This window comes from Mytilus edulis, chromosome 5, assembly GCF_963676685.1.
Source record: "Mytilus edulis chromosome 5, xbMytEdul2.2, whole genome shotgun sequence".
Classification (NCBI taxonomy): domain Eukaryota; kingdom Metazoa; phylum Mollusca; class Bivalvia; order Mytilida; family Mytilidae; genus Mytilus; species Mytilus edulis.
In genome coordinates this window covers 55,658,425-55,719,372 of record NC_092348.1, presented here as the reverse complement: position 1 = coordinate 55,719,372, position 60,948 = coordinate 55,658,425, and the positions used below count along the sequence as shown (strand labels likewise).

The window sequence follows — 60,948 nt, the reverse complement described above, 5'->3', positions numbered from 1 at the left end:
TAGTGTTTAATATTAAAAGGGTGAGTTTTGTACCACCAAGCCTGCATTTTTTACTTGACCTTTGACCTCAAGGTCAAATTATTGAAACCTATCTAAGTGTGATATTATGAACTTGTCGTTAATTGTCCGAGCCGTAATATTTTTGTCTTTTGAGATAAATCGATGATGTACTGTATGTTTTTTTTAAACCATGTGACAGCTTGTTGTATACCATCAGGAAAGCTAGCAATTTAGCCTTGGCCTTTGGCTTCAAGGTTAAATACTTGACATTTCAAGTATGCATGATTGGTTGGATGTCTAAAATTTTGTTTTCATTGTTATACAAATTAATATGAAGTTTGTTAAGAACGTGTAAAATTAAAGGAGGGTAGGTCATGTGCTATAAGGACTGCAGTGTGACTTGATCTCTGAACCCAAGGTCATTAATTGATATTCTGTACATGTGAAGCTAGAACTTGTATTGTATTTTTATAAAATCATTTTTTGGTAATTGTGCTTTTACAAGGAAAAGTGGACTCATTGTCAAAACCGAAGACAACCATCTTACTCCAGATTGTGTAATGACATTTACATGTGCAATTTGTTGGTAACTCCAGGTTTTTCAGTGCACTTATCCAGTTTCTTATTCAATTAGTAGACGAATTCTAAACATTCTTTATCATTCCTTCAACAACATCAAAAAGGGGGACTAAAGATCCATATTGAATAGAAAGTTTATAAATGGAAAAAATGATAATCTTCTGTGACAAGTTTATTTCTTGAGTAACAGCAACAGACTTTAGTACACTTAAAAATAATAAATCGCTTTTAGTTGCCAGTTTGTATCAATTTTATAAAAAAAATAAGCTTAGAAACATTGATAATAAATCATTCATTTGCAAGTGAAATATACGACCTCACTGAATCCATATTCATGTTACTTCCAGTTTAGTCAGAGATGGGTTACGCATAAACAAGGTGTGTTTAGATGTATAAAGGAACAGCATATCAATATTATACAGATACAAACTCTGAATAAATTATTTTGATAAGCTTTTTAAATATGAAATCAAACAGACATAGAAAAATTCAATTGCACGTGTTTTCTATCTATGAATATCTCTTTTTTTTTTGTTTATATCAGGTGATATGACCGTCGGCAGTCGAAAGTTACCTCGATGGTGAATAAAATTGCATCTAAACTAATACACACTCTAAAACTTGATACATACTATTAATTCTATGGATAATTTTTGAGAATTTGAGTGAAATAGGTTTACATTAATTTGACATTTAATGCCTCTTTCAGTATTTAAAGATACCTTGAACAGTTTCTACATGTTCTGTCAGTTCAGTCATTTCAGTTAAATTGATTTATCGAGGCATGCTAAAAAATGAAAACAACACTTGATAAATTCCATGCGTCCGAACCATCAGGCATGTTCATAAATGTTTTTTGGTAAAATATATTTTACGTATGCACTACTATGATGAGTTAACAAAAGATACATCGTGAGTTAATCGGGATGAAGAACGACAATTCGAAGTGTGGACTGCAATTGGAAGTTGAATTACGGCTATACGGATTCATCTTTTAAGCTTTTATTTTATTTCCATTTAGGAGATGCAAATGAGACCAATCAACACTTTGGTGACCTTATAGGACAAGTGGACACACCAGACTTTAACAATTTCAATACAATAAGACCTGACGTTGTTCTGAGACAAGTTTAAACGAAAATATTTTTAAATAAGGTTCTGTTTTAAATTAATATTTTTGAAATATTTTAATAGATAAGACAATAACAATCAAAACCAAGGAGTAAAGAAAGACTCACAAAAAACAAGGGACATTTACATCAATTGTTATAAATAATAATCAAGAAACCACACGAACTCCACTAAAAATCGGCAGTGAAATCCGGGGCTCCGGAAGGGTAAGCATTTCCTGCACCGTATACGGCACCCGTCGTATTATTTGTTTGTTCAGTCCTGTAATGATGGAAGGTTATTATGACTGAGGAAGAATATCAGATATGATTTCTGACACACTTTTGTCATAATGGCCAACCAGCTCATGATGGCGACCGTAAAATGTCTTGAGTGATGACCTAAATTTGATTCATAGCCCTGTCTTAGCAACTTTGGAGAAAGCAGTATTCCTTGTCCAACAAAATTAGCGTACTTCTAGCTCTAGGAGTAACGTATCTCCCTCAATTAAAGATGCAAGTACGATTTTAGCAAAAATTAAATAAGAATAGTACTTGATATTTGTATTCAAAGAAAGACAACTGAAGTTTGTTTCACGACTTTCAGTACAAACAGTTATAGTGCCTAACAAGATTTTGTGAGGTAGACGAAATTGACTTGAAAACGATCGTATTGACTTTTGATGTGCAGAAATAGGCAGATCGGACATATTTTGACTTTAGTTACTTACTTCTTAAGTTTGGGATTAATTGTAATCAACATATTCCAATGAGACTGGAAAATGCTTTTTTTTATTATGATAAATAATAATTTTACCTGCCGTAGTCGTGCGTAAAATATATTTCGGTATTTCTCTTACGAAAATGACTTGTTTAATGGAACAAAAGGTATTATTTGTAAACTTTCTCTTTACTCTTCACAATGGGCTTTTAAAAAATAACCTTTCCAACTGTATATTCCGAAAATTTTGTGAAAATCGAATAAGTGGCAATTCTTACCTTTCATACCTTAACTTTCATTGATAAAACATAATATTGACTCGTCCAGTGTCCAGTTTGAAGGTCATTTTAGTTACCGGTCACATTCATGCACGTTCTAATTAATCAATAGTCATGTATGAAAAGCATAAACAAGTTTGAAGGTAAACTAATAACAACTTAATCCAATCAAATTGCCTACGATTCAATAACAATGACCAGTCCACATCATAAAAATGTATAGGGGTAAACTGGGTAGGGAGAAAATGTCAGATATATTAAGTTCATTATTTTGCAATAACGAGTAAAAATTTGTTAACCAATAGATTTGTTATAATTTCATAATCATGTCGTTATGTATTGGTATAGTTTTTGGATCTTTCATTAGCGTATTTAAGGCTGTAGAAAGTTTGGCCTTCAAAAGTCAACATAATCATTGACTTTATAAAGAAAATTCGCCTTTTTAAAACATTGAATGTTTCACAAATAATACGCGACAACAAAGCAAAATCATTTCTTAAAACACTGCAAAAAAAATAATTCTGATTGATGCAGTGGTATTGTCATAAATTGCACTGGAGTGAACAGTGGTACATCAAACGTCGAATTCCCTCACACAATGTTATCACACACTATAATCGCAGCGTAAATTGATTTAAGTTGAAACAGTAAGATATTGCAATTTATCCGAATATATCTCCATAATTTGCTCCTAGGAGACTAAACGTGGATTCATCTGTTAAGTTTCCATTTCAGATATTTGTTTTGAAAAGTTCTTTGTTTTGGTCGTGACCAATATAAGTAATATTTGCGAAAGCATTTTTGGGTTGATGTTTAGACGAGTTGTATATATATGTATCTGTGTGAGAGAAATTATTAAAACAATTTTATGTCTTAATAGACAAAATGTGAATATTCATATTGGATATAAATATCTAGTGATTTTCCAACATTATTTTATTCCTATTTTTATTGTACAGCGTGGACAAACTTTTATAATTTATATATATTCATTTAAAAAAACTACCTTGCGGACGGGATATCCTCAAATGCGTCAGACAGCATATGCAATGAATATATAGATATGTTTCGTTGGAACTTTTCACCTCAACTAATCACTCTTTTCCGGTGGAACTTTTAAACCAGAGGAAGAACAAAGTCACTAGTTAATAAGTTCCTTCGGCTAGTTAGTTCTTTCCGCCCGAAACTTTTCAACGTCGGAACAAAAGAGCATTTACATTTATACTCGTTTTCAATAAATGCGTCTGAGATACAAGAACATATACAATTAAAAACCAATTGTTCAGAGAACCATTGATGGTCTTTCCACCACTTACAACATATTTTGATGTGAAAATATTAAAAATTCAGTTGATATGTCAGTTCCTATGACTTTTTGATGTCTAAATATGAATTTGGAGCAAAGGTCAAAATCTAGAACGTCCAATTAACCTATGACCTTGACCTCAATTTCAAGGTCATAGACTAAGGATCTCAAACCTAAAGACATTAGTTCCTTAATATGTATGGTTTATGAGTAATATCACTTTACGCATAATTCTAAACATAAGAGGGGCGAAAACTCCCATTTATTGTCTACGCACCCTTTCAACCAAAATTTATAAGTTACGACATGTCGCAACTAACAATTTAGTAAAAATAATTTGTCGATAAGTTATACGGCTTTTGAAAATAAGTGAAAATAAGCCAAAATCAAAATTTATAATATGACCTTGACCTTTGACCTTGACCTTATTTTCATTTTTTTGGACCAAGGACCTCAAATCAAAAGACTCTAGGCCTCTACTTTATATTGTTAATGAGTTATATTACCATACAACTAATATTAGATATAAAAGGGGGCAAAACTCGCATTAAATGTTACGTACCCTTTTAAGTAAAATTTACATGTTACGACATGTCGCAACTAACAATTGTCTGAAAATATTTTGTCGATATCTTGTATGATTTCTAAAATTAAGAGATAACAAGCCAAAATCAAAAATTTTAACATGACCTTGACCTTTGACCTTGACCTCATTTTCATACGTTTTGACCAAGGGCCTCAAATCAAAAGACCCTAGGCCTCTATCACTTATGGTTTTCCATTTACAAATTTATTTCACTTATTTCAATACAAAAGGGGAAATTACTCTCATATGGGGTCTTCGTAAAGCTTCGGTCAAAATAAAATGTAACATTCTGAGGATATAACGAGCAATTTGGAAAAATAAATTTGTCGCTTTCTATTACGGTTGCGGAGGAGATCTGATAACAAGAAAAACAGTGTTTGGGGAGATAACTCTTACAAAGAAAAGTGTTAGGTTAAACAGGGTGAGTTTCAAAAGCGTATAGACTGTATGATATCATATACAAAAAAACTAAGCGACATCTTTTGAAACATTTTTACACCGCAAGAAAAAAATTAGGCGGAAGAAAAAAAAAAATAAAAAAATAATCAGAACAAAATCAATAGGTCTTTCCACGCGGAAAGGTGGAAAGACCTAAATATATAAAGGTTAAATTTACAAGGCCTTTGTATGTTTGTAGGTTAACGATAGGAGCAGTGTTACAAGTAGGAAAACATGCTAATGTAACAAGGTAAAGTTATTAGTATAAGGATAGACAAACCCATAGACAAATAAAACATCAGAGAAAGAACAATAAATTGCAAAATATCAAAAGAAAAGTGATGATTGAACAACACGAACCAAACAAAAACCGGGGTAAAAAATTTGATCTAAAAAATACTGAACTTCGAGGAAAAACTATAACGGAAAGTCTCTAAAAATGGCAACATCAAAAGCTCAAACACATCGAACGAATGTATAACAACTGTCGTATTCCTGACTTTATATAGGCATTTTCTAATGTAGAAAATGGTGGATTAAACCTGGTTTTTAGCTAGCTAAACCTCTAACTTGTATGACAGTTGCATCAGATTCTATTATGTTGACAACGATGTGTGAACAAAACAATTCTACATTCTAGGTAAAAATGTCAAAAATAAGGGGTAAATCAGTCAACATTGTGTTATAAAAAATTATCAAGGTACCAGGATTATAATTAAGTACGCCAGACGCGCGTTTCGTCTACATAAGACTCACCAGTGACACTCATATCAAAATAGTCACAAAGCCAAACAAGTACAAAGTTGAAGAGCATTGAGGATCCAAAATTTTAAAAAGTTGTGACAAATACGGCTTTGGTAATAAGTGCCTGGGATAAGAAAATCCTTAGTTTTTCGAAAAATTGAAAGTTTTGTAAACAGGAAATTTATAAAAGTGACCACATAATTGATATTCATGTCAACACTGAAGTGCTAATTACTGGGCTGTGATACCCTCGGAGACGAAACGTCCTTAAAATGTCCTGCGACAAGTCAGGAAAATAGCATTTATTATCTTATAGTTCGTTTCTGTGTGCGTCGTTTGTTTATTGTTGCCCTTTAGTGTTTCTGTTATTTCGATGTTTCGTTTTCTCTTACAGATGATGTGTTCCCTCGGTTAAAGTTTATATGCGGAATTTGTTTTCTCTCAATTGATTTATGACTTTCGAACAGCGCTATACTACTGTTGCCTTACTGTAACATTGACAAAAACATTCTTTTGTTTATTTTGCGTTTTATTTTAATGTGTGACAATATGTGTCTCCTCAAATTACCATTACAATTATAATATTACTTTCCAGGAAAACAATCACGTGATGATATCTGGTAAATAACATTTATTGGATGTTTTATGAGGATTCCACCAATCAAATTATTAAGAATGACAATCTGTTACCGCACATGCATAATACTAAAATATAATTATATTAATGAACACACACTTCAGAAGATTTTCATAGCCCAATAACAGTTAGTTTGATCACTATGCCTGCCACAGTTCTATTTTTTCTATTTACTTCTTTTACTTTTGGTCATGCAAGGGATTGTTACAGCACCAAATTTAGGGGCTGCTGCTGTGATATAAACAGTAAGTAAATATTTCTTATATGTCAAAAACTGATTATTTGGGATTCGATTCAAATGCTTATATATATTTTTTTATTATAACACGGAATGATAAGATTTGATGTAAGCCTCTCGTATCTTAAGGGGTGTTAGTCCCGAAGTTATTAGAGGATAAGATCTGATTAACATAAAAGTAATAAATGAATATTTTATCTTGTCTCTTGTTCTAAAAAAAGTAATAAATTTTAATCAAACAGTAATGGAGGCACAATCAAAGGCTCAAATTTAATATTGTGTTAAGCATGCACAGTAATTTCAACTATTTATCTAATTCTAAATGGTGTGATATCTACATCTTGATTTTGTTCTTCCATGCTCATTGTAAACATAAAAACAAACTTTTTATCTTCTAGAAATGAATAAATCAATGACAAAACCTAATATTACCGAAAACATGAATAATGAATCATTTGTTTTAACTGTTTTTACTAATCTTTTAGATCGCATGTATCGTGATTTGATTTTATATTTCATCCTTGATGTATTTATATATTATATATTATTGTATTCAAAAACACATTGAAAAGCATGATAAATGCAAGGTATTCAGTTTCATTTAACGCCATATGGGTTTGAATCAATAATATATATCTAATTAGCCCAGAATATACTTAGGGTAATGCATGTTTAACATCCTAACTTAGTTAGAAAAAAAAATATTTTAAGGCGTGATGACGAAGGTAAGGTTCCACTGAGATCATGTGACGCATAAGTTGGACATTCGGTTGTAAGAAATCGGAGGTATATGTAGAAGCCAAACAGAGCAACTGTGTTACAAAAAAGACCCCGATATTATCGCAAATCAGGCATATTTTTTTCTCAAAAAAGAAATGTATTTATGTATAACACAAATTGCACTAAAATCGAAATCCAATAATGTTTCGATAGATATTACGTAAAAAATAGTTCTGACATCTCAAAACCCCTATAAAGCGTGCAAACCAATGCGTTCTGAGTAATGTTTATGTTACCAAGTATGTTTCTTTTTAAATAATTTCAATCGCTGGTCATGTAAAATAAAATTTAAAATAGCACTTTAGAAATTCATGAATCCGAAGTGTTTTTCTTGATTTACCTTAATCATGAAAACTGACAAAGCATAATAGTTGAATGCCGATGATGTATAATATTCTAAACGGTGCAATAGCTATATATTTGACAATAAAGGACATACAGATAATTGCTAAATCAATCCAAGATCAACTTTGCCTAAAGGAATTAAAACATTACTTTCTTTATAATTTCTAAATTCAAAATGGAATAATTTTAGAAAGTGTTTTTTGATAAATCGTGTCAGTAACGAGCAATGATCACCAATCAACTGGTAAGTGCAACGTCTTAGTGTTGACACCTACATGTACTTATATCTAATCTCAACAGAGGGAAACTCGTTTTTAAGGAAATCGGAATCATCCTGATTTCATACACCTTTTGTATGAAGGTTCAAAGCAGACGTGTTGATAGAAGCCGTCTAATATCTTTAGTAGCAAGTTGATATGCAAATGTTTTTTTTTTATTTTACAGATAATATCAAGGAAAAATTTGTGGCTTTCACGGCCATAACAACAAATGGAGGGAGATTGTCGTATGGTCCAATCATTTACGACAAGGTCGTTACGAATGTTGGCAAAGCTTACAGTGCTTGGACCGGTATTTTCCATGCTCCAGTTCCCGGTGTGTACAGCTTTACCTTCAGTTTGATGGGATTGTATAGTAACCATATTTATATGTTTCTTTATAAGAACCATGTCGAGGTTACCAGGTTGTACACAGCCGGGGCAGGCAGGCATGAAGTTTCATCGAATACTGTTTATCTTGCTCTCAAGAAAGGAGACAAAGTTTATACAAAAGGAACAGCATGGAAGAAGTTGTATGCCGCAGAACCGTATAATCTGTTTTCGGGTGTTTTGATAAAGAAAGGAAACTTTTAATTAAACTATATACATTAAACTGTAAATTAAAATTAAATTTGTTCAGGTGTTATTATTCTATTGAACAGAAGCACGAAAATATAAAGCTTGTACAATGCACAACGATTCATTGATATAATACACATGAAATCAAGATATTAAGATTTTTAAATTCTAAATTCTATATTTCCAAAACATTTCAAAATTTGAACCTTTATCTATCTCGAGTTAAATGATTAAAGTCATATGAATTGAGTTAATTGAAATCATTACGTTGATAATGATTGAACCAATGCATGTATATATACTAGACTTCGTACGTATTTTATTCTCATTTGTTTACATTTATTACAAATTCATAACATATAACCCATTATTTTTTTATTGCCCATGTTTACCGAACATAACATTAATAAACAATCAACGTATACTTTCAACCAACTTATTTTCGTTAGGCCCTTTCCATATGACTTCATGATGAATTTGTTCTGCGATTTTCAAATTTATTTGATATAGTTTGAAAAAAGGAAAGATTCGCGACGATTTATATTTGCATAATTTTTCTTTTCTTGAAGTCGCAAAAATAAATCGCTCGCTAAAATAAGTTAGTTTACAGTTATCACCTCCGGCCATCGGGGTGATCTTCCACAGACACACCGCGTCCTTGTAAAATAACTATTAAAAGAACGTTGTTACGGTAGAAATAAATTGAGAAATACGAATGAGTGAAATCTTAAATTAGTTTATTGCCTCCAATTAGATATTCAAAGTGTTTTTATAAAAAGATCGTTTTGCAATTCACGACTGTAATTTTAAAACGTGATTGTTGTGGGTAACTGTTGTTTTCATCTTTGAAGTTTGTTAAGCGTGGTTAATTGAAAGATCAAGGTCATTTACAATTTTTGATTATATATGTACACATGCTTCATTGTTTCCGCAGATTCTATTGTGTTGCTAGCGGATACTTCTTGTTCTTTTTAACGCTATGATATCTGTGCAAATATTTCTGTTGATCTTCGTAGCTGTTGTGAATGCAAATGTTTGTGAAGAGCAAAAAACAACAAGTTGCTGTGAATCAAAAGGTAGAGTATATTTATGGGATAAATGCACGGTCAGTTAACGAGACAATGTACTAATCACCTATCGTTATTTTTTCGGTGTCATGTTTTTTTTTTTATTTCTTGGAATTTTTTTATCAACTTAATCACACTCTCGAGTATTTCAAAGCATGTAAAATATATACACCTATTTAAATAGAAACAATCTTCTAAAACAATTTCTAGTAATTTAAAATCGAAGAATGTATTTAATATATCATGAAGCTTACCCCGAAACACAATGACTCTCATACTTTTGCAGCCACCAGAGAAAAAGAATCATGTTGACTGCCAAAAATTTAGTTTATTTTTAAGTAAAATACGTATTTTGCTAGTTACTTACATGGCGCCCAGTTAGGAATACACACGAACTGTTGATACTTTATAAATATTTCAGACACTGTGCATGGTTTACTTTGGAATTTGTGTATATCTTAATTACGTGTGGGGACAATTTGGAAGTTTATACTAATTCGGCCGTGTGGCCCAATCCATTCAGTTTATTTGAATAAAGTATTGTTTAAGGTAGCACAATACAAAGATTTTTTTACTTCCAATCACTAACCTTTGAAATGCTGTAACTTTCTTATGAATGCATAGAAAATAACAAAAGAGGTATATATAGATAGATAAAAGATATATCTTTTAAATGAATGCACTATTTTCATTATGCAATCATTATGTAATTAGTGGAAAAATGTGGGTAAGTTCACTTGAATGAATTTAGCTCTATCATCTCTTTAACTGTACAGAAAATTTTAACGAAATCTAAATCAACATGGGCTTCAAAAGAGTGTCTCAGATTGTCTCTATGGTACTCCATTCTCTCATAAATTTCTAATTAGTGTAAACATCTTAACCACATAAAAGAAGATAATGTTTAATTAGGTGTAAAATTTGTTCTATTCATTCTATCTGACATCTGAGACACCCTTTTGTAGATAATGGCCACAGGAACAACATATAATAAAATCCACCCTCTAGGGATACCTATGAAGAAGCTAATTTCATTTGAAAGTGGAAATATGGTGAAAAATATTTTAGACACAGTTAACATAATAATTGGTTACATAATTGTTGCATGATACTAACATTGCACTAAGGAGTAGTGGCAATAAGGCCCTTATTTGGCCCAAAAATTACTGCAAATTTAAAAGTTATCATACATATTTTTAAATTACTGAAAAGTATCTCAGGAAGAAGGTATTCAGAAAAACAAAATAATTTTGGACATTTAACAAGTTACCATGGCAACAAATAATGCCTTAATTTGCATATTTTGTAAAATTTTGTGATTTTCCTTGTTTTTCATCAATTTTTTAAGTATATTTTCGATTGGAAAAGTATGTGCGCACCCAAGAAACAACTTTATATTTGGTGATATTTTGTCAATAGTAATAATAAAGCTTCAGTTAAATTATTTTGTTGTTTCTTGGCTGCGCACGATGTTTCCACAACAGAAATAAAGATAGAAAACTGCATAAATTCTGAATTTTCATCGTTTTTGTGAAAACAGTACATATTATGACGTGATTGTGACGTCATCACATAAAAATCTTAATGTTTTTCATTTATATTTCTTGACCCTATGCATTTCTAAAGATTATGTGCCAATTTGAAAAAGTTATCAAACATTTTATTTTCTTGGGCCAAAACCAGGCCTTAATGCCCCTACTCAATCTGTTAGCTATCCAAAACTACCACTTTTATAAATTTTCAAGCATTATTAAGAAAGTTACAGCATTTTAAAACTTGGGAGTTGGATTTATAAAATCTTTGTATTGTGCTACCTTAAATCAACTAATCATTTTGATCATAAATGCTTGCGGCAAAGTTTCATAACTTTCTATAAAGTTTTCACAAAGCCCCAGTCCATACTGTTTTTAACCGCTAAAATCATATGTCCTATCATTATAGTAGTGCCTAACAAGATTTTGTGAGGGAATTCGATGTTTGCTATACAACTGTTTATTTCAACGCACTTTATGACAATACTTCTAAACCAATCGAAATGAACATTTTTGCAGTGTTTTCAGAAATTATTTTACTTTGTAGTAACGTATTGTTTTGGAAACATTTTATGTTTTAAAAGGAAAAATTTTCTGTATAAAATCATTAATGATGTGGACTTTCGAAGCCAAAACTTTGTGTGGCCTTAAATACATAAATGAAAGATCCAACAACTGTACCAATACAGAACGACATGTTTATGAAATTATAGCAAATATTTTGGTTGACAAATTTTTGTTCGTTATTGCAAAAAAAAAATTTTTGAATAACTTACATTTTCTCCCTACCCAGTTTACCCTTATTACTAATTATAATGTGGACCGGTCATTGTTATTAAATATTACGCAATTTGATTGGGTTAAATTATTATGAGTTTACCTTCAAACTGTTTGTGCTTTTCATACATGACTATTGATTAAATCAGAACGTGCATGAATGTGACAGTAACTAAAATGACCTTCAAACTGGACACTGGATGATTCCATGTTATGTTTTATCAATGAGAGAATATGTATGAAAGGTAAGAATTGCCAATTCTCCTATTTTCACAAATTTTTCCAAATACACAGTAGATAGATTATTTTTAATAGTCAATTGCGGAGAAAAACAGAAAAAGTTTACAAACAAGACGTTTTATTCCAATCAACAAGTCATTTTTCGGAGAGAAATGCCGAAATACACTTTACACACCGCTACGCCAGGTAAAATTATTATTTATCATAAAAAAAAAACATTTTTCAGTCTCATTACAATTAATCACAAACTAAGGAACTCATTAAATAAAGTCAAAATATTTCCGATCTACCTATTTTTGGAGCAAACAAGTCAATACGATCGTTTTAAGGTCAATTTCGTCTACCTCAAAAAATCTTGTTAGGCACTATAGTAAAGTTTTGAAAAATAAATTAAATATTTTACAATTTGCTTCTGATACTGTAATTTAAATCAATGAAAAGCTTTTGTTCAAGTTTCATCAAATTTTGATTTGCATTGCCACTAGACTATCAAAGGGCTACATTCATATGAGTTTTTAAATCAACTTTAATTTACTGTGAAATGTAATTGAAAAAAATACATTGGGATATTTTTCATATCTACTCGCTTCAAGAGGTATAGGGCTTTTCGCTAATTCTATATTGAAAATAATCTTTCGATTTTAACGTTAATGTATGTCTACAAGCGTTCTCGTTTATAAATATCAATTTGTTATATCTTTAAATAACAGGAGACTACTATTTTCATGAAGAAATGTGTATACTCGAGAACCAAAAATTTGATACACGATTTCCATTTGAAATGACGTTATTATATTTTCGTCAATTGCCATACGAGCAGCTGCAGCAAAAGTTAATGACAGGTTGTTCCCTTAAAATTATCAATTCCATTCTGCGAGTATTCATAAATGAGTACAGCTTAACGAAGATTTAGCAGATTCTCAGCAAAATATCTGAAATAATTATTGTTTTGTAAAAAAAATCATTTTCTTTTATTGAAAATAAGCTCGATTTTCTAGTCACGTTTTAAACTTTTTTTATATTGAAATAAAACTCGCAAAGGCAAAGATGATCTAATATTGACTATGTTGATCTTTCTAAGCATAACGGTTGATAGTTGTTTTCTTTAAAATGACATGTATATGGTAAACACGATAATGCTAAATAAATGTTCATGACGAATTCCTCTTTTAAACTCAAAATAAAAAGTTCATACAATTATGCAATTTTGATATCGACGTTGTCTACAGATTCGAGTGTCACTGATGAGTGTTTTGTAGACGAGACGCGCGTCTGGTGTAAATACAAAATTTAATCCTGGGTGGTGTTCTCGAAGCTATCTTAGGATTATGACGTGTCCTAAGACCAACTTATGACAAGTCAGTCATGTTCTCGAAGCTCTCTTAACTTAGGATATATCGCATTGTTCGTCCTAACTTTAGGACATCTAATTAGGTATCCTAAGATCATCCTATCTTCATTTTCACTTTGTGCATGCTTTTTGCTAATTTGTTTAGCGCACCATAGATTATTAAATAGTATATTAAGAAATTGTGTATGATTTTAAACTTTGAACCACGTGTTTCTCGATACGATGACACTACGATTTTCAAATTCTTATTTCAAAAAACATGGTATTCAGTTAAAAATTACAATCTTTTTTAATATTATTTCATAATTACATTCAACATCATGAATTTAATAATGCATCTTAGTATACAAATTTCGTAAGCAATTTTATTTTTATTTTTTCGTCTTTCATAAATTTTTTTAGCAAACAAATGCGTTGACTATTTTAAATTTCGTACTTAGGATATGGTTAGGACGTCCTAACATAAGATGCGTCTGAGATAGCTTCGAGAAACAACTTAAAAGTGTCCTAAGACGATCATAAGTCCATCATAAAATTGGTCTTATCTATGACTTAGGACGAATCTTAGGATACATTCGAGAACACCAACCCTGGTATCCATGACGAGTTTATTCATTGATATTTATTATCAAATATAATTGTTACTAGATATGTATGGAACTCGGTATTTCCAGTTCCATATACGCAACAGACATTAACACCAGTGTTTTAGGTTTCGGGCTGCTCAGTCTGAAATGTGTATGTAGTGTTTTGTATACATTGTTTGCCTTTCAACGTTTTTATTTTATTTTGAAACGACATCTCTGACTAAAGAATATAACTTTGGTTTCGTACTCTTTCATTTTTATTCTCATAATACTATACATGTACATAAGTAAACGTACCAGGGGCCTGTTTTTCGAAACTGTTCTAAGATCGGTCCTAAGAATTTCTTCGGACAGAAGTTAGAATAAAGTAAGGACCGACTTACGACACGTCTCAGCATGCACATCGAGGCTATCTTAGGATTATCTTAGCTAGGATGTTCTAACCGCTGTCCTAAGTATTGGCGTAAAAGAAAACAGCAAATTAAAAATGAATAAAAATGAAAATATTGTAACTAATTTAATCAAATACTATAATTTCCAAAAATATATTGATAATTATAGATTAATTATAAGTTTTGAATTATAATTGTACATTTGAACTCTATGAAACAAAACATACGACAAAAAATATAAGCATGTTTTATATAAGAATAGAACAAACTAATTGTTAATAGTTAAAACTTTATATGTGATCGGTAGAATCATTTGAGTGAGCTGAATTCGAAGTTTCACGGTTTTTTATACTAAAATATTCAAAGGAAAATCTCGTGCATCATTCATAAAAATTCTGAGTACTTCAACTATTTTCTTACGTGTGCACATATGAGCAAAAAACGAAATTCGAATTTTTTCAGATGCAAAACTACAGACTCTCCTCGACGACGTGGAAAAGAATGAATAAGAATAAAGCTTTGCTTATTGGTAAATTGGCAAATGTTGCGGTGAAAAAAGGAATATGGATTTAATATGCATTAAATAATATACTAAAATTTGATTTTTTTATGAGGGGTGGGCTAGGATAAAATTTAATAAAATAAAAAAGAAGCAGGACGAGCAACTTTGAAAAAAAGGCGGATGACAATTTATGTTAATAAAGTCAGGATAAACTAATAAAAGATGGCATGAACGAGTAGGCTGAAATATAACTAGAGGCTCTAAAGAGCCTGTGTCGCTCACCTTGGTCTATGTAAATATTAAACAAAGGACACAGATGGATTCATGACAAAATTGTGTTTTGGTGATGGTGATATGTTTGTAGATCTTACTTTACTAAACATTCTTGCTGCTTACAATTGGCTCTATCTATAATGAACTTGGCCCAATAGTTTCAGTGGAAAATGTTAGTGAAAATTTACAAATTTTATGAAAATTGTTAAAAATTGACTATAAAGAGCAATTACTCCTTAGGGGGTCAATTGACCATTTTGGTCATGTTGACTTATTTTTAGGTCTTACTTTGCTGTACATTATTGCTGTTTACAGTTTATCTCTATCTATTATAATATTCAAGATAACAAAAAACGGCAGACTTTATTTAAAATTACCAATTCAGGGGCAGCGACCTAACAACCAGTTATCTGATTCATATGAAAATTCCAGGGCAGATAGATCTTGGCCTGATAAACAATTTAACCTCATATCAGATTTGCTCTAAATGCTTTGGTTTTGGAGTTATTAGCCAAAAACTGCATTTTACCCCTATGTTCTATTTTTAGCCATGGCGGCCATCTTGGTTGGTTGGAAAGGATGACCGGACACATTTTTTAAACTAAAGACCCAAATGATGATTGTGGCCAAGTTTTGTAAAATTTGGCCCGGTAGTTTCAGAGAAGAAGATTTTTTTAAAAGATTATCAAGATTTACGAAAAATGGTTAAAAATTGACTATAAAGGGCAATAACTCCTAAAGGGGTCAACTGACCATTTTGGTTATGTTGACTTATTTGTAAATCGTACTTTGCTGAACATTATTACTGTTTACAGTTTATCTCTATCTATAATAATATTCAAGATAATAACCAAAAACAGCAAAATTTTCTTAAAATTACCAATTCAGGGGCAGCAACCTAACAAAGGGTTGTCCGATTCATCTGAAAATTTTAAGGCAGATAGATCTTGGCCTGACAAACAATATAACCTGTGTCAGATTTGCTCTAAATGCTTTGGTTTTTGAGGTTTTAGCCAAAAACTGCATTTTACCACTATGTGCTATTTTTAGCCATGGCGTCCATCGTGGTTAGTTGGCCAGGTCACCGGACACATTTTTTAAACTAGATACCCCAATGATGATTGTGGCCAAGTTTAGTTAAATTTGGCCAAGTAGTATCAGAGGAGAAGATTTTTGTAAAAGTTAACGACGAAGGACGACGGACGACGACGACGGACGACGACGACGGACGACGGACGCCAAGTGATGAGAAAAGCTAAAAAGGAAGCACCAAAATTACAACAACAAAAAAAGCATGACAATATTTTTCATCCTAGCCCTCCCCAAAATCCCCAAGTCCCCTTCCATGAAAATCAAATTGAACCACAACAGGACCTATTTGTTTATAAAATAACCATTCTAAATATTTCCTAAAGTTAAGATCATCCTCAGATCATCTTAAGACACCTAAATTGGTATCCTAAAGTAAGGACTATTCCTGGGATTTTCCTAACTTACAACATGTTGGATAAACCCACTTAGGACTAAGATATGTCCTAAGTTGTTTCTAATCCTAAGAGTGCTTCGATAAACAGGCCCCAGGTTGTCAAAAACATGATATACGTGTCAAGCGTAATAAACAAAAATCGCGAGACGTATGATTAAAGGCAACAGCAGTATACCGCTGTTTGAAAGTCATAAATCGGTTGAGGGAAAACAAATCCGGGTTTCAAACTAAAATCGAGGAGAAGTATTTTTTAACTATAAAGGATTTATCGAAAAAAATTTATGGATAAATCCCCTTTTTTCTAGAGAAATCGATGCGTATACTTTAATGTGAATGTTATGAGTCAGCAAAACAATTCTCATCCGCATGCGTTTATGACTTAACTTCAATTTAAATCGCCATAAAGCTTTCTTGGAACAACACAATTCAATTCATGTGTATCGCTAGCTCATGAATATAACATAGTGACATCATCATAGTGTGTTCAAAGGCTATGGTAATACTTTTGGCAACATTTCATGTGGAAGTGTTAACCAAGGAAAAAATATTTAAACAGACCAACAAGAAAAATCATTGAACACATATTTTATAAATTATGAATAAACACAAAGATGGAACAACAAATCAGGGGTGGTATTCTCTTATGTCAATTCTTTGTCCTAAGTCGTGTTCTCTAATCTCCCTTATGGTTCATCATAACAAACGAACAAATATGGCTGTATTTACACGCCAAAAACTACTCCGAGTACAGACTTACCTGTAAAGTTGGAAAAGTTTTAATGTCTGTCATCCACTAGATATATTGAATTTAAATGCATTTTGTGATTCAGAAAGTTAAAATCTCTTTTGGATTTTGATGGGCATTTTTTTTCCTTTATGCTTAGGGTGTGAAAATTAACTAAGTTGTGGTACAACTTTGAGATGCTCCCTCAGGTGAAAAACTTGTTTGTATTGTTTTGATTGTCCTTAATTGACATGGACAAGAGTATCTTCACAACTACAGGTGAGTTGAAGAGATTATCTGAGTCAGTGAGTGGACAGTATCAAAGTAATTCAGGTGTTTGTTTACTTTAACACCTTCTGCAAAAATGAAGAAAAAAAATGCCCATCAAAAACCAAGAAAGATTTTATCTTTCTTAAACACAAAATGCATTTAACTTTTATAGATCTAGTGGATGCTAGGCCTTAAAACTTTCCAAACAGCACAAGTAAGTCTATACACAGAGCAGTTTTTGAGGTGAAAATACGGTTATATTTGTCCATTTGTTATGATGAACCTTAACTCAGGATATATCTCATTTTTCGTCCTAACTTTAGGACACCTAATATGGTGTCTTAAGACCATCATATCTTCATCCTAGCATGATAAAGTTTGTATTTCGCTTTTTGCTCATTATTTTACATGAAGATTGACATGAAATGAAACACACCATCGGTTATTAATTCGTATATAAAGAAATTGTGCATAATTTTAAACTTTGAACTTCGTGTTTCACGATACGATGACACTACCAATTTAATTATCATTTCAAAGCAAATAGTTTTCCAGTTTAAATTACAATCCTTTTTTTTTTTATAATTACATTTAAAATCATTCATTTAATTCTATACATGTTATTATAAAATTTCGTTAACAATTTTATTAAATGGTTTCGTCATTATATGAATAGCACATAGCTGAGAGGGTGATAGAGAAGATTGGTACCCCGAGAAAACATTGTCAACCGCGGCGAAGCTAAGGTTGACAATGCTTTTTCGAGGAGTACCAATCTGCTCTATCAGCCTCTCAGCTATGTGTTATTTAATTTATTATACTGAATGTCATATCACTATTGACGTTTACATATTTTTTTTTTAAATAATTTCTATGATATTACGTACATAAGGTTTAACGGGTACCCGAAAATTCAACAGTTCTAAGTGAAGCAACATGTTTTATTTTTTTTATTTTGACAGTCAAATAATAGAATCTGAGCCAGAACGTAGAACTCTGTAAGCTTGTCTTTAAGAACTTGACGTAAATTCAATGCATTGTCCTTCAAATTGTCGATTTTTGATTGGGCTTGACGAGAGAGTAACATAAAAACAAATTGTCACCCGCTCAGCTATGTGATAGAGTAAATTAACACCCTCGTATTAGCCAATCAAAATATGGCATTATAATGTGGAGTATAATAATAATAAATGTTTTATCAAAAAATGTATTTAAAGATTTAAAATTTCGACTTAACATATGTTTAGGACGCTCTAACATAAGATGCGTCTGAGATAGCTTCGAGACACAACTTAAGAGTGTCCTAAGATAACTTAAGTCTATCCTTAAATTGGTCTAAGATGTGTCTTAGGATATTTTCGAGAACACCACCCCAAAACCACAACATACATCTAGAGTTAAACGAACGGTTTAAACACTTAAATTAAAATTGACTTTGTCATATCTCACGAACTACATCACCTAGGATGTATTTGGGCCTACCAAGAATAATATAAAAAAAAACATTTAGGGGACAGCTGGTATCATTTTTGATTTTTTGTTAGATCCTAGTAACTGAAACTGTGTTTTTCTGTTGCAGACACAATTAAAGATGAATTTGTTGCTTTTACGGCAATAACAACGAATGGAAATGCACTGACAAATAACCCAATTAAGTATGACATTATTGTGACAAATGTTGGTAAAGCATACAGTTCTACTTCCGGTATATTCCATGCTCCAATTACCGGTATTTATAGCATCTCGTTCAGCATAATGGGACAACCTAACAACAGCATTTACGGAAACCTGTATCACAATGGCATGCAGATAATCAGGATTTACACAAAAGGAGATAATAGACACGAAGTTGCATCTCAGACAGTTTACCTCAAGCTCGTTAAAAGAGACGAGGTATGGATACAGGGAACTGCAGGAATGAAATTATGGACATCTGAGCGGTACAACCAGTTTTCCGGAGCATTGGTGAGGAGTGGAGACTTCGCGAACTAAAACGCATGTATATGCGAAATATCAGACGTAAAAAAGATCATGAAATTTTCTCCTGTAGACAATGCGTCATAGGACAATATTTTGATTTACATATCATCCTAATGAATATTTGAGCTCATTTAGAATATGTATTGGGATGACAATCCTTTCTTCATGATTAAGTTCGAGAGTTAGTAATTTCAGAATCTAAGTAACAACTAAATTTCTATCGTATGCTTTGCAGATCTTTCCATCAAATAGTATGTAATACAAAAATTGAATAATTTTATGTTAGGTTAGAAAATTGGTAAAACTTCCTATTTTAATTGCAATGGGATATCAGATATATAAATTCTTACCAACTGCAGATAAAGTAAGCTAAATTTGTAAGGGTAAAAGCTAACGATTTGGATTATATCACTTTGAAAAAGTCTCCTCACTTTTGCGTTGCCTTTGTTTTTATTAACGCTCCTAATATTACTGCACCTTTTTTTTTTCGTTTCAAAATGACTTGTAGTACAAATTTTCCCGTAAAATTCAAATACATACACTCTTGTTATCTGTGTTCCTTATACAGATATTAAAATTGTCTTCATGTTTGTGCCTCGTCGTCATTTTGTATATGTACAATAACCCAAGGTAAATAAATAAGACTCATTGGTAACCTTGTGCTGTTTTGTACTCTTTGGTCGGGTTGTTGTCTTTTTGACATATTTCCAGTTTCCATTCCCTATTACCTTTTTTTCTGCAATTTTCAGTTTTGGGTAGTTCATTAAAACTATCTCACAAATAGAGATGAAGACGTTTATCTACCTAAAAAAACAAACAGTGAACTGAAATAGGAAAATATGGTCATCCCTTGACTTCGCCCTTCAGGCAGAACACGATCAAAGAAATGCGTTATAATTTAGTCCTGGTATCTATGATGAGTTTATTTATAAATGGTATCTTTTACAATTACATATATAATTAAAAACAGACGACGAAAAAAAAAAAAAAAAACAGAAGACAGTTTAAAACAACTCTATTTTGTTTACGCCTTTGTCCAAATTAATCAATATATTGAACACAAATACAACGTGATCAGAACAGTTTTCCCCCTTGAATTAAGGAAGTTCGCTACTCAGTTTCAAAATAACAAACTTTTCATAACACTAGTATATATTAATAGAGGATTAATAAAGGAACAAAAAATGCAAAAAAAAAAAAAAGATAGGTCAATAATAGCTATTGAAATTTTGGCGGGAAAATATTCTCTCTTGATTTTTCATAGCTTTATCATTGACAAGTTCTAGTTCTCAAAAACTTTTAAAAAATATCAAGAATTTTTTAGACTTTTACAGATGGCTTATAATTATACATGTAAAAGATTTATAAAATAAAAAGTGGGGGTCAATTGGCAAAATTTTTGAAGGCATTCAAATGGACAAAACCAGAGGAATCCGAAAATCTGACAAAAATCACAAAACATGACAAGCGAACATCCTTAAAGAATATCACATCAATATAAATCTACAAAAGCAAAACGTCAATTGAATAATCATATTTCATTATTCTGATAGATATCAGAATTCAAAGTTTAAATTTTGTCTTATAAAAAAGAAGATATGGTATGATTGTTAATGTAGCGAGACAATTCTGCACCAATAAGTGGACCTCAACTGTGCCCTTAATAGAAAATGTGTACTTATTCAGTGAAACAGCACATTTTCCCTTCGTAGCGAGTATTTCATCTACGTGAGAAAACGCCAGACATACGACAACATACGTTACTTGAACGCCCGATGAACGCTTATGTATGCTTCTCGTAAGCCATAAACATGCTTAAAGCTCGTTGTGAACACGATTCAGATATTGATTGATAAGTTGAAATCGTCCAAAATTACTAGCATATTGGCAGCATACATGGGGTTTTTTTTTTTGCCACGCTCAGCGTACATGGGTGCTATTCGCTGATGTGTGACGCCAGTATAACGTTAGAATAGATTAAAGTGGCCAATTTGAATAAATTTAAAAATCGAAGAGCATTGCAGTCCAAATATCCGAAAAGTGTGTCGATTACAGCTAAAGTAATCTGTTCCTGTGATAGAAAATGATTAGTATTTCGGAAAAAGTGCGGGCTACTGTGCTTCGATCCAGTGGTTGTTAAAACAAACTGGTAATAGATACCTGGCTATTGTTATGTACGCGCGTTAAGTAAACACCATCAGTGACGATCGAAACACAGACATTAAAAGGCCAAATAAATTAACTGTATGCATACACTCAATATCAAATAACTGGTTATGTAAATAAACTCATCATAGATACCAGGACTTTATATACGCCAGACGCGCGTTTCGTCTACAAAAGACTCATCCGTGACGCTCGAATCCAAAAAAGTAAAAACGGCCAAATAAATTACGAAGTCAAAGAGCATTGAGAACCAAAATTCCTATAAGTTTTGCCAAATACAGCTAAGGTAATCTATGCCTGAGTTAGAAAAGCCTTAGTATTTAAAAAAATTCAAAAATTTGTAAACAGTAAATTTATAAACATAACCATATCAATGACAATTCATGTCAGCACAAAAAGTGCTGTCTACTGGGCTTGTGATACCCTCGGGGAAATAAATCTCCACCAGCAGTGGCATCCACACAGTGGTTGTAAATAATTCATCATAGATACCAGGACTAAATTTAGTATATACGCCAAGGAACATTAACCGATAGCGTTTTCATCAAGAAATGGTTTAAATGAACCGTCTATGACGTCGAGTAGCTTTTAGTATGATAACTTTATTCCTATAGATTTATTTGAGCAAATAATGACTTATTTTTTAAGGAAGACTAGTCATTATTCAAACATTTAAAACGCTTTATTTCACTTGGGAATGGTTAATTCTGCTACAATTTTTATAAATGTATTCAACATTAAATTCTTTAAACGGATATCTCGGTTGGAAATAAGCTGAATCTTAATATTTACAGATGCATGGATGCAAATAATGTTTAAATATGTATAAAGTGCGAAAGTACCAATATAAGAGTACTCTCAATTACCGATGGCCAGTTGGAAGTCAATTTACGCCTTATGCAGAAATGAAGTTTCCCATCCCAAACTAAAATATCATACAGAGAATTAGTATTAAGACCTCATTAACAATCATAACATTGTGTAATGCCTGAATAAATATCGACATGATACCGGATACAGGACTGTCAGTGTTCATTACTTAATGAGAACACATATATAGTTATATACTTTATATAGATAACAAATCAATGTTACTTCATTACCGATAAAAACAATAATAAAAGATCTTCTTTGTACACATGTAAACATGATTTCAATATATGCCTTTTTTTAAGAGAGACATAAAAGCAGGTTCAACCCACAATTTTTCTTGAAATGTCCTGTAACAAGTTTCTATGAATGTTGGCGTTTGTTTTTATAACAGTTCAGTATTTCTGTTACTCTTTGGTTTTACTATAGTTGATGTGTTTCCTTCGGTTTTGGTTTGTGACCCGGATTTGGTACAGTTATGTCGATTTATGACTATTGAACAGAGGTGTATTGTCTTTATTTAAAACATTATAAGTAGAATTGTGCTCAGATCAAGACGGCAATTGAAAATTAAATTCTTTATGTTTGGTCGTGCTAACCTTTTCTGAAATCTGATATGTTTTGCTCATCATTTTTGTGTGGTATCGTTTCTCGCTATTTTTTCGCGGGGTATTGCAAAAATGCAACTAAGGTATAACGATTGTTCAGATTCCCTAATTCCTTACGAAAATCACAAATCAAGGGGGGAAAGCTATAGACTTGCACGAACTCCAAAAGGAAGAATCTAGACAGGGTGTATCGACTGGTTAAGTGACTTCTGTTTTGCTCGCTTTTCCTTTTATGCAAATCCACCATCAGTCAAAAATCAACAATCGGGATTAGGACTCACTCAGTAGATTTACTAATGTATGACAAGCGCAGAAAATTGTTAAAAGTCTTCTATAAAATGAATAATTTATATGGAAATAAGATTTACTATTTCGATCATGTCGAGTCATTTGTATTTCTGCTCTTAATGATCATTTTAGCTGTTTACAGTATTTCTTTTATGGAAACCTGCATTATCTCGAAAACTAAATATCTTATTTAGTCTTCGAGATAATGCAGGTATCCATAAAATGCATACAGCCGTCAGTAAAGAAATACAAAACGAAAACATTTTATATATGCATGCGTCCTGGACGTGATTTTTTTTATTAATAGGTGATGTAAAAATTGAAAGATGATTTCGGACCAACAAACTGTATAGCTTAAGAGGACGTTTCTTTTTTTTTTATCGTTACCAGTTATAGTTTTCTAGAGAAAAAAGATATGATTTGACATCCATGTTTTATTTGAAGCCACAGGATCGACAGTTTTAACTGTTGAACAATCAATCACCGAATCATTTCTTTTAAATTAAATATTTTAACATGATTATGGGATAGCTTTATCGTGCTTTGTCATATTGTTCCAAAGGAAAAGGATTTGAAAAAACATCAAACGGACATAAAAAGTGATGACAATAAACATAGCTGGCACTGACCCTTGTTCATAGGAGACCTTAATAATAAACACAAAAAAAAAACAACCGCCAAACAATTGGCAAGGAACACTTGTACATTTAATCAACAATATGGTCTTATATTTTTTTCAAAACATCACATATAACCGTCATCTTAAAACTTCTCAAGTATGTTATATCAAAGCAATTCTCAAAAACAGAAAACAAGTATTGTAAATATCAATATAACCCACAAATAAAACCATATAAAAAGAATTGGTCCTGACTGAAAGAAGACATTCAGTTATTAGTTTACATGACCAATGAGGTACGAATGAAGTATTCTTATAAGTATATAATTCTTACCACCAATAAAACATTTTATTATATTGACCATAAATAATTTTTTTAATATATTATCAATGATCCATTTTTTACATATTGTGGATATAACATTAAAAATACTTTTTTTTTGTTGGTAAATTATCGTACAGATACAAACTGAACGAAACGGTATCAAAGAAAACAATTGTGATCGATTCGGTCACTTAATGTTTTTTAAGGTTTTTAAACATTATCCGTGTGAATTAACGCCAGATTGGTATTTGCAGTATTTGACTTGCTTCTTGTATTTATGGTCATCTCTGGATATACTCGGTGCGCATGTATTTGTCCACATGGCTTTCCCGTCAATAATCCTAGTAGATCTTTCCGAAACTTAGCATCAGATACAAAATAAATGACTGGATTTGACATTGTACTCAAAACGACAAAGACATTCTTGGTTACGTGTGTACCAGATGCAGTATGAAGTGTATCATCCAATCCCAATATTTCCTGTAAAATAAAATGATAGTGCTATGTATAGAAATTTTATTAGATAAGTTAAAAATGTAAGTATATTAATGAGCATTTGGTTTTTTACATATCATATATAAAAAAAAAGAAGATGTGGCATGATTGCCAATTAGACAACTCTCCACAAGAGACCAAAATGACACAGAAATTAACAACAATAGGCCACATTACGGCCTTCGACAATGAGGAAAGCCGTACCGCATAGTTCACATATTGTTTTCTGTATAACGGAAATAAATGCGACTATCATACATGTTAGAAGTTTAACTAGCTATAAACCAGGTTAAATGCACCATTTCTACACAAGAAAATTCCTGAACTTCCTTATTGAATTTTTCTCGGAGTTCGGTATTTTTGTTGGATTATCACCTTCAAATCATGATGAGTGTAATGCCAATGAATGCCTTAGAACAAATCTTTTTAGAAACGACTGTATGAAAATGCAATCTTTTAAAAAATCTGATTCTCCTTTATTGGTACAAGAAATTTTATCTTGTTTTTAAACAGAATCCATTTTATTAAGACGATTAAAATCAATAGTTTGTACCTATCTTGTACTCATTTTTATAAATTGCAGATTTCCAATAAAAAGTTTTAAGACCACATTTACATTTCCTTTTCTTTTATTCGACTTTTTCAAAATATGTTTATCACGAATGTAGTCCATTCACTTACCGGTTCTTTAAGAATCATTCCATCCGGCTTTTTAAACTTTAGTAGAAAGTAATTACTAAATGGATCAAATGGAGTTATCTTTATTCAATTTAAGAAAGTTAAAATGTTAAGTTTTTTCGTGATATTGTTATAAAACAGAAAAAAATGTTTAAAACCAGAGATTTTCTTTAGAAGGTTGATGGTAAAGATCGTTGATTCATTTATTAGTAAAATGAGAAAATATATTTTTGATTCATTGTATGAATTTTGCATTATTCACTAAAATTTCAAATAAATATATTTTCATGCTGTACCCACTCTCGCTCGCTTTGAATCGATATCATCCCGAAGTTTTTGTTTGTTACAAACTTACCGAATTAGATTTATTATAAGGTTTGTACTAACACGACGGGTGCCATGTGTGCAACAAGATCTGCTTACCGTTCCGTATCACTTGAGAACCCCAGCTTTAAGTTGGATTCGTGTTGCTCAGTCGTAATTTTTATACATTTTGTTTTGTGTACGATTTGTCTGTTTGTCTTTTTCTTCTTTATCAATGGCGTTGGCAGTTTATTTTCGACTTATGAGTTGGAAAGTCACGTTGGTATGTTTTGTTTGTCCCACCTTTGTCGTTTAGGACGAATTTAATACAGTCATGTTTCACTTATTATGTGTTCTTCTTTCTATGATGTGATTTTACACTATTGTTTCAGATTGTGTGATTGTTGGTGCCTTTTTCAATGTTTAAATTTACTGCATGTGTTTGTACCTGTTCTAAGTCAGGAACCTGATGTTCAGTGGTTGCCGTTTGCTGATGTGGTACAAAGGTGTTTCTCGTTTCTTATTTTCTTTTTCTTTTTTATATAGATATAATCCTTTAAAAAAAACTTTCATAAATCGAAAAATCATCGGGTTTATTGGTCAACTTGCCATCAAAGTAACTCGATATTTTTTATATGTTCGATACAAACAAACATTGTCTTCGTTAGTATGTTTAAAACTTAACAGTAAAACATCGTTTTATTTGACATTTATTTGTGCACTAAATGAGGACAAAATACAGGAATTCTTCATAAATTGTTATACCATATTTAAGGGATATTAAGATGGATTCAGTTAAAAATAAAACCACACAATAACTGAACTCCGAGGAAAATTCAAAACGGAAAGTCCTTAATCAAATGGCAAAATCAAAAGCTAAATTATAATAAACAAATGGATAACAACTGTCATATTCCTGACTTGGTACAGGCATTTGAGATGTTCAGCGAACTATAAAACCAGGTTTAATCTACCATTTTCTACATAAGGAAATGTCTGTACAAAGTCAGGAATATGACAATTGTTTTGCATTCGTTTAAAGTGATTTAGCTTTTGATTTTGCCATTTGTTAAAGGACTTTCCGCTTTGAATTTCGTTAGAGTTCGGATTTTTGTTATTTTAATTTATTTAAGATGGAACCAACTGAGATCACCCCAGTTTTTGTTTGTTTTAATTTTGAAGTTGGGGAGGGGGGAGGGAGTAGCTCAGTTTTCAGTTTTCTATATTAAATTACGTATACTGTTGTTTGTTTGTTCTTTAGTTATTTTTGTTTTTTTTGCCATGGCAGTGTAATTTTCACTGTGATTTTACATATCTCTTTGGTGTCTATCTTATTTTCTTTAAAGTTCAATGGATTGTGTCAATACCGTGTTTACTTTTGTTATTTTTAGTATTTCTTATGATTTTGTTTCACTCAATTTGTTCAAGATAGAAAATAAAATCTGCTAGTTTGTTCATCAGCAATAAAGTTCATGCATATTGATGTGTAACTGTGCAGAAACATATACATTATATAATGTCTCATTGGAGTTTCAAGTTGTACCAGTTTATATTTCGGCTGTTCTGGTTTGTATGAAAGCATTGCATAGGGAATTAAAAATTGAAACTTTAAGTAGATTGAATAAAGTTGGACGGTATGTTGGTTCAAATGATTAGATGTTGTATAATTCTTGTAATTAAATATGTCTATTTAATAAGTGTTCATACCTCTATGCCAAACAGAACAAAATATGGCGACCAGAACAAAGTAAACACCACGGTAATTGTGATGAGAAGTCTAACAATTTTCATTCTTTTCTGTAGAACTTGACTTTCCTTCCCAGCTACAGTTTTACCAGCCTTCCAAACAAAGATCATTATTTTGACATAGCTAATCGTAATAAAAATCAAAGGAACGGCATAAGACAGGACAATAACAAAGGCAGCATACACTGTTTCAAAATGTTCAATGATGTCATGTGACCCGCAAGATGTAATATTGTACTTGTCTTCATACTTCCGGTAAACGCTATACTCGTACAGTTGGGGAGAACTAACAGTTACGCTCCAAATCCATAACACCGTGATGATGTATAGTGCCTGTTTTGGTAACAGTTTGCGGTTTCTAATTATCTCCCTGAATCTGTCTATGGCAATGGCCACCATGGTGGATATGGATGACGATATTGTAAGAAGCGGGATAAACATAATCATTTTACATACCGGATCACCTGTAAAAAAAAACCAAAGGAACGGCATAAGACAGGACAATAACAAAGGCAGCATACACTGTTTCAAAATGTTCAATGATGTCATGTGACCCGCAAGATGTAATATTGTACTTGTCTTCATACTTCCGGTACAAAAGAAGTGATTATTGGGCTAAAACAAGCATGTTACATTTTTCCAAATACTGTGAAACAATAATATGAGGCAGGCAGAACCTGTGAATGGGGACGAAGTATGTATGTATTTTTTTAAATTCAAACATGTTAATAAAAGAAACGGAAACACCGTTACGTTCCCGATTTTGGTTCTGTTGTTAGGGATATAGCTGTGACGTTCTTTAAGTTATGACGTCATATTCAATGTAAACAAAAGAAACGCTTTCAACAGGTAACGTTTTTTTCATATCAAACAATTATTAAAAATTAATTTGTATTGAGTTCCAATCTTATATTTTACAAGACTGATAAACATATATTTTTTTCAAAGTCTCATGCAAACAAGACCGGAAAAGAAAGTAGATTTCTGTGCAAATGCGGGGAAAACCGGAACAGGAAGTAGATCTAAAAAAAAAGTTAACGATTTTGAGTTCATCAGTAGAATGAAAAAATCGGGAAATTTTCCCGATTTTTTTTAATTTTTTAATTTTTTATTGATTTTTCTACCATAATAAATAATATGAGGCAGGCATAACCTGTGAATGGGGACGAAGTCTGTATGTATTATTTTTTTAATTCAATCACGTTGATAAAAGAAACCGAAATACCGTACGTAACGTTCCCGATTTTGATTTTGTTGTTAGGGAATTAGCTGTGACGTCATATTCGATGTAAAAAAAAGAAACGCTTTCATCAGGTAACGTTTTTTCATATCAAACAATTATTAAAATTGAATTTGTATTGAGATCCAATCTTATATTTTACTAGACTGATAAATATAAATTTTTTCAAAGTCTCATGCAAACAAGACAGATATCTGCGCAAAAGCGGAGAAAACCGGAACAGGAAGTAGATCTGAAAAAAAAGTTAACGATTTTGACTTCATTAGTAGAATGAAAAATTCGGGAATTTTTCCTTTTCCCGATTTTTTTTTTTTTTTTTTTTTTTTATTGATTTTTCTACCGTCCCCATATAAAGTAGTACAATCTTTAAGAGTTTGTAAGATATGGGATTTTCTTTTACACGAAGGTCGACATACAATTGTCTTATTTTGATACTTAGCCATGCAAGTATATACAAATTGTAGTATCTAATGACTTTAAACTCCTGAGTCTTGACAACAGTAAAAAGACAAAACAGAGATTATTATCTGCAATCAAAGACTTATTTCTTTAAGAAAACAAAAAAGACATCTGTCTGACAGCCACTGATGAGATATCTGACAATAATATAAACATGTACCGAGGTTTAACTAGTGTTTTGATTAAATTTTAAACCATTCCCCCTTTTTATTGTGTTCAAGAGTTCACTAGTAAAAGAAACGTAGGAAAATCTACAACACAAAATAGACGGAAGATACGAAGGGTAAAGTCAACACTTGCAAGTCAAACAAAAACATGACAAGGCCATCGCAAAATACGAAAAACATACGAAGGGTAAAGTCAACACTCGCAACTCAAACAAAAACATGACAAGGCCATCGCAAAATACGAAAAATGACAAAAATACAAACCAGTCCACGAAAAGTTACAAACAAACTTGAGCACAACGACCCCTTCACAAATCCAGCATTGAATTCATGTGCTCTTACTTTAATTTTGACACTATCGTGTTTATCATGCAAGTTCAAATACAGTGGTAAGTCAAAATTGCGGAAAACATGACAGGATTGTGGTTATTTCAATTTGATCTTATTTGCGGTCATAAACCATCCTTTCACTTAACTCTGATACCGGGAAAAGGCAACGTCTTCCAAGTTATACGATGGATTAAGAACACAATTGTATTCTCGAACAAACAAACTGTTTCATAAATAATATATTCAATGAGTGTATATTTTAAAATTTTCACATATACGAATATGAATAATATATTTAATTCTGGTTTATTTTCCCTGTTAAAATTGATGTGAAACGTCATTATGAATTTAAGGGAAATTAATGAAAAGCCTACCAAGAACGCATTGTTTCAAGGCTTCAATTACCTACAATTAAATTGGCAATCTCTATGTAAATCACTCTGGTTACAATTAATCAGATATATTGGCGTATTAAATTTTAAACCTGATGCTTTTTGTTATTCATTAATCATGTGTTTCTTTGTCTAATACGTTTTCCTATTTATTTGTATTGTAGTCCTGTAATATTATGATGTCATTTCTATGTTATATTTAACATTGCCATTAAAGTGCGAGGTTTGGCATGCCACAAAACAAGGTTCAACCCACCATTTTTTCCTTTAAAAATGTCCTGTACCAAGTCAGGAATATGGCCATTGTTATATTATAGTTCGTGTCTGTGTGTGTTACAGTTTAACGTTGTGTCGTTTGTTTTCTCTTATTTTTGAGTGTAAATTGACATTGCGATAAGACGTGTCACGGTACTTGTCTATCCCAAATTCATGTATTTGGTTTTGATGTTATATTTGTTATTTTCGTGGGATTTTGTCTGATGCTTGGTCCGTTTCTGTGTGTGTTAGTTACATTGTAGTGTTGTGTCGTTGTTCTCCTCTTATATTTATGCGTTTCCGTCAGTTTTAGTTTGTTACCCCGATTTTGTTTTTTGTCCATGGATTTATGAGTTTGAACAGCGGTATGCTACTGTTGCCTTTATATATTATTTTTCTATTTCCTACGAAAGCGTATTAGCGCAACACAACTTTATTTTTTTAATATTTTTTTTCCTATGTTTGCGAAATAACGCAAAACTTTGCGATAAATAAGTCTGCATACATTTAAAAAAAAATGGTTATTCGTTGAACATTTAAATTCGTGGTTCCCGTGTTCAAACGAAATCCACGAAAATTGGTATCCAACGAATATCAATGAATCCACGTTATAACGCAAACATTTCTAAAATAACGAAAACCTTTGCGTTATAACGCAAACATTTGTGAAAAAAACGCAAACATTTTGCGTTATAATGCAAACATTTGCGAAATAACGCAAGCATTTCCAAAATAACGCAAACTTTTGCGTTATAAGGCTAACACATTTTTTTTTTATCTTATTTCTTATTTAAGATTCAAAGGAAGCAGCAGTTATAAATGGAGGTAGTTGCATTATAATAAAATGTATCCCCCTTTATACTCATTGCGAAAAAAATACTTGATTATTTAGAACATATCATTGACGTATAATTATAATAGATATAAGAAGATGTGGTTTGAATGTCAATTAGACAACTTTCCATCCAAGTCACAATTTCTAAAAGTAAACCATTATAGGTCAAAGTACGGTCTTCAACACGAAGTCTTGGCTCACTCCGAACAGCAAGCTATAAAGGGCCCCAACAATATATACTGTACATGTATACATATTAAAAACAAAATTGAATGAATTGAAGCTATATCTAAGAATATAGAAAATCAACCCTGCTATATAGTACACCTATATCCAAATATAAATATACTTCTAAAGTAAGCTCTCGTTTGAGGATTGTCTGTAAGGTTCGTTAGTTTCAAACAAGCTACCCTTTTGCAATAACATTAAAATATTTATTATTAAAATTATGTTCTCTTCATTCAAATTACTTCACTAGATTGAAATGAAAATTCCATGACTTTCTATCAAAGAATCTTTATCATATTCTGAGATTTAGAAAACGATTTCTTGCATCTTTTTTTTTTAATCTTTATTAATAGTTCATCTTAAAGCAGAAATATCATTCTGTCTATTTGACTTGACATTTTCACAATCGTATGCCATTATTTATGCTCTTTCAAATAAAAGATGCCTATTTCATATCTATTTTCTTGTTAAACTATATATTTTTCTGATGCAAACATCATTCTTAATTTATGTAAATAATTCATCCGTAAATAATTCATTTCAAAGCATAAAGCTCATTTTGTCTATTTGACTTAAAAGTTTCACAATTGTATGACATTGTTTTTGATCTTTCAATTAAAATATGCCTATATACTACACTATATCTATTTTCTTGTTAAATTATATACTTTTCTGATGCACACATCATTTTTAATTTATGTATAATTGCACTTCAAGTATTCCCTTAATCTTATGCATATTTATTATAATGAATTGGCCATGTATGTATGTTTTTTTTTATCTACTAGTAAATCACAACCGAAATGAGTAACAGAAAGGCATTTATACAAAACTTAATGAATAATTGAAATAAAGATATTTGCGATATAACGCAAATGTTTGTGTTGTTTCGCAATGATTCGTGTTGTAACGCAAAGGTTTGCGTTATTTCGGAGATGTTTGCGTTATGTCACAAAGGGTTTGCGTTATAAAGCAAAAGGTTTGCGTTATTTAGCAAATATTTGCGTATGACGCAAAGGGTTGTGTTATTTCGCAAGTGTTTGCGTTATAACGCAAAGGTTTGCGTTAAAACGCAAACATAGGGAGAAATATTCAAAAAAAAGTTGTGTGGCGCAAATACGCTTCCGTAATTTCCTCTATAATAAAATGTTGTTTTTTCTGAAATTGTTGCACTATCTAAGATTAACATTGCATTAACGATTCAATTGGTATTATTATTTTTAATCTGGTTTATCAAAACAAATAATAAATAGTGGTAAGAATATGATATTGATGAATGGGTAAAAGTAATAAGACATGTTAGACATTAAATGAAAAAAGGCATCAGTATAGGGTCGTCTTTCGTTAAAAACTTGTTTAAACTGCAGTTTTAATCCAGAAGAAGTAGTTTTTTTTCATTTCAATCTAAAGACAAAAGTTCGCATATTTTTTAGATTTTATATAACGACACTTTATCTATTAAAATATATTTTATTTGGAGTGGTTTACGTAAGTTTTCTTTATTGTGTTGTTTACACAAATATTTCTTTTCTTTTATGAATGAAAAATAATTTCGCTGCTAGATGTTCTCTTTAATGATATGAAGGTGATTGAGATATCTATTAGTTAGTTTGTCTTCCAAAAATAAGAATGTTTCCATAGTTCACGGATGCCCCACTCTCACTATCATTTTCTATGTTCAGTGGGTTGTAAAATTGGAATCAAAACTGTAATTTAGCATAACAATTAGAACGATCGTATCATAGGGAATATCTATAATACTAAAATAACGAGGTGCAATTCATCAGCCGTCATCGGGTAAAAACAATAAATCAAAGAATTCAACTTTATATATAGCTAATATAGGACAATGGTGTAGATTAAAAATTACACCACTCCAGACCCTTTTGTTTTCCCACATAATTAATATTGCCAATAATTAACAAGTTCCGGGTCAAATCCAATACCGATACCAATAGTATATTCACCTGTTACCTATTACCTTATCTGTACGTTCCGCATCTGACAGGCGCACCACCAATGCAAAGAGTGTATTTGATTTTGCTATATATACGGGTCATAATCACAGGGTTGACACTACTAAATTAAACAATTGTCAAATTGTTCCCTATTGTATGACCGTAGTATTTTAATCAGTAAGACTTTCTAAGATAACAATACGAATACTAGAAATCTGGACTTAAAATAAGGCGTATAGGTACAGTTTTCAATTTGTTAGCGGGCATGACGTAAAAAAGCGAATCAAAGAAAACGTTTAGCTGATTTTAGAGAGTTATCTCCCTGTAGTGTTAGGTACCACCTTAAATTATAAGCCTTGTACCTTTGATAATAATTAAGAAAGATGAAACTTGTATAAACGACGTTCAACTATCTAAATATATAAAGTATCATTGAGTCTCAGATCATTTAACCCCCCCAAAAAACTAATTTTGAATGTAATTTTTGCAATTAAGGATAACATTCAATTTTTTAACAGAAGTAGAATAAATAATGCTTTCAAATTTCACGGGTGTCATTCGGTTTAACGAGAGAAATGATCGTGAAAGAATATCTAACGGCGGTCAAGTATTGAGAGACGATCGTGAAAGTCCTGGTAACGGATCGTGAAAGACATTTAATCGAGAAGACATATGAAAGGTCAATAAATATTCTAATTTAATTAATTACACAGACAAATTAACGACAAAATAAAACTGTCTGTCAAAATGGTTCAACATTATGATCAGTATGTGAGAATGTCCATTTTTAAAAGTACATAGTTATTACAAAACAACAAAAGGCAGATTGCTTCTCGACATTTCAATGACATAAAAAATGTAAACAAACATGATTTTTTCACAAATTCGACTAGAAAAACTACTTTTATCCGAATAAGGGTTTTCTATTTGAATTAATCAAATGATTCTCATAGTTATTTTGTATAAACATAATCTGAAACTTGATTTTTCGGATCGTGAAAGATCGCGTACCGCATTTTTGAAGATCGTGAAAAGGATCGTGAAAGATCTGATGCTACGAAGATGTACAAATTATTCTTCAATTATATCATAATTTATTTTTGTTATTGGTATCAACATCCTCAATAGGTTTAAGCATTTCAAAGTATTAATATTTAAAAAAAAATGAAATGTAAAATAGTTGAATGATTGTAAGATGAAGCTTTTTATTGTCATGTGAAGTACTCACTTATCACGAGTTATAGGATACCCACATTTTTTTATATTGGATCCTATAAACTACATGTCCGTCAGACAAGATTCTCCTGACCCCGAATTTGCCTCTGGATGAAGATTCATTTTTGTGGTCAAGTCCGTATCGCGGATTCGTTAAGCTTTAGGATAACTGTCTGTTGTTATGATTGTAAGGTGTACATTTTCGACTTCTGCAAGGTTTCAAATATCATCGAACTCATTATCATGCATTAATCGGCGATTTTCGGTTTATGTTGTTTAGCCTTTTGGATATATACCTGTATGCTATAGCGCCAAGGTATTTCGTGTATGTTGTACATGTCTGTCTGCATGTTTCATATATGACCATGGTTACGTCAATTGTATTTGATATATTGAATGATAGTAAGATGTCTATGTCTGGCTGTCGGTCAGGGTTCATATACTTTTGACCTTACGTTCCGAACTAATTGGCCAATCATAACTTTTACATTTGTCAGTTTCTAAGGCACTGTAAGGATCGGAACACATTTATTTTGTGTACGGGATATATGTAGTGCTGTATGGCATGGTATTCTGACATTGATCTCTTTTTATGAACCATTGACAATCTTAAGCGCATTTGACATTTCTAGTAAAACCCTTGATATTATAGACGTTCAACAAATATACTATCATAAGTAAAGGAGACGAGACATTGCAGAATTTGCGCTCTGGTATTCTATAGTCTGTAGTATATGGTTAAATCAATCCACATTTGCGTTGTATATAAAGAACTTAAGAAAGTACTGTTGCACAAAATGTTGGTTATTTCAAATTACTCATTAAAGATGCATGCTGTTTTGCTGTAATTTTTTGTTTGATGGATATCATTTTGGTTTAAACGTTGAATATCCATATTATTGACTAAATAGTGTCGGTCTGCCTGAATTGCACTTGACCGATTCTCAGAGCTGAATTTTTCACACTTATTTAGACACGTTTTTAGTTGTTGTTTTTTAACTTTCGAGATAACGGGTTGAATAGAAAAAAAGTCAGTTTTAATGTTCATCCTTGTCAAAATAGTTACAGGCTTCAAATACTAAATTTAGTCCTGGTATCTATGATGAGTTTATTTTCAACCAGTTGCTGATTTATAAAATGGTAAACAAAATACTGATTTCTGATTACTAGTATTAAGTCTGGTCACGCATTATCTTTCACGATCGAAATAATGCGTTGCCTGATCTTCTACGATCAAGTTTGATGGAAATTCAACAAATTCATGGTTTTCATATAGAAATTAATGCTTTTAAGGGAAGAACATACTTTAATTTTACTGTACAATCAGATACACCAAAGATTAAATTTCAAATACATCATGATAAACTGAAATATGACCATTATAGGTACATAAAGCGTGTTATTTGTAATTAATTTCATAAACATGCATTGCGCCTTTTGTGTTTTTTCATAAAGTACTGCATATTTTCTTTATCTTATTTCACAGTTATGTTGAGGAAGTTAAACCATTTTGACAGACTCAATTTTTTGTTAGGATTTGTTGCGTGTTTTGAAAATTAAGCGATTCTTTCAAAGATTCTGAACTAGAATTTACATTAAATGTCTTTCATGATCCGTTACCAGAGCTTTCACGATCGTCTCTCAATACTTGACCGCCGTTAGATATTCTTTCACGATTATTTCTCTCGTTAAACCGAATGACACCCGTGATATTAAGGCAATATTAGTATACCGCTGTTCAATAGTCGGTAAATCGATATATAATTGGAATAAAACTATCTTCTATACACTGAAATAAACTTCTTTTAATGATCAAATATTGCTTTAGAATAATGACTATCAATACCACTCAGTGTGTGGATTCGTTAACTGTCAACAAAAAGTATTAACAAATATAGGCGTATAAAATTATAATCCTGGTACTTTTGATAACTATTTACACCACTGGGTCGATGCCACTGCTGGTGGACGTTTCGTCCCCGAATATATCACCAGCCCAGTAGTCAGCACTTCGGTGTTGACATGAATATCAATTATATGGTCATTTTTATAAATTTTCTGTTTACAAAACCTTGAATTTTTCGAAAAACTAAGGATTTTCTTACCCCAGGAGTAGATTACCTTAGCCGTATTTGGCACAACTTTTTGGAATTTTGGATCCTCAATGCTCTTCAACTTGTATTGATTTGGCTTTTTAACTATTTTGTTCTGAGCGTAACTGATTAGTCTTATGTAGACGAAACGCGCGTCGTGTGTATAAGATTATAATCCTGGTACTTTTGATAACTATTTACACCACTGGGTCGGTGCCACTGCTGGTGGACGTTTCGTCCCCGAGGGTATCACCAGCCCAGTAGTCAGCACTTCGGTGTTGACATGAATATCAATTATATGGTCATTCTTATAAATTTTCTGTTTACAAAACCTTGAATTTTTCGAAAAACTAAGGATTTTCTTACCCCAGGAATAGATTACCTTAGCCGTATTTGGCACAACTTTTTGGAATTTTGGATCCTCAATGCCTTTCAACTTTGTATTGATTTGGCTTTTTATTTATTTTGATCTGAGCGTCACTGATGAGTCTTATGTAGACGAAACGCGCGTCTGGCGTATAAAATTATAATCCTGGTACTTTTGATAACTATATACCGTACTCCGAGGCAATGTCCAAAAGGGAAAAGTCATTAGAACATGAAACAATCAAACGTTAGACGTCATCATAAACTAACAGAAAGGTCCTAAAAAATCTAAGTAGTAACATTGAATTGGCATCTAATTTCTGGTGTTGATGTTGTTCAATTAGTATACTAGTATTCTTTTTATCAGCCTATTCTCAAGGAAAGGCGTGAAAACAGTGCGAAAGACCAGACATGTTGAATTACCACTTGAATTTTTTCTGAAAGATACCCCCACAACTGAATTTCCATAACAATTTATAGTTGGCGTTCCTTTCAAACCAAATTTCTCATGTTTTACAAAGTTAATAGTATATGAACATATAGCTTAAAATTGTTCTGTCTGATTGTGCTGATGTAAAAAGAAAATAATTGTGAATTCCAAATATCACATAAACAATATTCATTAAAACCTTTTTTTCTTCATTATGTATTGACAAAACATAGATGTTGTATTTTTCATCACTGACAGTCGAATGAAACGAATGAAAGAGTAAACCATGCTAATGTATTTAATCTTAGTACATGTACACTCAGCATGTTATAAAGGTGTTAGCTTGAACTATGTCATTTCAATCAGCTTAAGGAATGTATCTCCCTCATGCAAAGCTCTGATTCCTTTCACGGATTTGGTTATTCTTTTTGGACCTTTTGGATTATATCATCTGTTATATAAGCTTTGGATATCAAATATTTTGGCCACGAGCATCACTGAAGAGACATGTATTGTCGAAATGCGCATCTAGTGCAAGAAAATTGGTACCGTTAATTTTATTAACAACATGAAAAATCTGTTTATCTTAATAAATCTTATCAGAGTTATACATAATCAAAATAAATTTGTGTGGAGAAGTTAAAAACATGAAAGCTTCCATGTTCACAATTAGGTACGTCTGTCACGTGCGTATCGTCCACATAAGTTATAATAGGAGATCGAATTAAATCAAAACAGTGGCCGCACATATATAAAAAACAAATATTAAGAGTAATAAAAAACAGATATTAAGAATAATAAAAACAGATATTAAGAGTAATAAAAAACAACAATTTTAAAATAGCTGTGCCAAATATGGCTATGACTTTATATGCACTGGCTGGAAAAACATTTGAAATTTAGAATCATTCACCTTTTTTGTAAATTTATGAAATATGACACTTCATGTACAACACATGAATGTATAACTACTAGGATTATGATTCAATCTGGAAAGAAATGTCTACCAGTAGTTGATTCGACATAGTGTTTGCAGAACTTATATACCAGGATTATTATCTATGTTCCGGAAAAAAACATGAAACCCTCATTCATAATGAAAACTACGCAGACTATGAAATGTTTTTACAGGCGGAAAATGTTCTATGATAGATATCATTTTGTCAGACAATTTTTTTTTTATTTGGTTCTTATAAAATGTCAAAAATCTGTATATTAAACAGAGTTTAACATTAAATTTTGCGTTTTACTCTTAACAGACGTATAACCAACCCGATTAACAGACCAACCACTCATATAGCTGCATTCTCAATATAGATTAACCGACCAATCTCTCGATTAGCCGAGTGTCGGCCGTGCTTGAAGGTTTTGTAGGATTATAAGAGCCATCTTGCATGTAAAACCCCCATGGGGATTTTGTTTGGCGGGTAGGCAGGTATGTAAAGTTAGTGACATAATGCGTTTTCAAACACTTAAATCTAAACTATTTAAAGGAAAATCAGTTTTAAAAAATGAGGAAAATTCCAAAAAGTTATACTAAATCTTGCAAAACTCATTTCTGCCGAATTTTCACGTATCCTGTCTCGCTCCATTAAGTGTTCCTGTGATTCCTTCCATTTTTTATTGTTACCTTTAATTGTCTCTCTTACTCAGTTAACGGCAATTTGATATCAGTGTACAATTGTCGTCTTAATTAACCACACATTGCAAATTGATCATGTTTCAAAATCAATATAATGTGAGAAATAAATTTGACGTGTTCGTGTCCTACTTGGAGTCATTTACATAGAAATATGTTTGCCCATCTTTATACTGAATAAAAATCCAAAGTTTTACCAAGTTTTTTTTTAATGCACCAAACAGGCGTTCAAATTAAGCAACATGAGTGTTTACCCTTACGGAAAGCAGACAAACAAAAATGAAATATATATTAACGGCTGTTTTAGGAATAAACTCATCATAGACACCAGGACTAAAATTTTACACTTACGTCAAACGCGCGTTTCGTCTAAAAAGACTCATCAGTGACGCTCGAATCAAAAATGTTTAAAAGGCCAAATAAAAGGCCAACGAAGTTGAAGAGCATGAAGAAAATATTGTTTCAAAGTTATCTTCATTAAAAATGAAAGGAGAAGGCAAATGAACACGAAATTTTCATTGAATAGAAACAATTTTTTTTATTATTATCATCTAAGGAAAAGAAAGCATTTAATAATCATCAAAATGCTTTCTTCAAACAAGCCAAGGGTAGCTTTTATAGGATTAATCAGATGAAAATCTGTATCGAAAGTTGATATCATTAGTATGAAATAGGGACATCATGATGCAATATCGAATTATCTGTGTGGAAAGTTTGTTTCATAATTTTGAAATAGGGACATCATGCATGATGAAAATATCGTATTTGTTATCTACGAAGAAGTTATGTATATCAAGTTTCCGTCAAAATATACTACCAGAAATAAACTATTTTCATGTTTTACAAAGAAATAGTACTAAACGAATTAATATAAAGCAAAATATTCTGAAATCCTAATATTTTGGTTCAATTTAGTGTCAAAAAAGTTTACAAATAATATTTTTTGCCTCATTAATTTTTTCTGTTGTTTGCACATTTGTCATTGCGCACAGATTTAAACCTTTGACCGAGAAAGATTTTACGGTCTCAAAAGATGGGATAGATAATTAGAGAGATATAGATAGATATGAGAGATATAACTGTAACCCGAAGAAAACGGAAAAGTTCTTAAACCTAGATATGGTACGAATTTATGCCATAGTAATATAACGAATGAGGGTCGCATGGCGTTTGATGCATACATACAATGATAGGATGCTTTTGGAGTTCATGTGACTGCCGCTAGTTTTTTGTTGGATCCCATGTTTTGTATCTTTCTAATCTATTTTGGATATTTGAACAGAGGTAAACTAATATATTGACTAAATTCAATCATTTGAATTGAAATCATAACTTCTCAATGGTTAATTTAACATTTGTCGAGATTCCGTTTTCATTGTTTTCGCTACAATGGGTTTATCTCGTCAATCCGACAACATATAACACGATATTACACGCTCGCTTTATTATTTAATATCTTAAATGATGTTTGGGTAAATGATCAAAGGAATTGTGCATTGGTTTAAGATTTAACTTCAGAAATCAAAGATTTACATCCAATGTGCCACATATATAAACTCATCATACTTGTTGTACCAGGCTTAATGGAACCCTTTATATTTAGCTATTCGGTGTGAGCCAAGGCTCCGTTTTGAAGACAATGCATTGACCTATCATGGTTTACTTTTAAAAGTTAGAACTTGGATTGAGAGTTGTCTCATTGGCACTCATACTACATCTTTTATATCTATTAAACTTTTGTACCGTAGACGCGCGTTTCGTCTTTACAAGAAGTATACATAAAACCATATAAGTAAAGGCAACAGTAGTATACCGCTGTTCAACCTACCTCCTCTAAAGTCTTCCCCTTCGTGAGAGCCATTATTCAATCGCACAGGCAAGGCAATTCCAGCAAGAAGTATATCACTGATGCATAGGTTAATAATGAACAAATCTACTGAGGTGAAAGAGTGTGCTTTGGTGGCTAAGACCAATATCACTACGCTGTTTAACAAGACAGCTAGGATACACATTATAGTAAGGGATACTGACAATCCGGGTACATCTCCTAATGCTTCGCCACCAGACATTTTATCAACAGAATATAGTTTACCTATACAAATCTTTGAATATAAAAGATTGTTAAATTTTAAAACGAATGCTAACAGAATCGTTGTGTAAGATTATTCCCACCTAATTGTTTAAGACTGTTTCCATATCATTTTCAAATCACCTATTGATATAAATGTGACGATCTTGCTAGAGGATGACTTAAGCTTGACCAATGGATTGCAATTCCCTTTTCTCTAGTCTTGATTGCAAAGATACATTTCCTGTCAATCAGATATATTCTGAACCGCCTTCTTGATTATCTCATTTCTATTTAGTTGTTGGTTAATAAGGTAGGCAATCTATTTCTTTAGAATGTTCTTAATGAAAACTGTCGGATTTTCATTTTTTAATATTGATTTTAACAATCATTAAATCATTTTTCCATCAAAATATACAATTCAGATCTTCTTAACATTAAAATGTGAAATAACAAAAAAAAACGCACTTCATGGAAATGAGACAGCCAACGCAAATTACATACAGACATGCTTTACATTTGTAAACTGTTTTGTTTTGCCAAAGCCGACATATATTTTCGTTTTTTCAAAAATTTATTGCAATCGTGCCATTGGAATTTATTTTGTCTGCTTTGAGACAAAAGCAATCTTTAGAATTGATCTACTGAATATAGATTAGCAGGCAGATAATTTCTTTCATATTTGATACATAGAAAATCAGACAAAAGCTTATATACATCTAATCTTCAAGTAACACGATATTACAAACACGAGCGATATATCAATTAATTCTGTTTGTTATTTTTCTTTTTATCTTTTTTTTCATCCATAGAATTAATATAATTTTATAGAAATAAAAGTGTACCAAGCGAAATATTCCTTTCATTCCTTTAGAAGACAAAATAATAAAAGATTATTTATATGAGATGTAAAAGGAATACGTAATTGAATTTATGGAACACGAGCGCTATTTACAAAATGTAAAACCGCAAAAATACTGAACTCCGAGAAAAATTCACAACGGAAAGTCCCTAATTAAATGGCAAAATCAAATGTTAAAACACATCAAACGAATGGACAACAGCAATGCATTGTTTGACACAAATGTAAGACAACATGAAAAGAAAAGAAATATACCAAAAATAACCTTCATGCGACGGAAAACATAAATTTAATATCATAACATTCTTCAAGAATTTGAACAATTAAAGGATTTTCTTTCCAAAAAATCTATGTACATTTATTTTAAAAGTTTAGAAGTATAACTCTTTGTTCAATTTTAAAGCAGTTGCCACTATATCTTGAAACATCGGTTTTGATCATTTGTAAAACATTTGTAGTTTTAAAGAATATCATCGATATATAATGTCCAGAAATATATATTCTCAGGTAAGGGAGATTTCGCAAATATTCAATTGATTGATGATACCCAAATGCTTATTGTTGGAAGATAATAACCGCATACCAATAACATTTTATGAGTATTTTGTAGACGAAACGTGCGTCTGGGTAAGTGTAAAATTTTAGTCCTGATATCTATGATGAGTTTATTTACAACCACTGGGTCGATGCCACTAAAGGTGGAGATTTATTTCCACGAGGGTATCACCAGCCCAGTAGTCAGCACTTCTGTGTTGATTTGAGTTATCATTGATATGTTTATAATAATAAATAAACTGTTAACAAAACTTTGAATTTGTGAAATACTAAGGCTTATCAACCTCAGGAATAGATTACCGTAGCTGTATTTGGCAAAACTTTAAGGAATAATTGGTCCTCAATGCTCTTCAACTCCGTACTTTATTTGGCCTTTTAAACAATTTTTTTATTCGAGCGTTACATATGAATTTTTTTTAGACGAATCGTGCGTCTAAGTGTAAAATTTTAGTCCTGGTATCTATGATGAGTTTATTTATGACATATTACTTTTCTATGAAGAAAATACAACGGATAAGCCTTGGTTCGCTTTTATGATCCAACCTTGTCCATTATGTCTTTTTTCAACGATTTGTGTGCATCTAATTCAAAATTTGATTTTATATTAATTAGACATATCATTAGTGAGTTTAAATAACCACAAATTACAAGTATATAGGAAGTGGATTTAAATTATCTTTCAAATGAAGTTGAAATCATATGTTTGTAAGTTTTACGGACGCCATCACGATTTGAAAGATACGGAATATCCGTTTCACAGATTATAACGGATATGTTCTTAATGTAGTAACTATAATCTTCTTTAAACGATTGTGACCTAACATATTAGACATAGTACCGAGTTTGTACTAACATGAGCGACACGACTGGTGTCACATGTTGAACAGATTATGCTTATTCCGTCTGGGGCGACTAAGATCACCCCATTTTTGGCGGGGTTCGTGTTGTTCAGTCGTTAGTTTTTATGACGTGTTTTGTTTACTTTTGTTTTAGCCATGCTGTTGTCAGTTAATTTTCGACTTATGAGTTTGAATATCTCCCTGGTTCTTTTTAACTCTTCTTTTTCAGCATTAACAATATATATATATACGCCTAAACAAGTAACAACTTTGCGACAGAACCATCCTTTGGATCAGCATTAAAGGTGATAAACGGCTGAAAAACAAACATTTTATATTCATATCTACTCTAAATATCAGCACAACAATTCTGTATTTGCAGATTTAACATTGGTGTGTTGATACTTAGAGTAGTTTTGATTGTTTAAAGTATATATATACATGTATATGGTTGGTTAAAGTTCACATCTTCTGGTTGGCATTACAGTTGTTGATCTCTTTCTAATCTGAATTCGACACCATGGGAAAATTTTAAAAATATTACCCCGAATGATTAAAAACTATAAGGAAAAATAAAAAAAATAATTTAAACAGGATGATTGTATGATGGGCCTGTCTATCAATATAAAAGATAAAAATAAAAAAAAGGGAAATCGAACCGTTATACTGTGGATTCATTATCATTCGTTGGATACCAATTATTGTGGTTTTCGTGGGTACAGGTGAATAAACTCATCAAAGATACCAGGACTAAATTTTGTATATACGCCAGACGCGCGTTTCGTCTACAAAAGACTCATCAGTGACGCTCGAATTCAAAAAGGTTAAAAGGCCAAATAAAGTACGAAGTTGAAGAGCATTGAAGATAAAAATTCTTAAAAGTTTTGCCAACTACAGATGATGTTCAACGAAGTACACATTTTTTATCAAGTCATATGCAGACTTTGACAAAACCACGAAATTACATATCCACGAAAAGGCACATTTTCCGCAATCAACTAAAATTGGTACCCCCGAAAATAAATTAATCCACAGTACTATAGAATAGAAATAAATGTAAACTTAACAACCACAAAGCTCATTTTGATATTATCAGCACAGTGTGATAGATGATGACATGGTTTTTGTTTACACAACATGTGTATCTATAGAATACTAAATATAAGATGAAATAAATGTGTTGGATGTAAGTCTTTTCAAACAAATAGTTTAATATTTATTTTCTAAATCATGTATTAGCAATACATTAGTACTGGTAGAATGTATCTGGGATGATAGAAATTGCTAGTACACGAAGAAAAGGTTCATAAATTTATCGTTGCCTAATATTTTAAATCCCTTGTCTATAAAAATAAATCATTCGTGGGTTGTTCAAGACATTACATAGTAAGACGAATTATTTTTTCTTGTGATACAATTTATAACAAGGACTGTTGTAACATCAAATATACGTTAAAATACAGTTTAAAAATTAAAAAGAGATGTTTTGAATGAAATACCAAGGCGCATTAGCTGGTACATTTGAGGAACTTCATTCCGAATATTCGTCTGTCCTATATTATTGTCACTTCCATGTTTAGGATTTCTTATGAGTGACATTATATGTATTCACTGAAACGAATTATTAACCTGCCTACATAAGTTGAAGATTTCTCGTATTCAGGAATGTGTTCTCATAAATACAATAAAACTTCGTATAAAAGTTATTTTCCATTCGTTTGATGAGTTTGAGCTTTTTATTTAGGAACATCCGTTTAAAATTATCGTCGGAAGTTCGGTATTTTTGTTATTTCACCTTTTCCAGATGCGACTATTGCATTAGATATTTTGTGCACTCTTGGAATTGAAAACAATACAAATCTCTTGAAAACATTGTATTGTAGTTCAAATGACGACATATTATACAATTAGTTAAACATGCCTACGCGGTATAACTTGATGTATTTTTCATGTAATCTGAATTTGACGACAGTTGTAAGTTTATCTTTGCAATCGCTTTATTTACATTGACAGCATCACCACTTTACCATGTACATGAAACTCCTTGATCGTACATTTCATGAAAATAGCAACACTTTATATTTATTTCATTCAAACGGAACTAAACTATGCTCTTTATTTGTCAAATATTCACTAAATTAAGGAAAAACTGTAAAAGTACGTTAAACGGTCAAATTTGTTTTCAATTATAATGTTCTTAAAGCTATGTCGGCGAAACGACGGAATTGCACAAAATCTTTACTACAGCTCTCATAAAGAAATCCCGGAAATATATTTACCAAGGAAATGTTTTTCCAGCTATAAACATGCTGAGGTGACTAAACAACTCTTGTGTTCTCTGTTGATTTTTTTCAAAAATTCATAATTGTTTATCTACTTTCGAAGTCATTTTTCCAAAAGTTTAATGGGGATATTTTTTTTAAACAGTACGTTATAAACTTTATGCGTATGACGCACTTTTCTATATTTAATTTTAACAGGAACGTCCAAAACCGAATATTGAAAAGCCAATGGTGTATAAGAATCAAACTATTTGAAAAGCTATATGAACTAAATCAAATAATGTAATCCATCTAAGGTTAACTTTGCCTGAGTGAGCTACATGCATATAAGAAAAGATATCATAATCATCTTAATTTAGTACTATGGGCTTTATTTTAATTCTTTCTCTAACCCCGGATAACACATTTTTTTCCATTGAACAAATATTATAACAACTTGAATGGCATTATAAATAGATAAAACATACATTTTTAAATCATAAATCTTTGAAGTAACTATCATTTCATAGACATAATTCAGAAACACGAAGTAAATAAAAAAAAAATCCAGAAAATCGCGGATCGAATATATAACTTGTATCACATATATTGATTTTTATTCCTTTGATAATACTTATCAGTTAATACTTATATTGTACTTTTTTAACAACCCTAGCTCTTTTTCAGCGTGAAAAAAAACTATGTTCTTGTTTGTATATGTCAAATGTCAGTAAGAACCTTAAAACCCGAGTGGTCTAAGAACTTGAACTATTTACAAGCTTGGTAGTAAGCACTAATGATATAGATCTTTCTAGTGTCCTTCTGTATGAGTTGAAAACGTTACAGGAGTTTCACCTGTCTCATGTAACATGACGGTTGCCATAAGTAGAACCCAATCTGCTTACCTTGACACATGTGTCTGTGGTAGCTATATATAGAGTTGTTTGATAATATAGAGTTTTCTGTGTAAGGGTTTTGTAGACTGTTGTTCAATTGTTGTCTTTTGTCTCCATTGTCTTGACTGACGTTTATGATTTTGATTATTCCCGTTTATGTTCATATGTTTTTTAAATGAGTTTGATAGATGGTCACGAATGTTGTGTTACATTTTGTTCTTTATTGTTTAGCCAGAGTTTGATAGGAAATGTTTGGTTTAACCACGACAATTAATCGTAGAGGCTGACTTAAGCTTAACTAATGGATTTCAATTCCCTTTTCTCTATAGTCTTGATTGCAAAGATACATTTCCTGTCAATCAGATATATTCTAAACAGCCTTCCTGATACTCTTGTTGGTAAATAAGGTAGGCAATCTATTTCTTTAGAATGGTCTTAATGAAAACTGTCGGATTTTCATTTTTTTAGTATTGATTTAAAAATCATTAAATCATTACTTTATCGAAATATACAATTCAAATCTTCTTTATATTAAAATGTGAAACAACAAAAACATAACGCACTCCATGGAAATGAGACAGCCGGCGCAAATTACAAACAGCCATGCTTTTTCATTTGTGAATTGTCTTGTTTCACCAAAGCCGACAAATATTTTCGTATTTTCAAACATATAATGCAATGGTGCCAAAGGAATTTATTTTGTCTGCTTTGAGACAAAAACAATCTTTAGAATTGATCTACTGAATATAGCATAGATTACCTTAGCTGTATTTGGCAAAACTTTTAGGAATTTTGGTCCTCTATGCTCTTCAACTTCGTACTTTATTTGGCCTTTTAATTTTTGGATTCGAACGTCACTGATGAGTCTTTTGTAGACGAAACGCGCGTCTAGCGTATATACTTAATTTAGTCCTGGTATCTGTGATGAGTTTATTTACAACCACTGGGTCGATGCCACTGCTGGTGAAGATTTATTTCCCCTAGGGTATCACAAGCCCAGTAGTCAGTACTTTTTGTGCTGACATGAATTGTCATTGATATGGTTATATTTATAAATTTACTGTTTACAAATTTTTGAATTTTAAAAAAAAACTAAGGCTTTTCTACTGCAGGCATAGATTACCTTAGCTGTATTTGGCAAAATTTTTAGTAATTTTGGTCCTCAATGCTCTTCAACTTCGTACTTTATTTGGCCTTTTTAACTTTTTTAGATTCGAGCGTCACTGATGAGTCTTTTGTAGACGAAACGCGCGTCTTCAAGTAACACGATATTATAAACACAAGCGCTATCAATTAATTCGGTATGTTATTAGGGTTTTCTTTCTTTCTTTTTTTTTTAATCGATATTAATAATATACTTTTACAGAAATAAAAGTGAACCAAGCGAATCATTTCTTTCATTCCTTTAGAAGACAAGATAACAACAGATTATTTATATGAGATCTAAACAGTATACCTTATTGAAATTATCGAACACGAGCGCTATTTACAAAAAGCAAAATCGCAAAACTACTGAACTCCTATGAAAATTCAAAACGTAGAGGCCCTAATTAAATCTCAAAATCAAATGTTGAAACACATCAAACGAATTGACAACAACAATGCATTGTTTGACAAAAATGTAAGACAAAATTAAAAGAAGAGAAACATACCAAAATAACCTTCATGCGGTCGTCTCAATACAGTACGGAAAACATATATTCAATATCATTAAATTTTTCAAGATTTTGAAAGTTAAAGGATTTTCTCTCCAAAAAGTCTATGTACATGGATTTTAAAAGTTTGGACGTAGAACTCTTTGTTCAATTTCAAAGCAGTTGCCACTAAATACAGAAAGATCTGTTTTGATAATTTGTAAAACATTTGTAGTTTTGAGGGTATATCATCGATATGTAATGTCCAGACATAGATATTGTCAGTTAAGGGAGATTTCGCAAATATTTAATTAATTGATAATACTTAAAAGCTAATTAGGGGGAAGATAATAACCGCATACCAATAACATTTTATGACCTATTACTTTTCTATGAAGAAGACACAACGGATAAGCGTTGGTTCGTTTCATGATCCGCCTTGTCCATTATGTCTTTCTTCAACGATTTCTGTGCATTTAATTCAAAATTATATTTTATGTTAATTAGACATATCGTCAGTGAGTGCAAATATTCACAAATTAAAAGTATGTAGGAAGTGGATTTAAATTATCTTTCAAATGAAGTTGAAATCATATGTTTGTAAGTTTTACGGACGCCATCACGATTTGACAGTTATGGAATATCCGTGTTAGAGATAATAACGGATATAATCTTAATGTTGTAACTATAACCTTCTTTTCACGATTGTGACCTATCATATGAGACTTAGTACCAAGTTTGTACTGACATGAGCGACATGACGGGTGTCACATGTTAAACAGATTATGCTTATCCATTCTGGGGCGACTGGGATCACCATATTTTTAATGGGGTTCGTGTTGCTCAGTCGTTTTTTCTGTTATTTTTTTAAGCCATGCTGTTTTCAGTTAATTTTCGACTTATGAGTTTGAATATCCCCCCTGGTTTCTTTTGTCTCACTTCTTTTTCACTATTAACAATATACATATACGCCTAATCAAGTGACAACTCTTCGACAGAACCATCTTCTACCTCAGGAATAGATTACCTTATCTGTATTTGGCAAAACGTTTAAGAATTTTTGGTCCTCAATGCTCTTCAACTTCGTAATTTATTTGGCTTTTTATAACATTTTTAAGTATTAAATTTTATTCTTGGTATCTATGATGAGTTTATTTGGATCAGCATTAAAGGTGATAAATTGCTGAAAACACATTTTATATTCACAACTACTCTAAACATCAGCACAACAATGGTTTATTTGCAGATTTAATATTGGTGTGTTGATACCGTGAGTAGTTATAATTGTTTAAATTATATATGGTTAGTTAAAGTTCACATCTTCTGGTTGACATTACAATTGTTGATCTCCTACTAGACCTTTTCAACAACTATCGACACCGACTAATGAAACCTACAGTTTACAGGTAAAATGAAGGGGTCGTCTCAAATACAAAAACGTCTGATTATCATTACGTATATAAATTCGATTTGGCGGTTATATATATCTACAGAAGATGTATGAAAAAAAGTAAATAAATTTATTTTTCTATAATATGATATTGATATGACATGTATGTACACGACATTTCACGTAGAATAGATTTTGAAATTACTGCAATCATTCCGTATCCTGCATGATCAGCTTTCTCTCCGTTTTATAGTTATGCCGCATGTCAATAACGATAAATGTGTAACTGTAAACTTCTGTAAATTTGTAGAATTTATGAAGCATAATTAATGGACTGTCTGTCCGTCTGTTACTCGCTTGTAAACACGGTCGAGTTTTTGTTTTTACAAACGAGCTTATCCTTACCCGAAGTGCATATTCAATTTCGGGAGGGGTGAAAACATATTGAGTTCAAAAGTGGAAGGAAAAGATCACATCGCCATTTTTATCAACGAAAGACTACGCCGCATCAAGATACCTAGTTAAAGTTGATATATTTCTTTCATGAATAGGGAGAATGTAGTTGACTTCTCGATCCAATGTATCAACATTTAAGCAGTACATACGCATACCTGTCTATTGAATTTATAATTCAACACGCTAGTTACTATAGAGCTTTGTCATTGCAAATTCTTTTTGGACAGTGATAAGCAGGGGTTAGGATTCCAATGACTTAAGTTATCCCTCATTTAATTATATGGTCGTCTTCATAACTGATTGGCCCATATTGTTGCCCGTGTTCCCTTTATCATGTTTATCGTAGAGCAATTTTATAGTTTTCGATATTGATCTCAGGGTTTCTTACAAGAAGTGGATAATACATAGCAATGCATTCTGGATTTTAATGGGGTCCGTGTTGATCAAGTCTCGTTGGTTTTATATGTTACACTGTCATTGCTATATTTTATTTTGTTGTCAACGGGTCAGAAATTGTTTCTCTATTTATCTTTTCCTTGACAAAGCTTAGCTGGTTTTATAATCTTTTCTATACTGGTAAAACCACGTCGCATGTTATATACGCCTGAACAAAGTCCTGAAAATGTTGGTAATTTGTACGGCCTTCAAACAGTAGAAATTTTAGTTAATGTGATGTGTCCTTTTAGTCAATCATAGCATAAATAGATCGCATGTTTCTGTTTTTGTTTTTTTTTAGGGGGGGTCTCTTTTTTTTCTCCGTTAAGTTAATCCTCTTCTTTATTCTGATTTTTTTTTTAATCCATGTTATTTGAACAAATCAAATGAATTTCAAGCAATAAGTTTAATAGTGATCATTAGTGTTATTTTCAATTTTAATTTTTGAGACGACCCCTCACATCTTACCTGTCGTAGTTGTGCTGAACTGTAGGTGTAGACAATTGTTGAAAAGGTTTACTAATCAGAGTTCGACACCATGGGAAATTGTACAAATATTAACCCAAATGATTAAAAACAATAATAAGTAATAAAATATATACATTAAAAATAATCGATATCATAGTCTATCAATATAAAAGAAAGGAAAAGGGAAATACTATACTATAGAATAAAAATAAATATAAACTTAACAACCACAAAGTTAATTTTGACAGTATCAGCACAGTGTTACAAATGATGACATGGTTTCTGTTTACACGGCATGTGTATCTATAAGATACTCAATATAAGATGAAATAAATGCGTTAGGTGTAAGTGTTTTCAAACAAATATTATGATATGGATATTCTAAATCATGTGTTAGCAATACATTTGTACTGGTAGAATGTGTCTGGGTTCATACAAATTGCTATTAAAAGTACGATTTTCTAATATTCTCAACCCCTTGTCAATAAAAAAAAAACACATTCGTGGGTTGTTCAAGATATTAAATAGTATAACGAATTTTGTTTGTAACCAAATTTAATACAATGACTTATCTATCAGCAAATACTCTTCAAAATACAGTTTGAAAATATAACAGCGATGTCTTAAATTAATGATCAAGATACATTTTAGGAACGTCATTCCGAATATTCGTCTGCACTATATTATTGTTACTTTTGTATTTGGGTTTTTATCAGTGACATTATATAATTTCACTGAAGCGAATTATTAACCTGCATACACATTTTGAATAATTCTTGTTTTCAGCGAATGTGTTCTAAATAAAATTTCGTATGACAGTTGTTTTCAATTCGTTTGATGTGTTTTAGCTTTACAGTTATGGACATCTGTTGCAAATTATACTCGCAAGTTCGGTATTTTTGTTATCTGACTTTTTTCCGGATTCGACTCTTGTATTAAATATTTTTTTTAAATTAAAACATCACCTATCTTTCGAAAACATCATATGGTACTTCAAATGACGACATATTATACAATTCCTGAAGCACGCCTCCTTCTACCGCTATAACTAAATGAATTTTACGACTGTTGTAAGTTTATCTTTACATTCACTTTATACATTGACAGTATCACCGCTTTCCCATGTAAATGAAACTCCTTTGTCGTATATTTCCGGAAAATAACAACATGCACCGTCATTAACTTTATATCTATATTATTTGAACGAAACTTAACATATTTCTTGAATTGTCATATATTTCCTCACTAAAGAGTAAAAAACCTAAAAGTACGTCAAATTGGTTTTCAATAATATAATGTTCATAAACATAGGCACCCAGAGGTGGTCCTCAGCTGATCCCTAAATAAAATTGTATACTAGTACATTGACGATGGACGTCACACTAAACTTCAAAACATATTTGAACTAAAATTAAAAACCATACAAGTCTAACAAAGGCCAGAGGCTCCTGACTTGGGACAAATGCAAAAATACGGTGGGATTAAACATGCTTTTTATGTGAAATTGCAAATCTCCTGCTATACCTCGAGCCAATGTAGAATAAAGACACAAAGGAATACGCACAGTAAACCTCAGTTCAAAAAAAGTCCGAGTTAGGTTTTAGAATAGGTATAAAAAAAAATAAGAAAAATGACAATGATACATAAGTTAAAAAAGAACTACTAGCAGTTACCGACATGCCAGATCCCTATTTTCCCTTATAGTGATGTCACATTGACATGACACTATTGCTTCTGTAAGAGGGACGAACGATACCAGAGGGACAGTCAAACTCATAAATCGAAAATAAACTGACAACGCCATGGCTAAAATGAAAAAGACAAACAGACAAACAATAGTACACATGACACAACCTAGAAAACTAAAGAATAAGCAACACGAACCCTAACAAAACCTGGGGGTGATCTCAGGTGCTTTGGATGGGTAAGCAAATCCTGCTCCACGTGTGGCACCCGTCGTGTTGCTCATGTTATTATAAATCCGGTAAATAGTCTAATTCGGTAATCACATGCATGAAAGGAAATGGGACTGTGGTTACGACGTAAGTGAACTTTAACTTACCTGTGCCTTAATGATATTTACTTTACCCAAATAAAAAGAGAGAAGTGAGTCTGTAATTTGTGTATGACACTGATGGGTTTCCAACTTTCATTTTGAATGTGCAATACTGCATGGCAGTGATTTTGAGTTAAAGTTAAAAAAAAATATGACATATGATCATTGAAGTTTTTTTCATGACTGAAATACTTTTTCCGGCTTGACGTCAAATTTGCTTCGTCCCAAACAGTTCATACTTTCATATTTTTATCTATTGGCTTTGCAAATATCAATTACTTACTTATATTTCTATCAATAAAGATAATTACGATCAACAGTACTTTGGTCTTTTTCATTTCTATAACCTAAGATAACACTTTATTTTCCATTGAACAAAGATTATAACAACTTGGGTGACATTATGAATAGATGGAACATACATTTATGAATATTAAATCTTTAATTGCGTTTTAATAATTAAAATATTTTTTGGTCAAGGTAGTTTCTGATGAAGCTGAAGTCCAATCAACTTGAAACTTAGTACACTTGTTGCTTATGAGATGATCTTTCTAATTTTTAAGCCAAATTTGACTTTTGACCCCAATTTCACGGTCCACTGAACATAGGAAATAAAAGTGGGAGTTTCAGGTTAAAGTTTTTGGTCAAGGTAGTTTTTGATGAAGCTGTAGTCCAATCAACTTGAAACTTAGTACACTTGTTGCTTATGATATGATCTTTCTAATTTTAATGCCAAATTAGATAATTACCCAATTTCACGTTCCATGGAACATGGAAAAGGATAGTGCGAGTGGGGCATCCGTGTACTTTGGACACATTCTTGTTTAGACTGTTTTTCAATTGTTGTCTTTTGTCTCCATTGTCTTGACTGACGTTTATGATTTTGATTATTCCCTTTTATGTTATATGTTTTCTAAATGAGTTGATAGATGGTCACGAATATATATTTTTCTTTTATTATTCTAGCCAGAGTTTGATAGGATATGTTCGATTAAACCACGACAATTAATCATAAACTAATGATTTTCTGAAAATAAATTCAAACATTTCTAATTTCTTCAAATCTAACGGAATAAATGCCGTAAACTAACTCAACATTTGAAGTAAAAGAGAGATGGCTTCCCCTTTATTAAATACGTCAATTTTGTCGGAATTAAGATGAACATTCTAGAAACTCTTTAAATAGGTTTAAAACAAACAAAAAGAACTATTAATTTGGTTTACGTATGAAAAGAAATGAGAGATGATATAAAACGCAATGTCAAGAAAAGAGATATAACAACCTGTGGTATTTTTTATATCCAAAACAGGTTAAAAACGTTATATGTGAATTTTGATTTGTATGTATGTTCTTAATGTTTAACTGTTTCATTCATAAGCTGTATTTGTTAAACTTGTTTTATTCTGTTTGAAATTTTATTTGCACAAACAATATATACTTTGACGTGGTGTCATGATTTTTACCTCTACATCACTTTTTAAGGTGACGATATAAATAAGTGGCTAATTTCCGGAATATTGTTGGCTCACGTAACATCAAATATTAAAATATTTACTTGACGATGAGCAAACAGTTGGAAAAAAACGCATCTTGTATCAAAAACTGAAATCAACATGTTAAATACTTTCGTAAGTTTGAAGCGCTATTCATGATTTATCTCAATTAGAAACGCTCAAAGACGAATATTTGAAAGCCGAGAATGTATAGGTACCTAAACAGTTGAGGAGCTTACTGACAAACAAAATACCTTAAATAAAGCCACATTCATCTAAGGTCAACTTTTTCTGAGATAGCTGTTACTTTTGTTTCTTTATTATTGTGTAAATTTCTACGGTTGTGCTCTTTATATAATTTATCTGCATTTCGTTTTTGTATCATTTCAGCATTTTCCCACTTTTTGATATCTTTTATACCTTTTGATTTTGCAATGCTTATGTAAGAAAAAACTATGCTTTATTAAAATTCTAAATTTTACGTTTTTTCGGCAAACTGAAGAAATTTTGTAATACATGATGACTTTAGAAAAAAAAATAGTCTTGAATTTCATTTTCTCTTCAGTAAACACTTGATAAGTTCCTTTACATTCCATGATAAATGATTATTTATACAGAGTTCTGGTATTGTAAGGAAATTATGACAGCTCAGATTCATCAACATGAAAAAAAGGATGATAGTGTTGATGTAACCAAGGCGATTGTAAGAGACACACAACGTACGCTCATAAAAGTTAAAACAAATGATATATTTAAGTCATAGTAGGCCAATGTCATCACTTGTATAATCTATTTTCATTTATAATCATAATCATAATCCCGTGGTAGTAAGTTTTCAATAGATTGCCAATACTTTAAGTTCCATGTCAACAAAAATACTTTATGCAATAGTTGCTTCAACATGAATAAACATTACATACAGGAATAAGGAGATGTGGTGTGATTGCAAGTAATATAAAAAAGAAGATGTAGTATGATTTCCAATGAGACAACTGTCCACAAAAACCAAAATGACACAGAAATTAACAACTATTGGTCACCGTGCGGCCTTCAACAATGAGCATAGCCCATACCGCATAGTCAGCTATAAAAGGCCTCGATAAGACAATTCAAACGAGAAAACTAACGGCCTTATTTATGTAAAAAAAATGAACGAAAAACAAAGAAAAACAAAACAACAGTAAGACAATGATCCTCAAGATACCTGAGCTAAAGTAATATCTAAATGGCCCTAGAAATCATTCAAATCATAAACAAAGATCTGATTGTTGATTGCATATTTCATTTCACATCTGCATATCTTTATAATTTTTGTTTTATCCAGATTACTGTCATTTTTTATTGGTATAACTGTAAATCCTGTGAAGATTTAACCAAATGTTTCCTTCTGTGTCTACGTCAATCAATTTGTTTGCATAATAACTAGATTGGCATGTTTCGACAACATTGATGTTTGACCGGTTGTCTCCCGTTTTGCCTACTCTTAATTATACCAATTATTTATAAGCTAAGTAGACAAAGAAGACAGAATGTTTAATGAACATAAAATCATAAAGTTTGTTTCAATTTGATACATATAGTTTATCTGTGGTTTCTAAATATTCAAGTATTACAATTTTAAAAAATAAGAGATCAATCAAATGTTGTTTTTAATAGTTTAATGTAAATTCAAATATCAAACTTATATCAAATGGTTATATCAGCAATATTTCTGAAAAGTTTGAAAACAAGTGTCGATATACTATTTTTTAAAGAGTTTTTTTCACCTCAAAATACTAATCATATGAAAAATTGCATTGTAAGCGTTCCTATAAATGTGTACAATTCTAACTAGATTTTTTTATAAACTTATCTCAAAGGTTAATATCAACAATGTCTCGGACAAAAAATCGAAAACTAAAGTACCGATTAACTTTTTTTAACAGAATACTAGTAATGCACTTTTAGAATATACTATATGTAGATAGTATTGCTTTAGTTATTGTCCTTGGAATTGTAAATGTATGCAACGTTGGACCTCTAGTTTGTTCTTTTTTCGATACGAAACTTCAAAAGGGTATTTATAGAATTCAACAAACAAACAAAAAATGGATCAATAAAAGGAAATTTTAAACATTTCTTATATTTCATACTAATATTTTATTACTTTACTTTTTATTTTTTTTTATTTTTTAATTACCAAAAATCTAAAATATATTTTGATATTTTGATATAATACAAGTATCGGACCAAGCATTACAGCTTTTTGAATTAAACGGAATCAGCGTTGTTCAGTACGTACAAGAGGAAGATTGTGATCATTTGGTGTCAAGTTTTAAAATAAGTCCATGTACTAGTATTTTTGAAACATTGGAAGGTAATATGGTTCACAGTGCCTAATCTTGTAAACCTTTAATTTTTAATGGGCGACAGTGTGTTCATTTGGAATTAGATTGTAAACTCCCTTTGCCAAAGATGTTAATTATTTGTGCTCCTACTGAAGGTTTATGTAATCAGGCATTTCTTAATATACAGAAATCTTTGAAAACAATCTCATCGTTTCTTAATTCTAATAATATAAAGAGTCTAAAAGATGATGATGGCAATGAAAACTTTGGAACTGAAATATCTGTAATTGGCGCAGGAGGAACTTTTGAGTTTCTTGTGTCAGAATTTCTTTCTGAGTATTCACAAAAAGAAAGCTCATGTAGCATCAAGCTTTTTTGTAAGATTTTGAATACTGCTGTACTTCAATTACCCAGAATTCTATTTCACAATAATTCGCCCACCAAACAATTGGATCTCAAACTGTTCCTTGTTTTGTTGGAAAAGATTAGTAAAGCAAGGCATGCTGGGAAATATTTAGGAATAGATAGGAATGGTCAAGAAGCTAATCTGTTTGATAATGGTGTTTTAGAGTTGGTTGACCCCAAAATTCACATTTTACTCTCAGTGTTGGAACTTGTACAGCAGGTGTTACGAATCGATTATGTTGTAGGAGTGAAACATATAAATCACAATAATGAAGATTTTAATGAACATGATGAATAAAATTAAAATTATGATTTAAATTGATTTTTCACTGTTGGTTAAAGATTGATCATTTTGTTCTTAGGACTCAAGAGACTTGCTTAAACATGATAATGTTTTTTGTTGTTTTTGATTGGATATATTTTAGAGGTTTGTGAAACTAGAATAAAAAATGATGAAAAGTAATATGAATACTATGTATTACACAGGAAGAAACTCAGACCAACAAAAAGATACATATGTCAGTCATTGTCACAGGGGTCATTGGCATTTTATTATCATACATTTTTTTAAGACTTCCTAAAAACATAACATCAGTCTCGAAAGATGAAGTAATAAATAAACGATTATATAAAAAACATTCTAATTGCTTATTGGTTTTGCAAAGAAGTAACTACGATACTCCTTCCTTCTCTTGTTTAATTGGGGTTTCTTTTATACTTATTATTAAAATATTCTGTAATTTATTACCTATACAAATAATAATATATAACTTGTTCTAATTAAATTTTGTGAAAAGTACTAACATAGTAGTAAATTTCCTGCTGAAGAATTGAAAAAGTATAGAAACTATCGTGAGTCTGCATTTATGTATGCCGTCATACGACAAAATTATTTTTATGTCTACCTGTGCGAATTTCAAACGCGCAATTTTACACCAGTAATGAAAACCTTCTATCATTTATGGGTAGACTTTACATAGATAAATTCAGCCGTATTTGACGTGAAACTGTACTTATGTGTCCCGTCATACTTTGAACCACACCATTATTTTATTTATTATTTTTACTGTAAGTCTGTTTTTTGTTATATCTACTTTACGTGAGTCTGCATTTATGTATGCCGTCATACGACAAAATTATTTTTATGTCTACCTGTGTGAATTTCAAACGCGCAATTTTACACCAGTAATGAAAACCTTCTTTCATTTATGGGTAGACTTTACATAGATAAATTCAGCCGTATAAGAAAAGCAAAATGAGAATGTTAAATTTGATGTATGCCTTTTTGTGCTACTTTGTTACATTTGTTGTTTATGTAGTGATATTAAGATGATAACACAATATTAACTGTTGTACCCCTATTTTTGACATTTTTACTCTTTGAGTATGTTTGTTTTGTTCATGCATCGTTGACAATGTAATGGAATTTGATGCGACTGTCATACAAGTGAAAGGTTTAGCTAGCTATAAAACCAGGTTCAATCCACCATTTTCTACATTAGAAAATGCCTGTACCAAGTCAGGAATATGACAGTTGTTATCCATTCGTTTGATGTGTTTGTACTTTTGATTTTGCCTTTTGATTTTTGATTTTCCTTTATGAATTTTCCTCGGAGTTCAATATTTTTGTGTTTTTACTTTTTTTTTATATATAAGTTTGGGTAAATACTGGAATTATTTTTTTAAATCACAAAACAAAATGCCCACACACATCAAGATGGGTAGAATTATATTTGATGCCTCGATTTTGATCTATTTTACACTTTAAAAAAGCTGATTAGGTGCACGTGGGAGGATTTAAATATAAAACAATATGTCAGCTCCTCTCAAGCTCCTCCCAGTTGTCTGCGATATGTCACGCTGGTGAGAAAATGAAAAATCACACATTTTGAGTCCTGACATGTTTTATAACAAACATTTTTCTAAAGTTGTTCATTAATATAGTTATATGCATATTTTTTCTATGTATTAATGTTATACTACTGACTCAGGTTAGGGTGAAGGTTGGAATCTTTTTAAACGTTTTAACCAGCTACATTTGTTTGCACCTTTTCTAAATCAGGAAGATGTAACAGTTGTTCAGTGGTTTTGCCGTTTGTTGATGGGGTTCATAAGTGTTTCTCATTTTTGTGGAGCCTGTGACTTTTGTCGCAGAAAGCTCGACACGGCTGCGACAGCAACGGCATTGTTAGCTAACTTCTAAAAAGCTTCATATTTTAGAAGGTGGAAGACCTGGATGCTTCATACTTTGTATATAGATGCCTCATGTTATGAAGTTGGTTTTTTTTGTTGCATGTCAACTGTCCTTGACCTCATTTTCATGGTTCAGTAACTTCTTGAAAAAAAGTTAAGTTTTTTTCTACCGTTAATTTCTCTCTTATTATGACTAATAGGATAACTGTATTTGGTATGTGCGTACCGAAGTAAGGCGTCAAAGAAAAAAATTATAATAGCCTTTCAAGACGTCATAATTATTTGGACTATTAGTGGTCAAGCTGAGATTATTATAATAGTAGTCTCAGTGTCAAGAGACAGATTATTTCACTGGTCAACTGAGAACAAATTTCACTGACGGCTAGAAATGTTTGCATATATACTAATGCTTACCTTTTCTTTGATGCAAAATATCAAAAAGAAATGATAAATGTCCAGCTGGCGATATGAGATGACCTAATTTTGGGAGAAAATATAAAATAGAGAAATCTACCAAAATTTCACGGAGCTGAATTTCCGGATTATATAAATCGAACGTTTTGGAAAATGTCTCAGGTTTCCCACACAAAACGAAGGTGTCAAGTTCAGAATTTTGAAACAAAAAGATCATTTCAACGATACAGGCCTAATTTGTATGTATGTTTATGTGTTTCGTGTCAACCCCATAACAAATTATAAGTTTTCAAATAATACACTTCCGCCCGCCATGATCCAGTAAATATATATTTTGTTATAAGTGTAGTTAAATATATACATGTTTGTTAAATACTATTTGCCAAATTATAAACTTTAATATGGAATATATTATTCATTACGTCCGTTCTTAGGTCATAGATCATAACTTGGACATCATTTCAAAATTCAAAACATATTTGAACTCTTCAAGTTATTTATTTATTTATCTATTAATTGTTTTTATTCTTATTTCTCATTCTTTATAGTTAATGACATATTTCTTCATACGATAAAAACAGGATTAATCCTAAGATATTCTAAAAAAGATTTTGAATCATTAAAGATATTAGTATATGATATTAAACTATTGTATACATTGCTAGATCGTCGTATGTAGTCAAGGTCGTTATAAATAGTCGTCAGTTCATTC

At 31.5% G+C, this 60,948-nt stretch overlaps 2 protein-coding genes across 2 annotated transcripts; both read left to right on the top strand.

Annotated features, from left to right (window-relative positions):
- The first annotated feature begins 6,428 nt into the window (after window positions 1-6,428).
- On the top strand, window positions 6,429-8,654 carry LOC139522449 (complement C1q tumor necrosis factor-related protein 2-like). The gene is made up of 2 exons (XM_071315954.1): window positions 6,429-6,643; window positions 8,206-8,654. Exons 1-2 carry the CDS (start codon window positions 6,541-6,543, stop codon window positions 8,610-8,612), a joined length of 510 nt encoding a protein of 169 aa, XP_071172055.1. The 5' UTR covers window positions 6,429-6,540; the 3' UTR covers window positions 8,613-8,654.
- An 879-nt stretch (window positions 8,655-9,533) lies between these two features.
- Window positions 9,534-20,733, top strand: LOC139523978 (complement C1q tumor necrosis factor-related protein 3-like). The gene is made up of 2 exons (XM_071318475.1): window positions 9,534-9,673; window positions 19,378-20,733. Exons 1-2 carry the CDS (start codon window positions 9,577-9,579, stop codon window positions 19,788-19,790), a joined length of 510 nt encoding a protein of 169 aa, XP_071174576.1. The 5' UTR covers window positions 9,534-9,576; the 3' UTR covers window positions 19,791-20,733.
- Window positions 20,734-60,948: the final 40,215 nt, after the last annotated feature.

Coding starts and splice junctions, on each gene's coding strand:
- LOC139522449 (XM_071315954.1), top strand. CDS start 6,541: ATGCCTGCCACAGTTCTATTTTTTCTATTTACTTCTTTTACTTTTGGT. Junction 6,644..8,205: donor CTGCTGCTGTGATATAAACA/GTAAGTAAATAT, acceptor TTTATTTTACAG/ATAATATCAAGGAAAAATTT.
- LOC139523978 (XM_071318475.1), top strand. CDS start 9,577: ATGATATCTGTGCAAATATTTCTGTTGATCTTCGTAGCTGTTGTGAAT. Junction 9,674..19,377: donor AAGTTGCTGTGAATCAAAAG/GTAGAGTATATT, acceptor TTTCTGTTGCAG/ACACAATTAAAGATGAATTT.